The following is a 72,089-nucleotide window of genomic DNA, read 5'->3' on the forward strand; positions in this document are numbered from 1 at the left end:
AGAAGGAATGGTACCAGTTCCTCCTTGTACCTCTGGTAGAATTCGGCTGTGAATCCATCTGGTCCTGGACTATTTTTAGTTGGTAAGCTATTGATTATTGCCACAATTTCAGAACCTCTTATTGGTCTATTCAGAGATTCAACTTCTTCCTGGTTTAGTCTTGGGAGGGTGTATTTGTCGAGGAATTTATCCATTTCTTCTAGATTTTCTAGTTTATTTATGTAGAGGTGTTTGTAGTATTCTCTGATGGTAGATTGTATTTCTGTGGGATCGGTGGTGATATCCCCTTTTTCATTTTTTATTGCATCTATTTGATTCTTCTCTCTTTTCTTCTTTATTAGTCTTGCTAGCGGTCTATCAATTTTGTTGATCTTTTCAAAAAACCAGCTCCTGGATTCATTAATTTTTAGAAGGGTTTTTTGTGTCTCTATTTCCTTCAGTTCTACTCTGATTTTAGTTATTTCTAGCCTTCTGCTAGCTTTGAATGTGTTTGCTCTTGCTTTTCTAGTTCTTTTAATTGTGATGTTAGGGTGTCAATTTTGGATCTTTCCTGCTTTCTCTTGTGGGCATTTAGTGCTATAAATTTCCCTCTACACACTGCTTTGAATGTGTCCCAGAGATTCTGGTATGTTGTGTCTTTGGTCTCATTGGTTTCAAAGAACATCTTTATTTATGCCTTCATTTCATTATGTACCCAGTAGTCATTCAGGAGCAGATTGATCAGTTTCCATATAGCTGACCGGTTTTGAGTGAGTTTCTTAATCCTGAGTTCTAGTTTGCACTGTGGTCTGAGAGACAGTTTGTTACAATTTCTGTTCTTTTACATTTGCTGAGGAGAGTTTTACTTCCAACTATGTGGTCAATTTTGGAATAGGTGTGGTGTGCTGCTGAAAAAAATGTATATTCTGTTGATTTGGGGTGGAGAGTTCTGTAGATGTCTATTAGGTCCACTTTTTGCAGAGCTGAGTTCAATTCCTGGATATCCTTGTTAACTTTCTGTCTCGTTGATCTGTCTAATGCTGACAGTGGGGTGTTAAAATCTCCCATTATTATTGTGTGGGAGTTTAAGTCCCTTTGTAGGTCACTCAGGACTTGCTTTATGAATCTGGGTGCTCCTGTGTTGGGTGCGTATATATTTAGGATAGTTAGCTCTTCTTGTTGAATTGATCCCTTTACCATTATGTAATGGCCTTCTTTGTCTCTTTTGATCTTTGTTGGTTTAAAGTCTATTTTATCAGAGACTAGGATTGCAACCCCTGCCTTTTTTTGTTTTCCATTTGCTTGATAGATCTTCCTCCATCCCTTTATTTTGAGTCTATGTGTGTCTCTGCATGTGAGATGGGTTTCCTGAAAACAGCACACTGATGGGTCTTGACTCCTTATCCAGTTTGCCAGTCTGTGTCTTTTAATTGGAGCTTTTAGCCCATTTACATTGAAAGTTAATATTGTTACGTGTGAATTTGATCCTGTCATTATGATGTTAGTTGGTTATTTTGCTCGTTAGTTGATGCCGTTTCTTCCTAGCCTTGATGGTCTTTACAATTTGGCATGTTTTTGCAATGGCTGGTACTGGTTGTTCCTTTCCATGTTTAGTGCTTCCTTCAGGAGCTCCTTTAGGGCAGGCCTGGTGGTGACAAAATCACTCAGCATTTTCTTGTCTGTAAAGTATTTTATTTCTCCTTCACTTACGAAGCTTAGGTTGGCTGGATTTGAAATTCTGGTTTGAAAATTCTTTTCTCTAAGAATGTTGAATATCAGCCCCCACTATCTTTTGGCTTGTAGAGTTTCTGCCGAGAAATCAGCTGTTAGTCTGATGGGCTTCCCTTTGTGGGTAACCCGACCTTTCTCTCTGGCCGCCCTTAATATTTTTTCCTTCATTTCAACTTTGGTGAATCTGACAATCATGTGTCTTGGAGTTGCTCTTCTCGAGGAGTATCTTTGTGGTGTTCTCTGTATTTCCTGAATCTGAATGTTGGCCTGCCTTGCTAGATTGGGGAAGTTCTCCTGGATAATATCTTGCAGAGTGTTTTCCAACTTGATTCCATTCTCCCCATCATTTTCAGGTACACCAGTCAGATGTAGATTTGGTCTTTTCACATAGTCCCGAATTTCTTGGAGGCTTTGTTTGTTTCTTTTTATTCTTTTTTCTCTAAACTTCCCTTCTCGCTTCATTTCATTCATTTCATCTTCCATCACTGATACCCTTTCTTCCAGTTGATCGCATCGGCTCCCGAGGCTTCTGCAATCTTCGTGTGGTTCTCGAAACTTGGCTTTCAGCTCCATTGGCTCCTTTAAGCCCTTCTCTCCATTGGTTATTCAAGTTATCCATTCGTCTAATTTTTTTTCAAAGTTTTTAACTTCTTTGCTATTGTTTTGAATTTCCTCCCGTAGCTCGGAGTAGTTTGATCATCTGAAGCCTTCTTCTCTCAACTCGTCAAAGTCATTCTCCGTCCAGCTTTGTTCCTTTGCTTGTGAGGAACTGAGTTCCTTTGGAGGAGGAGAGGTGCTCTGCTTTTTAGAGTTTCCAGTTTTTCTGCTCTGTTTTTTCCCCATCTTTGTGGTTTTATCTACTTTTGTTCTTTGATGATGGTGATGTACAGATGGGTTTTTGGTGTGGATGTCCTTTCTGGTTGTTAGTTTTCCTTCTACCAGACAGGACCCTCAGCTGCAGGTCTGTTGGAGTTTGCTAGAGGTCTACTCCAGACCCTGTTTGGCTGAGTGTCAGCAGCGGTGGCTGCAGAACAGTGGATTTTCGTGAGACCACAAATTCAGCTGTCTGATAGTTCCTCTGGAAGTTTTGTCTCAGAGGAGTACCTGGCCGAGTGAGGTGTCAGTTTGTCCGTACTGGGAGGTGCCTCCCAGTTAGGCTGCTTGGGGGTCAGGGACCCAATTTAGTAGGCTGTGTGTCCATTCTCAGATATCCAGCTGCATGCTGGGAGAACCACTACTCTCTTCAAAGCTGTCAGACAGGGACATTTATGTCTGCAGAGGTTCCTGCTGAATTTTTGTTTGTCTGTGCCCTGCCCCCAGAGGTGGAGCCTACAGAGGCAGGCAGGCCTCCTTGAGCTGTGGTGGGCTCCACCCAGTTCAAGCTTCCTGGCTGCTTTGTTTACCTAAGCAAGCCTGGGCAATGGCAGGCGCCCCTCCCCCAGCCTCACTGCTGCCTTGCAGTTTGATCTCAGACTGCTGTGCTAGCAATCAGCGAGACTCCGTGGGCATAGGACACTCCGAGCCAGGTGCGGGACACAATCTCCTGGTGTGCAGTTTTCCAAGCCCATTGGAAAAGCGCAGTATTAGGGTGGGACTGACCCGATTTTCCTGGTGCCGTCTGTTACCCCTTTCTTTGACTAGGAAAGGGAACTCCCTGACCCTTGTGCTTCCTGAGTTAGGCAATGCCTCGCCCTGCTTCGGCTCATGCACAGTGCGCTGCACCAACTGTCCTGCACCCACTGTTTGGCACTCCCTAGTGAGATGGACCCGGTACCTCAAACGGAAATGCAGAAATCACCCATCTTTTGTGCTGCTCACGCTGGGAGCTGTAGACCGGAGCTGTTCCTATTCGACCATCTTGGCTCCACCTGTATGTCTTCTTATTCTAACAGATATAATTTTGCCATATCTTTTGTTATTGACTTGTAGTAGAAGTATCATTTATAACATGCTTCTTTTCTTAAGACTCATATTGCTTATTCTGTTTCTGGGTTTTACTATGGGAGCTGCAAAAGTGTGCTTTAGAAAATGAGATTTTGATATATTTGCAAATTACATTAAATGTGTTCCTGTCAAGGGCAGCTAAGAATTCCTGAAAAGATTATTACTTTGGTCACTTGAGCCTTCTAAACACACAGAAAGCTTTTAATGTGCCCACGGAAGATAGATTATTTCCTCTGAAGAATTGTTTTTACAATTGCAATGACTTTTAGTTCTTAAACCTGAAAATTAAAACTATCTAGCTGAACAAAATTAAGACATTTAAAAAATAAGCATTGTGTCTTACATTATTACAAATAAGCACTAAAATAATATTGAATAAAATAATATTTAAATACACAAATAAGAAATCTCATGGTCTGCTAAATCTATCTGTATATTTATTTATTTATAACAAACTATATAATTCAACTTAAAGTAAAATTCCACTGGATATTTCTTAGAATATAGTAATTACAAAGGAGAACATAGAAACCTTGAGAAAATGATGCAGGTATACCATAGAGATGTATCTATAGAAGCGTGTGAAAACCCACTGTATCTTTTTTCAAAGACTTAAGCTTCTGTTCAAGAGTTATTTTCTATTTAAAGACTATAGTCACCAAGGGAAGCCAAAACCTGGTTTAAAAGAAAGCTGTTCTATGCTGTGTTTACTGCCAGACTGTTGTTCGGAAACATTTTGTCTACCAAAATGAGTAACTTGCTTTCAATAAACCACATCAACTCTAACGCAGCTCTTTCCATAAGCATTATCTATATTGTGTTCAATATTTTAAAGAAGCATACCACTTGGTTCACTGTTTTCTCTTTATTACTTGGGTCCCCTTCTTTCCTTCAGTACTCCACCTGCATCAATCACCCAAGCCCCTATTAACACATAAACTACAAGCCTACCTCAAAAATACTGTGGCTCAGTTTTAAACCATCTCAAAAAGGTGAGTCGCATGCATTTTTTTTTGGTTTTCCAGTACATATAAAAGTTGTTTACACTATACTGTGTCTATTAAGTGTGCCACAATATTATATCTAAAATGAACAAGGTATGTATCTTAATTTTTAAAATACTTTATTACTAAAAGAATGTTCACAATCATCAGAGTCTTTAGCAAGTCAGAATCTTTTTGCTGGTGGAGGGTCTTGCCTTGATGTCGATGACTGCTGACTGATGAGGGTAGTGGTTTCTGAGGGCTGGGCAGTTACTTCCTCCACTGAAGTTCTGAACCATCAAATTCATCCTTAAGGGTTGAAATTAACTTCATTCAAGCTCCTGTTCCTGTTGATATTTTGACCATCTTCTTTGAATAACAACTGTTCTTAATGGCATCTAGAATGGTGAATACTTTCCAGAAAACTTTCAATTTACTTTGGCCAGATCCATCAGTGGAAGAAGTATCTCTGGTAGCTATAGGCTTAAAAATATATTTCTTAAAATATGAGACTTGAAAGTTGAAATTATTTCTCATTTCATGGGCTGTAGAATGGATATTATGGTAGCAGATATGAAAACAAGCTTCTTGTATATCTCTATTAGAGCTCTTGAGTGGTCATGTGCATTGTCAATGATCAGTATATTTTGAGAATACTTCTTTCTGAGCAGTAGGTCTCAATGGCAGGCTTAAAATATTCAGTAAACCATGCTATAAACAGATATGCTGTCACCCAGGCTGTATTGTTCCGTTTGTAGAGCATACGCTGAGTAGATTTAGCATAATTCTTTAGGGCTGTAGAATTTTCAGAATGGTAAATGAGTATTGGCTTTAACTTAAACTCACCAACTGGGTATTTACCCACAGGAAAAAAAAACAATAACACTATATCAAAGGATACCTACACTCACAAGTTTACTTTAGCACTATTCACAACAGCAAAGATATGGAATCAACTTAAGCATTCATCAACAGATTAATGAATAAAGAACATATGGAAGATATAGTCAATGGAATAATATCCAGTCACAAAAAAGAATACAATCATGTCATTTGCAGCAGCGTGGAAGGAATTGGAGGTTATTATCTTAAGGGACCTAAGCCAGGCACAAAAAGGCAACTATCTCATGTTCTCTCTTTTACATGGGAGCTCAAGGATGGAATCACATGAAGGTAGACAGGGGAAACATAGACAACTAAGACCGAGAAGAATGAGTGAGTGGGAGGGGAGAGAATGAAGAGAACTGGGTTAAACGGTACAAACATACAGTAAGATAAAATGAATATATTCAATGTTTGATAGCAGAGTAGGGTAACTATATGTAACAAAAATGCAATGTACTCAAGTGATAGACATCCTAAATACTCTGACTTGATAACTACACCTTGTATACATGTGACAGAATTTTTCAAGTATCCCATACATTTGTACAAAAAAATTAAATACTTAAGTCACCAGGTACATTAGCCCTTAACAAGGGAGTCATCCAGTCATTTAAAGAATAGAAGCCAGACATTGATTTCTCCTCTCTAGCTATGAAAGCCCTAAATGACATCTTCTTCCAATAGAAGGCTGTTTTCTCTACATTGAAATCTATTGTATAGTGTAGCCACCTTCATCAATTATCTCAGCTAGATCATCTGGATAACTTGCTGCAGCTTCCACATCAGCACTTACTGCTTCACTTTTCATGTTTATGTTATGAAGATGGCCTCTTTCCATAAAACTGATGAGCCAAGTCGGCTAGCATTGAACTTTTCTTCTGTAGCTTCCTCACCTCTTTCAAGCTTCCAGAATTAAAGAGACTTAGGACTTTGCTCTCCATTAAGTTTTGTCTTAAAGGAATGTTGCAGCTGTTTTGATCTTCCATCCAGACTACTAAAACTTTCTCTATATCAGCAATAAAGCCATTTTGCTTTCTTACTTTTCTAGAGAAACTTTTCTTATTTTCTAGGAAAACTTTTCTTTCACAATCACAACTTGGCTAACTGGTGCAAGAGACCTAGCTTCCAACTTGTCTTGGCTGTCAGTATGCCTTCACTAGGCTTAATCATTTCTAGCTCTTGATGTGAAGCGAGAGACATACGAATCTTCTTTTCATTTGAACACTTAGATGCCATTGTAGGGTTATTAATTGGCCTAATTTTGATATTCGTGTCTCAGGGAATAGCAAGACCTGAGAAGGAGATCAATGTAGGAATGATTGGTTGGTGTAGCCATCAGAACATGCAATATTTATTTATTAAATTTGCCATCTTGTATGAATGCAGTTTATGCTGACCCAAAACAATTACAATAGGAACATCAAAAACCACTGATCACAGGTCACCATAAAAGTTACAATAATAATGAAAAGCTTTGAAATATTGTGAGCATGACCAAAATGTAACACAGAGAAATAAATTGTGCACACACTGTTAGAAAAAAAGTGCTGATAGATTTGCTGGGTGGAGCGTTTCCTCAAACCTTCAATTTGAAAAAAATACATTATCTGTGAAATGCAATAACATGAAGCAGAATAAAATACGGTATGCCCCCAGGTAGATTTTTGTTTTTTTATTCTTTCACACTTTGGCTTGTGGTCATCTGATTATATATATGGAAATGTGTGTCATTACTCATCTCATCAAAAATGTGACAGTTATTATGCACACCTTTCTGAATGTATCACTCAAAGCTAGGTTTAATTGCTTTAATACATTGGTAATGATCCAATATATGCTTTGAAATTGTTTTATAAAAGGGTTGACCAATTGATATTTTATTATTGTTAGTCCTCTTTTGATGATTGCAAAGTATGTGAAAATAAACCTCTTTGAACTTCTCTTCTCATAAACAAGTGTGTTTTTTACTCTTAGGGATGGGTTCCCAGAAATGGAATTGTTGGAACAAAGTGTAAATGCGGTTTTAATTTTTTTAGATGTTGCCAGATGGCTTTGTAAGGTTTTTTTAAACAATTCACATCTCTTCTAGCATTGTAGGAGAGTACTTTAAGCCTGCATTCCTGTTGACAATAGATGTTATTACTCATTTTAATTTTGTCAGACTGATATGTGTAATGTGATATCTCATTCTTACTTTAACTTGCATTTCCCTGACTAGCAGTAAATTTCAGTATATTTTCATATGTATGCTGGTCATTTGAATTTGCTATTATATGACTTGCATTTTCATATTCCTGCCCTTTTTTCTATTGTTTTGGGGGGTTAGTCCTTTGTATGTAACATAAGTTGTCTTTATATTACAAGTATTTTTAATTTAAATTCAATTGCTTTTCTGTTAATCTTCTCAGTATTACTTTTTCTAAATAAATAAAGTCTGCCTTTTAAATTACAGGGATTTTTTTATTTCAGAATATACTAAACTCCCCTAAGATTGTAAATGCACATTCAGGAATATTTTTGAGGGGCTTTTATTTTTTAAAGCATCCATTTTTCTAGTCTAAGATATATGCCCAGGTTTATACTATCAAACTTTATTTTACAAATTTACTTATCTTGCACCTCTTGCAATCGGCATTACTACCTTTTAAAATATTTGGTCAAATTATCTGTTCCTGGAGATAACATTTTTGGAGAGAATTTTAGTTACAGATTCAATTTTCTTAGTAAGAGTGCTTTACAGTTTTATGTTTCATACTGAATAAGTTAATGTAGTATATACTTCTCTAGGAAATAATGCCTTTTTACTAAGTTGTATTATTTATATGTGTAGAGTTTTTTTGTAGTATTCCTTTTTAAATATTTACAACTCATAATTCTCTATTTTATTCTTAGTATCATAATTTGTGTCTTGTCTCTTTTATCTTTGTTAGTCTTCTTAAAGGCTTGTTAGTTTTACTGAGTTTTTCAAAGAGCTGGCTTTCTGTTTAATTTTTATTTTCTGATTTTTTTCTATTTTCATTTTTATGATTTTCTTCGTTCTACTTGATCTGGGTTTAGTTTGCTCTTTTTTTCTAGTTTCTTAAGTTGGAAACTTAGTTATTTAATATAGATTTTTCTAATATAAACATATAATGAAGTAAATGTTTTTCTCAGCAATACTGTAGTTATAAACCACAAATCTGGCAATTTAAATATTTATTGTCATTCAATGTTCTTTTTAAATTTATTCAAAACTTCCTCTCTGACCAACAGTTTATTAAGAAGTGTGGATTGTTTGGTCTGTCATTAATTTTGACTCGGTAATTATCAATCAAGCATCAATAAACATTTGTGTGGAGCTTTTTGTGTGGCTATAAATTTTCAACTCATTTAGGTAAATATGAGGAGCACAATTCCTTGATCGTATGATATGACTATGTTAAGCTTTGTGAGAAACTTTCAAACTGTCTTCCAAAGTGGTTGTTCCATTTTGCATTCCTACCAGTAATTAAAGAGTTCCTGTTGATCAATGTCTTCATAAGCATTTGAAATTGCTGGTGTTTTGGGGTTTAAGTGTAGATAGAGTAAAATTTGTTTTAATTTTTTTAACTTAATTTCATAGCGATGTGATGTTGAGCATCTTTTCATACACTTATTTCTATTTGTATATCTTTGGTGAAATGGAAATTCAGAATTTTTGTGCCCCTTTTAAAATTAGGTATTTTGTTTTCTCATTGTTATTGAATTTAAAAGCCTCTTTGCTTATTTTCAGCACACTTTCTTTATCAGACATGTGTCTTGCAAATATTTTCTCCAAGTCAGTGGCTTCATGTTTTCTTCTATAACGTTATTTTGCAAAACAGAATTTTAAAATTTTAATGAAATCTAACTTAACAAGTTTTTGTTCTTTCATGAGTTATGCGTTTGGTGTTTTTGTTTTATCTAAAAAGTCATCATCATATCCAAGATAATCTATATTTTTTCTTATGCAATCTTCTAAGTCGTTCTATAGTATTATGATTTACAAACTCTGTGGTAAATTACTTAAACATATAAAATCTTGCCGGGCGTGGTGGCTCATGCCTGTAATCCCAGCACTTTGGGAGACCTAAGTGGGTGGATCACGAGGTCAGAAGTTCGAGACCAGCCTGGCCAATATGGTGAAACCCTGTCTCTACTAAAAATACAAAAAAAAAAAAAAAAAAAAAAAAATTAGCTGGGAGTGGTGGCACGTGCCTGTAGTCCCAGGTACTTGGGAGGCTGAGGCAGGAGAATGGTGTGAACCCAGGAGGTGGAGGTTGCAGTGAGCCAAGATCGCGCCACTGCACTCCAGCCTGGGCGAGAGAGCAAGACTCGCCCCAAATTAAAAAAAAAAAAGGTATAAAATCTGCCTAGATTCTTTTTTAAAAATGTGTCCAATTATTAAAGCAGTTTTTAATGAAAAGATTGTATTTTTCTCCATTGGATTGCTCTTTTTTTTTTTTTTTGTCAAGTATCAGTTTATTCTATTTGTTTAGATCTATTTCTGGGCTCTGTTTTCTGTTTTCATTGTTCTGATTGTTTACTATTTCTGCCCATATCACATTTTATAGATTACTGTAGCTATACAGTAAGTCTGGATATCAGGTACTGTCAGCACTCCAATTAGAATTTCTTAAATAGCGTGTTAGTTATTTTGGGTCATTTGGCTTTTCATACACGTTTTAGAATCTTTTCTGTTTGTCTGTGTTTAATTTTTTATATCCACAATGTAAGTACTTGGGATTTTGATTGGAATTGTTTTGAATCTATTTGTCAATTGAGGAAAACGAACAGCCTAAAGTCTTTCTATGCATGAGTTCGAAAAATCTCTCCAATGATTTAAAACAAATTTGATTTCTTTCCTCAGAGTTTTGTAGTTTTTATCATTTAGATATTGCCCGTATTTTTGTTAGATTTATACCCAAATCACCCTCTTGTTTCTTCTTTTTATTTTTATGGGGAAGGAGTGGGGAAGGTGATGCTAATGTAAATAGTGCTTATTTTTAATTTCAAATTTAAGTTGCTCCTTGCTGGTATAGAAGAAATCACTTGACTTATCTATATTAAACTTGTATCTGCAATCTTGCTACAGTTTCTTACTTTTAATTAATTAATTTAATTGCTAAATAAGGTTGAATATATTTATCATATAAAACATTATGTTTTGAAATATATGTACTCTGTGGAATGGCTACATAGAATTTATTAATGTATGAATTACCTCACATTCTTTCATTTTTTTGTGGTGAGAACACTTAAAATCTACTCTCAGTGATTTTTAAGAATACAATACATTGTTTTTAATTACAGTCATCACATTGCACAATAGACTTCTTGAACTTATTTCTCCAACCCGAATGAAATTTTGTATCCTTTGGCCAACATCTCCTCAACCATACTCCCTCCCACAACCCCAGCCTCTGGTGGCCACCATTCAATTTTGTGGTACTATGAGTTAATATTTTTAGGTTCCACATAAAAGTGAGGTCATGCAGTATTTGTCTTTCTGTGTCTGGCTTATTTCACTTAACATTATGTCCATAATGTCCTACGGATTCATCTATGTTGTCATAAATGTTTGTGTGTGTTGTGTGTGTGTGTGTGTTGTCATTGTGTGTGTGTGTGTGTATGTGTGTGTGTGTGTGTGCGCGAGTGATATATATAAATCCAGTGTGATGTAGGATTTTTCTTCTCAGCCACTTTGCAAGCCGGGACTTCTGGCCAGCAACCCCCTGCCCAGGCCCTGCTCAGCTACAGTGGCATGCCCAAACTCAACTGTGTTATAGCTTGTACTCATGTTCGGCAGTTTCTGAGCTCTTATATCATGCCCAAGAAGAATGAGGATACACTGGACATTAAGTGGTGAGAAGGGTAGAGAATATAAATCCTAAGTTCATTTTCTTTATTCATTTATCCATTGATGAACACAGTTTGATTCTATAGCTTAACTATTGTGAATAATACTTCAGTGAACATTGGTGTGCAGCTCATTCTTTGACATGCTGATTTCGTTTCCTTTGGATATATATCCAGGGGTGAGATTACTGGATCATAGGGTGACACTATTTTTATTTTTTGGAGAAACATTTTTGCTGTTTTCCATAATGGCAGTATTAATTCATATTCCCGCCAACAATGTATACAAGGCTTCCCTTTTCTTTACGTGCTCACCAACACTTATCTTTTATCATTTTGATAATAACCCTTTCTAACAGGTTTGAGGTGATATCTCATTCTGGTTTTATATTTCCCTGAGGATTAGTGATGTTGAGTATTTTTCTTATATACCTGTTGGCTGTTTGTGATTCTTATTTTTAGAAATGTTTAATTAGGTACTTTGCTCACTTTTAAATTAGATTGTTTTCTTACTACTGAGTTGTTTAATTTTTTATATGGTTTAGTTATTAGCCACTTATATGCATGGTTTGCAAATATATTATACCATTTCATAGTTGTCTCTTCACTCTGTTGATTTTTTTTTTTTTTTTTTTTTTTTTTTTTTGGCTGTGATATAGGATTTTTCTTCTCAGTCACTTTGCAAGCTGCAGACTTCTGGCCAGCAACCCCTTGCTCAGACCCTGCTCAGCCACATTGGTGTGCCCAGGCTCACCTGTGTTATAGCTTGTACCCATGTTTGGTGGTTTCTGAGCTCTTATACCATGCCCAAGAAGAATGAGGATATGCTGGACATTGAGTGGTGAGGAGTGCAGAGAAGAATTATATTGAGTAATGAACAAGCTTTCAATGAAGAGAAAACACGGGGGTGGTCCCTGTACTCAAAGGTGGGAAATTCCCCACATATGGCTGGGTTTGAGGCCTTTTATGGACTCCGAATAGGGAGTGTGTGCTGATTGGTTTGTGAGTATGCAAAAAAGGTTTAAGGGAAGACACCACTCAAAGGTGGCCACAACAGTGTAGAAAACCAATTAGGAAAGGGTAGGTATATTTAAACTAGGTGAAGTGTGGGGATCAATCAACAGAAGGCATGCCAAACAGGAAGACAAGTTCTCCCTCTGGTCTGAGGATTTAACTTTTAGCTTGGCTTTAAGGTTTTAAGCTGTCTTTGGCTCAGAGGTGAGGTTTCATCAGGGATCCGTCCCTATCTGCCCAGGCATTTGGCTACCTCCTGTAACTATCAGCTGTACAAAAGCTTTTTCACTTGATGTATTCCTATTTGTCTGCTTTTTGCCTTTGTTGCCTAGACTTTTAGGGTCATATCCAAAAAATTATTGCCCAGAACAACGACATAGGGCCCTTCTCCTAATTTTACTTTTAGTAGTTTTAAAGTTTTGGAACTTACATGTAAGTCTTTAATTCATTTGGAGTTGATTTTTATATGTGGTGTGAGTCGAAGGTCTAATTTTATTCTTCTGTATGTCAATATTGAGTTTCCCATTACCATTTATTAAAGAGACTGTAATTTCTTCCTTGTGTGTTCTTGATTTATGTCAAAAATTAATTGACCACAAATGCACAGATTTTCTTGTGGGCTGTCTATTTTGCTCCATTGGTCTATGTCTCTGTATGCCAGTACTATACTTTTTTAATTACTAAAACTTTGTGTTGTTTCAAAATCAGGTAGTCTGATGTCTCCATCCTTTTTCTTTTTGCTGAAGAATGCTTTGGGGGTCTTTTATGGATCCATACAAATTTTAGGATTGTTCTTATTTCTGTGAAAAATGTCATTGGAATTTTAGTAAGGATTACGTTGAATATCTGAATCATTTTGGATAGTATGGACATTATAACAATAATGTAGGTAATTCCTCCAATCCATGAACATGTGATAACTTTCACATTGTTTGTGTCTTCTTCAATTTTTTTCACCAATCTTTTAAAGTTTTCAGGGTACAGAACTTTTGCCTCATTGGTTAAATATTTTCCTATGTATTTTTTGTAGTTATTGTAAATACAATTTTTTATTTCTTTTTGACATAGTTCAGTGTTAGCATGTGGAAACACTAATAATTTTTAATTGTTTATTTTGTATCCTGATACTTTACTGAATTAGTTTATTAGTTATAGTAGATTTGCAGGAATCTTTAGGGCCTTCTGTACATAAGATCATATTGTCCCCAAACAAGGACACTTTAACTTTCTCCTTTTAAATTTGGATATCTTTTCTTTTTCTTTCTCTTGCTAAATTATTCTGGCAAAAACTTCTAGTAGAATGTTAAACAGAAGTGGTAAGAGTCAGCACTTTGTCTTGTTCCTAAACATACAGAAAAAGGTTTTGACTTTTCACTATTTACTATAATGTTAGCTGTGATTTTTGTCACATATGGCCTTTATTGTGTTGATACACCTTCCTTTATACATAAACTATTGAAAGTTTTTATTATAAAAGAATGTTGAATTTTGTCAAATGTCTTTTCTGCAAATATTGACATGCTTATATAGTTTTTGTTCTTAATGCTGTTAATGTTGTCTGTCACATTTATATATTTGAGTGTGTTGAAACATTTTTGTATCCCTGGAACAAATCTCACTTTATCACGGTGAATGTTCCTTCTGATTGATTTTAATTAGCTAGTGTTGTTTTGAAGATTTCTGCATGGGTGTTCATCAGGAAAATTGGTCTATAATTTTCTGTTCTGGTAGTGCCCTTGTCTATATTTAGTATCTGGGTAAAACTGGCCTGGTAAAACGAGATGGAAGCATCCCTACTTCTTTATATATTTGAATGCTGTGATAAGGATTGGTATTAATTCATTAAATGTTTGGTAGAAATCAGCAGTGAAGCCGTTAGGTCCTGGGCATTTTTTTGATAGCAGACTTTTTATTACTGATTCAATTTCCTTGGTTGTTAATGGTCTGTTCAGGTTTCCTATTTCTTCATAATTCAGTCTTAGAAGGTTGTGTATATTTAGAAATTTATCCATTTCTTCAAGGTGATGCATTTCGTTGGGGTTTAATTATTCATCCTGGTCTCATGACCCTTTGTATTTCTGTACTATCGATTGTAATGCACCTTCTTTTTTTCTGATTTTAATTACCTGAATTTTCTCTTTTTTTCTCAGTCTACCTACAATTTGTGTATTTTATCTTTTCAGAAAACCAACTCCCTTTTTAAAACTGTTTTCTAATCTCTGTTTTATTTCTGATCTGATATTTATTGTTTTATTCTTTTTATTTTCTTCGGTCTTAGTTTGTTCTTTTTCTAATTCCTTGAGGTATAACAGTTTGTTTATTTGAAATTTTTCTTCCTTATTCATATAGGCATATATTGTTATAAATTTCTCTTCTGGATCTGCTTTTGTTGTGTTTTTAAAATTTTGGTGTATTATATGTTCATGTTTATTATATTATAATATTTTAAATTTTTATTTTAAAATTTCCTCTTTGCCCCATTGGTTGTTTAGAAGCATGGTGTTTAATTTACATGTATTTTTAGATTTTCCAAAATTCTTGCTGATGCTGATTTCTAGATTCATACCATTATGGTCCAAAAAGATACTTGATTTGATTTCTATATTCTTAAATATGTTAAGACCTGTTTTGTGGACTAATGTATGATCTATTGTGGAGAATGCTCTCTCTGTGCTTGAGAAGAATGTATATTCTGCTGCTGTTGGATGGAATGTCCTGTATGTCTGTTAGGTCTATTTTGTATCAAGTGTGGTTTATATCCAATGTTTTTCTATTGATTTTCTGTCTCAATACTCTGTTCATTGCTAAAAGTGGGTTATTGAAGTCCCTTAATATTGTTGTATTATAGTCTATCTCTCCCTTCCAATCTACTAGTATTTTACATATTTCAGTGTTTCTATACTGGATGCACGTATATTTACCATTTCTTCCTGGTTAATTGATTTATCATCATATAATGACCTTCTTTGTCCTATTTTATAGTTTTTGAATTAAAGTCTTTTTTTTCTGATGAAAGTACTGCTCATTTTTTGTTTCCCTTGGTACCTGGGATATCTTTTTCTATTCTTTCACTTTCACTCTATATGTATCCATAGAAGTGAAGTGAGTCTCTTGCAAGATGTATGTAGTTGGGCCTGGTTTCTTTATCCATTCAACCACTCTATGTCTTTTGATTAAAGGATATAAGTCATTTAGATTTAAAGTTATTGTTTACTTACTTCTGCTATTTTTAAATTGTTTTCTGTTGTTTTATAAGTCCTTTGTTCTTTTCTTCCTTTTGCTGTTTGCCTTAGTGATTAGATTACTTTCTTTAGTAATATACTTTTATCCTTCACTTTTTCTCTATTGTGTATCTTACTGAGGCTTACAAAATATCTCATAATTATGACATACATTTTTAAGCTCATTAATTCATGTCTTTTGGATAAAATACACTACATTTTTACTCCAACCCCTGCCCACATTTTAAATTATTGATGTCACAGTTGTATCTTTTTATACTGTGTGTCCCTTGTAAAATTATTGTAGGTATTATTATTGTAATGGTGTTGTCTTTTAAGCTTTATTCTAAATTTACAAGTGATTTACACATTATCATTACAATGTTAGAGTTTTCAAATTTGACTGTATACTCATTTTTACCATCTAACTCTTTCTTTTTAAAATGTAGGTCGATGTTTCTGACTCATTTCATTCTCCATGTTTCTGAAGAAGTTATTTAAACTTTTCTTTCAAGGCAGGTGTCCTGGTGACAAATTCATTCAATTTTTGTCAAGAAAGTCTTTAATTTTTTTTTCAATTTTGAAGAATAATTTTACCAAATAAAGAAATATAAGCTGGTGTTTCATTTTGTTTTTCTTTCAACACTTTAAAATGTCACTCTACACTTTTGCTAAAAATGTTTCTGGAGAAGCACAGTGTAATTCTTATCATTGTTCCTCTGGAGGTAAAGTGTTCTTCATTTCAGGCTTTTTTAAAGATTGTATGTTTGTCTCTGGTTTCATATACTTTAAATATAATATATCCAGGTGTAGATGTTTTAGTATTTATCTCAGTTGCTATTCTCTGAGCTTCCATAATCTGTAATTTAGTGTCTGTCCTTAATATTTTTAAAAATCTCGGCCATTGTTACTTCAAATTATTCTTCTGTTCCTTTTGATCTTTTTTCTCTTTCTTTTATTACAATTATGCATATGTTACATATTTTATAATTATCTTATGGTTTTTGAAAATCCTGTTTTATAGTTTTGAGAGTTTTCTCCTAGTATCTTAGTTACAAATCTATGGTTTATCTTCACGCTTATTGATTTTTTCACTGGCTGTGTGCACTCTCTGATAAGCCCATATAGGAGATCCTTCATTTTTGTTACTATGTTTTTTTTTATTTTTAGCATTTCCTTTTGATTTTTCTTTGTTTCCACACCTCTGCTTATACTATGCATATGTTTGTACATGCTGTCTACCTTTTTCATTATAGCACTTAAAATATTAATCACAGTTATTTTAAACTTCCTTTGTGATAACTTCAAAATCTTTGTCTTACCCTGTTTCTGATGCTTGCTTCCTCTCTTCAGACAGGGTTGTTGTGTTACCTTTAGCACATTTTTTGGTAGAAAGCCAGACAAAATTATTACATAACAGGAACTAAGGTAGATAGGTTCTTAGTGTGACGTTTTATGTTGTTTTGGCAAGGAATTAGGCTGTGTTTACTGCTTTTTGTAGCTATGATGTCAGTGGCTAACATTTTTTCCAGTGATCTTGTTTTGTCTCCCTGCTTATGTTTGGATTTTTCAAGAGATACCTTACATGGATTGAGGCTTGCAGTTCTTTTAGCTGTAACTTCCTGTTACTATACAGGAACCCTATCGATGTGGTTGTAAGCTGAGTGACAAGGGGAGTTGTACTGTAGACCTAGGTATTAGGTCTTTTGGTAATTAGGTATTAGTCTTTTAGTAATCTTTGATTGGCTATTCCTCTTCCCCAACATCAGTGGTTAAAGGGGGCTACAGCTGGGAATATCTCTTCCCTCAGATAGGTTAGTATTTGGTAATCCCCCAATCCGCTTTGATATGCAGTTTTACCTAAAAATGAGCCTTGTTAAGGACAACAGGGAACTCTGAGAATACTTCCAAGTGGTTACTTTTCCCTCCCCCAGCCAGAAACAGGAAAATATTTTCTTCAACAGTTACCCTGAGAACTGGGTAGGTTTCTGGAAGTAAAATTCACAACGGTGTGTCTTCTTGCCCCTTCAGAGCTTTTAACTGTCAAAGTAGTTTACACTGAGCCTTTTGCAATTAATACATTACGGTTTCAAGTGCTCTTACCAATACTGGTTCCAGCTGTTGGCTTCTGCTCCTGGGCTGCTGCTGTGAATAACCTATTAATTTCTTTATCTGTCTGTCTGACTCAACAGGTTTTAGGACAGCAGTTTGCCCTGCAACTTTGTCTGATGGATCTAAAGACAATCGATTTTTATTTTGCTTTGCTTTTATTTTCCTTGTTGTGAAAGTGGGAATAATGGTTTCCAATGCTCTTACGTGTTGGACTAGAAACTGAAAGGCCCTGGCTGTGTTTGTTTGTTAAAAAAGAAGGTTTTCTTTCTGTTTCAATGTTCTCTGCAATTATCATTTGTGAATTAATCAAGTTTATGGCAGAAAAAATACTTTCTTTTTAAATTAATAACTTCTCTGTTTATTATTTTTCTCAAGTTATTTTTAGTATAGTTTTATTCCCTTAGAAAAAATGTCCAGCTACACAAATCAATACATTTATTTAACCATTTGTAGTGCATTCCTGAATTATTTTTGTAGAAATGTTAAATGCAAACATCCTTAGTATGGAATGTTTCTAAAAGAAGGATCATAAATCATTTCTGAAACTTACCTACTGGTTCTATAACAATAAAATATATGACATGATCTAAATCAGGGGTTTGCAAACTATGACCCATAAACCAAATCTTGCACATCAGTTGTTTTTATAAAGAAAATGTTCTCGTAATACAGCCAACTTATTTGTTTACATATTGCCTATTGCTGCTTCCGCATTATGGTTTTAGAATTGAATATTTGTGACAGAGATTGAATGTTCCCAAAAGCCTAAATTATTTACTGTTTCCATGTTTAAAGACAGAATCTGTTTGTCCCTTAAATAAATGATAATCATCACTAAGCACATAAAGGTTTCTAAAAGAATTAAACTGAAATTAAAAGTATGTTGCCTTAAGCTTGAGTTGTCACTTCAAACTTTGTTATATCAGTATTTTTAACATTCCTTAGAATATATATTGTGTACATTTAAAAAGCTATAGTAGAGCAAACTAGTTATAAAAAAACTTAAAAATATTACCCATTCAAAATAAAATAAACGTTATATAACATGAAGAATTTTATAAATGTTGACATTCTCAAAGTGTAAATATTTTGTGTGTAATTGTCAGAAATTTAGCTACAGTTTCTTCTCTCATTTACATCTGCCAAATTTGCTAAAAATGACTAATCTATTGGTTTATAGTTTATATCACAGCTGCTGAAATTTATTTTTTATAGAATGGCTATTTTTCTAGCTTTTGGCACCATTAGTTTTGTAAAACTAACCGAGTTTTAGTGTGACAGCACTTGAAACTTGTCATAGGAAGGTTAAAATCTCAGTTACCATGGCATACAGCATTTCTCATATTCCTATTTTTAATGTTAGATACAAGAAAAACAAGGAAACCAACCAAAACTAGAGCGCCCAAAAAGAAATTGAAAATTACATATTGACTCCACATTTTGAAAATATTCCAAATAGACATTTATTTAAACTCTTGCACCCAAATTTTTAACAATACACCAATATTTACTTTAAAATGACATGAAAAGATAATTCTTTAAGACAGTTCATTCATTCAGTATTTGCCAAACATTTTCTAAAGGCTGAGAGTATCTAAGATGACAGTAGGTCACAAATTGTTAAAAAATGTATACTTGGTATAGAAATACTTACGAAGTCAGTATAACTAAAAGTAAAATAAATCATTGTAGATTTCAAAATATAACAATTCAAAAAATAAATATATTGCTTGGGATAATTTTTAAAAAGTATTGGAAAGAACCCATTTGATTTATCATTGAAGAAAAATTCTGGGGTAATACGACCAAGATTAGAAAGGTATTGCCTTTTATTCTCCATTATATTTTAGTTGTTAATTTTAGTAATGCATGGGATATTGGGGGAGTATACCATAAACATGTACAATACTTAAAATGAAAACTCTTTAAAATTAAATATCTTTGATTCTTAAAGTTAAGATAAATTAGAAATAAATTCATTAAAAAATTAGTCTGAAATAATATGATGAAAATAATATAAAATCTATCTTCTGTGTGCTTTGTAATAAAATTCAAATATATTATTATCCACAGATAACTTTAAATATAGTATTTAATCTAGAATTTTTGAGATTATTGGAGCATCTAAATTACTAACTTTTAGTGTTGAAATAACTGTTTTTTAAAGGTATTGTTTCCTCAAAACAAATTTAAATTTATTGAATATTTATTTGCACACTTAGCAAAACAAAAATATTGAATGCACTAATACATTTTAAATATAATTGTCCCTTTTCTCTTTTAGCGTATTATTTTACCTATTGGCTATTTGGAAGTGTATTAAAATGTTTTCTAGTGAGCTATTTTTAATTGACTTCTAGGTAAATTCTATTGTAAAATACCCAAAACACAGCTACAAAAATGTTTATAGTTGCATTATTTAGAATAGTCCCAAAGTATAATCAATCCAAATACTTAACAATAAAATGGATCAATCAACAGTGATATAATCATGAATGTATTTCTGTAAAGAAGCATTTCTCAACAGTTGATATTTTTAGCTGAATAATTTTTGTTGCAGGAGGCTATCCAGTGTATTGTAGGAATTTTCTACCTACTGGATGACAGTAGCATTACCTTCCCAGTTGTTACAACCTGAAATATGTCCAAAAATTGTCAAATATTTTACAGGAATCAAAATCCCCTTCAGTTAAGAACCACTGCTATATGACAACCAAGTAAAGTAATTAAATATATGAAAAACAATGGAGATAATTTTTGTAAGTAAGTAAAATACTGAGCAAAAGAAACTGGGCACAGTCGATAACATAGTACGTAATTCCACTTATGGCCTAAAAGCAGTGACATCAATCTATCAACTACAGTCAAGGTCTTGTGTATTACCCTTGTGTTGAGGGCATGCTGCAACCTGAAGGGACATGAGTGGACTCTTATGGAGTAGGTAATACTGTGCCTGTTTTCCCCCCCAGTTCCTGAATTCATGAGTGTGTTCAATTCCAGAAAATTTAGGTATAATCTGTACTTGTTATTTGTGTGTTTTTTCTTTATATATTTTCTTTAAAAATATTTCCTTCAAAAATATAAAAATTAAATTTAAATTAAATTAAAATGTCTCTGAACTAATTATGGAAAACAGTTTAAGCTGCCTTCTAACCAGCCTTCATCATTTTTCTTAAGAGCATATTTGAGAAACTTTGCTTCATGATCAAACATTGCGAAGAATGCTACTCACTGGATTTGGAAAAGTAGTTTTTGGATCTACTTGTTGTACTCTTCGTAGGTTTGAGAACTGAAATCTCAGGTGTTTTCCATTGCTTATCTTAAACACAAATGTGTGTGTATATATATATACACATATATACATATTATATATACACATATATACATATATGTATACAAATATACAAATATATACATATATTATATACATATACAAATGTATACATATATTATATACATATTATATATGTATATAATACAGTGTATATATATATACTGTAAATTGAATAGTATCTGGGATATTCAATTAAAATCACATAAAATCACAAATGGATAGGATGTGAATGGTTACTATTTACAGACAAATCAAGGTACTTGGCTATTTTGTAAAGGCAGAAAAAATAATTGATATGAGAAGCATGTTTTAATAAGCAGAGCCTCATCAGCTAACCATGACAATGTATGACAGATCACCAAATTTACCAGTGATTCCATGTGTAAGAATTTGCATGTTGGAAAACATCAATAATATATACAGAACTTGCTCCATGCTTATTTTAGAGCACAGTTCTATTAAATCTTTCCACACAATTTTATTAAAAATGTTTTGCAAATGTCATAGTAAATTGGTCAATAAAGAAAACCATTTTTATCATGCAGATATATATATTTTGACTTTTAAAATTAATTTTATAACATTCAGTTTGATTTCAATTACATTTAATTATTACAGCTTTTTAGTTTCATCATAGGAGAGGAGTACTTGGATCTTTATGCAGATTTCCTTGAAGTTAAAGGTTTTATTTATTTTCATTTTTTAAAAATCTCACGAGTTAAGTGTGTTTGGTGGTTGGTTTTAGTTTTAAAGAGTAGGATAAATTATTTTCAGTGACTTTTTTCAAACCAAGTCAAATAATAGGTTTATTTATGTTTCCATATTTTTCTGCTTTCAAAATCTGTTTCATTTCTATTATGTTCGTAAATGTTAACACTCAATTAGAATAAGATAAATTTCAATGTTTGTTTTTACTTTCTGTCTTTTGTTTCTACTAACAAGAACTGCTAGCTAGCTTTCTGAAATTTAAATATCATTTGTGGCTATTACCTGTAAGGTCTTTGGCTATTTGCTGTTAGCATTATGAACAGTTTGAGTTCATCTGTGCGTTTTTGACAAATTATTTTTCTTTTTAAATCTTCTATTAAAATCTAAGCTTAAAACAAACTACTGAATTTAAAGTATCATATGTGTATGTATAATTATGTATATTATGTATGTATATATTAGTTTCCGATTGCTGTTGAAACACATTACTACAAACTTACTCTGCTTAAACCAACATAAATGTATTATTTTACAGAGCTGCAGGTCCAAACTTTCATTGAGCTTAAAGTAAGGTGTCAGCAGAGTTGCTTTCCTTCTGGAGACTCTAGAAAAGAATCTCTTTCCTTGCATTTTTAAGCCTCTACAGGCTACTTGGCATTGAATGGCTAGTGGCACCTTTCTTTATCTTCAGCAGCAGCATAGCATATTCAAATCTTTCTCTTTGATGTATTCTGACTTATAAGGCCTTTCTTTATTATATTGGGCTCACCCAGATAATATAATATGCCAATTTAAAAATTCTTAGGTTAGTCACATCTGAGAAGTATATTTTGCCATGTAAACGAATATGTTCACAAGTTTCAGGGATTAAAGCTTGGTCATTATGAGGTTAATTTTATGTGTCAGCTTAACTGAGCCATGGGATGCCTGGACAGCTGGTTAAACATTATTTCTGAGCGTGTCTGTGATGGTGTTTTCAGAAGAGATTAGTGTTCAAATTGGTGGACCAAATAAAGCAGATTGCCCTCCCTAGTGTGGGTGGAGACCATCCAATACATTGAAAGCCTAAATAAAACAAAAAGGTAGAAAAGGGCTGGATTAATTCTGCCTGACTGATTGGGCAGGGTTATCAATCTTCTCCTGCCACTCCTATTTCTCAGGCCTTCGACACAGACTGGAATCTCTACTATTGACTTTCCAAGTCTCAGGCTTTGAACTATATGTCACCAGCTTTTCTGACTTTCCAACTTGCAAAGAGCAAACATGGAACTTTTCAGTCTCCATAATCACAAGAGACAATCTCTTACAATATGTCTCTCTTTTACTGGAGAGTTCTAAAAAAATATAGATATCTTTTGGGGACAACTATTTTGTCTATCACAATAAATATATAATTTAAACATCTCAACCCTGAGAAAAGTATAGATAAAATGCTTTTATACTCTATAAATATCATCATGTAGGAGATATCAAATCTTTGAGGTAAACCTTGTTTGAAATAATATTAAAAATATTAAAACTGTCAGCTTCTTTCCATTCTCTACAATTTTGAAAATACCTACTCTAGGTATAATCCTTTTTCTGAAGCTGATGTGCATATCTCCCATCCAGGCTGCATGCATTTACTATATATGCACGTAACAATATGAATATTTCTTGGTGTGTTCCAATCCCTGTCCTTTTGCAATTTGTTGAACATTATCTATATAATGGTTCTAAAACTTACCAGTGCCATCATTCATAGGTCTTGTTCCTCTAGTATTTAAAAATGTATTATTTTCTGGTTCGACAATATTTCACAGGTTAGTCTATTTCAATTTTGAGGAAGTTTTTTTTTCTGAAATTCTTGTCTTTATTAATAACCTTCCACAGAATATCCCTATATAGGCCCTACTTTCCTGAGGGCAAAAGTTTTATCTAGGAATTGTAGGTATAAATAAAGTTTCTGCATCATATGTCTATATGATCAAACACAATGCACTTCATCAACGTTGCAAAATATTGCAACATATGTATTTATTGTAGAAATTTCATTTTGATTTAAGTAGTTACTATTATCATTTAAAGGGGAGAAGGAAACCTTGGCCTGACTAAAGGGAATGATTGCGTGATAGAATCTCACTTATTACTTGAGTGTGTTCTTTCGAAAACACCTCCCAGGTAGTTGTGTGCCAAAAAAAATGTTTACTAACTTGTCTTTAATCTCATTTTTGGTATGCTCAATAAGGCACAATTTTTAAAAGGTGAAGGAGAATTAATCAAATCAACATCAACTTCACATTAAGATGAAATGTTAAATAATTTATGTGCACGGTAATCTTTGAAATGTTGGAACTTTATGAAAATATTTTTTCTTCTTATCTGATATATTATATATTATATATATTATATATTATTATATATATTATATATATTATATATATATATATATATTTTTTTGAGATGGAGTCTCGCTCTTTCGCCAAGGCTGGAGTGCAGTGGCACGATCTCGGCTCACTGCAAGCTCCACCTCCCAGGTTCACACCATTCTCCTGCCTCAGCCTCCCCGTGTTAACTACTAAAAATACAAAAAATTAGCCGGGCGCAGTGGCAGGCGCCTGTAGTCCCAGCTATCTGATATATTTTTAAACATGTACAATAAGAGTCAATGCCTAAAATAATTACTAATTACCACACACAGATTAACTTAATTTGGGGGCACAATATTAAGAAATAATATGTTAAATATAAATATGTGTTCTGCAGTTTCTAAAATGCTCCACAAAATAGATCCCTGGCTAGGAGCTTCCTGTATTTATGTAATAACTTATTCATGAAAGTATTTGAGTGTGTGATTGTTGATAATGAAAGTGGGTTCAGAAGTCCCTATTGATTATAACATTTAGTCTCTCAGTATGCCACAGAAACTGACTTCCATTCAAAGAATGGATTTCCAGAAAAATAAGGGCAGTGAACTGATATTCATAGGAATCATAAACTAAACTTATATCCTTCCTCACTGAGATGCAACTGGTCTTTGAGTTTGGAGTGATGTTTTCTTTGTAACTCACTTGTATACCGGTTGGGGACGAACAATATGTGAAATTGGGATCCTGTCCTAAACAATATGTAATATACTCTGTATTACTAATCAATACATAATATTCTTGGAATAGACAATAATCTTGTCTGTTGAAGCAAGATGTGGAAAGGCTAGTAAAACCTCTTACTGTGACACCTAATGACACATCTGTAAAAATCTGCTTTTATGATTTGTCTCTGTTTAGAGTTCTTAGTATTTATAAGTAGAAGGCTTTCTCATAGACAGCATAATACTTTTCCATCATTTTTTTTTCTGCTACCTGGGTGTTTCAGGCTTCTCATGAAACTAAGGAAATGGGTAGTTAAGTTGTTTTTTTTTTTGATTATCTACATAAAAAATAGTACTTCTGTAGCTGGAGAGCTGGAAGCCTATTATGTAGCACCTCTTAGTAAAATGTTAATAGAAGACCACAACAGCTTCTTCAAACAGAAAAATACATTTATACCAATTTGTGATGTATGTTAAAATAATCCTGTATTTCCTTGATGATGTCCTTTTCAGAAATACTTAAAGTATGCATTTGAAATATATGTTGCATATGTACGCAAATAAAATATGAAATTTTTATTTAATAATATATTCTAGGCCAGGCACGGTGGCTCACGCCTGTAATCTCAGCACTCTGGGAGGCTGAGGCGGGCAGATCACGAGGTCAGGAAATCGAGACCATCCTGGTTAACACGGCGAAACCCCGTCTCTACTAAAAAAATACAAAAAAATTAGCGGGGTGTTGGCGGGCACTTGTAGTCCCAGCTACTCGGGAGGCTGAGGCAGGAGAATGGTGTGAGCCCAGGAGGTGGAGTTGGCAGAGCGAGCCGAGATCATGCCACTGCACTCCAGCCTGGGCGACAGAGCGAGACCCCGTTTCAAAAAAAAAAAAAAAAAATTCTAAATGGAAACACTATGTATCAGTAAGTTCAGTTAATTGAGAGGAACAAAACTGCCACATAAACTGTCAAATCTTTACAAACCATAATGATTCATTTATAATTACATACAAGATCAATATCTGTGAATAAATCATTAGGCGTTTCATGGAGATGCTGCAGTTCTGACTTAATATTGCCCCTCTCCACATTATTTATTCTCCATGGCGTCTTGAGGATTTTGGTAGTAAAAGAACTCTATAGTTTTCTGTTTCACTTTAATCATCAACTCCAAGCAAGCCACTAACGATAGTCATCTCAAATATTCAAAGTTAATGAAAAGTTGTACTTTGCATCATTTAATAAACTCTCATTATTAAATCAAAGATTAGGCACAGACTAAAGTACTAAAAGATGGATGAAATTAAAAATAAGAAAAAAGTAAATGACACAAATCTAATTGAATTGCCACTTTGGCAATGAGATGTGACCAGCAATACATAGAGAAAGTGGCACGTTTTCGATTTCAGTATAGTTATAATGAAACAATAGCATGGAAATGAAGAGCTAAAAATATTAGACAAATAGGCTTCCTGGGAATAAACATCTAAAAGAGATGACATTGTGTTTACTCATTCTGGAATATCACTGATAAGCAACCTTTGAGTTTCCTGATTATGTTGTTTCTTTAAACACCTTTAGAACTTAGGAGTAAACTGAAAGATTGCATATAGGCTAATAAAATATTAACTAAATGTTATGTGACTAAATTGAGAATAAATACAATTCCAAATAAATTGGTTATACTGACAAAAGACAAACAGGATATTACTAATGCAGAGGCATGCATACTTTATGGAAGTTTGTCTTAGAATTTAAGTTTCTTGAAAAAGAAAAATTTAAATAATATTTTGAAAATATGCGGTTGAGAGTCAAACACTACAAGTATATGATAGGAAAGATAAAATGTGCTTAAGTAATGACATATTACTTGAGATAGAATTAGCGATATGGCCTTTGACAAATAGGAATGTGAATACTTTAAAGAACTGGACAAAACCATTTTTATCTTTGATTAGAAGTTGTAATCTTATGAAAGAGGCAATTAAGGACCATAGGAGAGTTGAGAGAAGGAGATGTCTTGACAGAATCAAACTACAACTTCAGGAAAATTATTCTTGATATTTATAGTACATTTGAGAGGGAGAAACTGGTAAAGATATGACAATTATGCTTCAGGTAACTAAAACATCAGGATAAAAATTTAAATACTGTTAGGATACCCACTATAATATAATATAATGTAATTTAATATAGCACAATATAACCATGATTATTAATTTAAATAAATGAGGTTAATAAATAAGATACATAGATGTTTTGTGGGAAACATAAATAGGGTAAAAGGTAGCAGAATGCAGAGATGCAAATACTTATCCAGAGTACTATGTCTCATATTCATTAAAGAAATAGGTATACTTCTCTTGTATTCAGAGACATCACCATGATGGATTAGAAACCTTGTGCCAATTTCAAAAGCTGAAATTTCAATTGTATTTAAATGGTTATATTTGTTAATATATGGCAGCTATATTAAGAGAAAAGAAGAAATTATATTATTCCAAAATGAAGTTAATTAAAAGATGAGATAAATGAATAGTTGCATTCTCCTAGTCCTTTATGAATCATGGAAATGTCCAGTTTCTGTGGAAAAGCCTAGTCTTGTCTTCTCTTCCAGTCACTCAGCATTCATAGGAACGCTATTGAGATGACACATGCCCATTTACAGTTGCCTCAGAAGCTGGTAGGGAATCTGTGCTTCTGTGATCTCCCTTGTAGCACCGTGCAGATGATCATAAACATTTTCTTTCAGAAAAAGATGCAGTAACTAAGGGAGAAATATTTTCTGTGAAGCATTTCATATGATCTTCTCTTCTTGAAAATGACTGTGTCCTCTTGTACATTGCAAAGCCTTGTAAATAACAATTCACCTACAAATTAGTAGAGCTTTAGAGCTTCTCCACTGTGCTCAAGGAGAAGAAACACTCTTAGTATATTCTGTATAATATAAATGATAGACAAATCCCCCATCAAGTTCCTACTTCAGTAAAATAAATAGAGTAAATGTAATTCTGTAAAGGCCTAACCCACGTCACCCCCAAAGGCTGTTTACGTAGACGTTTAAACCAAATATTGGAATGAAAAAGTAATTTTTACATACTTTCTTCATATGGACGTTGGAAAATGTAGCATTAGTAAGTAGTGAGTTGACAAATTTTGAGGCTTACTATTCTCTTCATCTATTTCTATCAACACAACAAATAAAAATTTGACTTGGGGGTGAATAATTATATAAAATGATAATATATAGATCAAATTATAAAATAAAATTAAACTGAATTGGAAAAAAGGCAAAATTTTTTTTTAATTAAAATATATATTTTAAATTATATAAGGGTTACTGAAAGTAGCTTTATTTTTAAACCCGATAAGCATGTAAAATGAATGCATCTTTTGCGTTTTTTAGAATGAAAATGTAATACATTTATCAGAAATAGTGCATAGACATATCTGAAATAAAATATAAAGAGGAAATATGGTTTTGTTGCAATAGCCTCTTCTACTTGGTTTAGCTGTTTTAAAATACATTGGATTTTAGAACTTGTTTATTATTTAGGCTGAGTAAAGTTTAATTTACATTAGCTTTATGTTCTTGTAGAAGAGTGGGTTATTTGTGACCAAGCAATCCATTTATTACTGATTCTACCATTGACTTACCGAGTGTCCCTGAGCAAGGCAATTAACTTCTTTCTGATTCTGTTTCTTAATTTATATGCTACAGGTGATACTATTGTGCAGAAATGGTGAAATAAATTTTAAATTTCCAATGAAGAAGAAACTAAGGGGGACAGAGGGTACAATGTGATAAAAATCTGGTCATCTGTTTTAAATGCTAACTTTTAAAGTCTGTGGTGGTAGCTGCATAACCTAGCCATATGCTTCAGTCTATACAATGGTTAATAGCAAGCACTAGAGAATTTAAACTGATTAATATATCTAATTCTTCTTTTCTAACAAGGAAGAAATTCCATTTACTTGTGATGACAGTCATGTCTCATGAACATTAGCTGGCTTCCACAGGGTAGTAAGGATACAATATAATGCCAGTCAGAGCAGAAAATAGGTTAGAAATAATTTGTTCTCTTTTTACCATAGAAAGCTATGAAAAAAGCAATGCTACTGGTCTTCAGCTTTATAGGGTTCACATTAGATGTGATTCGATGTATATTTTGAATAAATGTATCTTCCTCAAAACCGTTCAGATGCCTGAAATTATAATGTTAGAAAATTAATTTTGGCATACATTTTATCCAATTTAGCTTAATTTGTGGAACATATTCACAGACTATTTAAATAAAACACCTATTTATGATTAGATGGAATTAAATCCTAATTAATTTGAAACTGATGTACTTATTTAAAATATATATTTAAAATCATATTATTTGATACCCAATCATAAAAGGTGTCTATTCTTAATCTAACCCATTTATCTATTCAAAAATACAATGTGCTAGGAACTATTCTACATAGGTAAAAAAAAAAAAACCACAAGGTCCTAGATTAAATGAATGTATTTTCCAGTAGATTATACACATCATAATAAGTTAAATATTAATATGCATATTTATAAAACAAATGTATGTAATCATTAAAATGTGTTGAGTATATAAAGAAAAAGAGCAGGATACAAGGGCAAAGAATGTCTGCCCAAGTGGAGAGAGAATCTCAAATAGAAGACATATTTGTCTTGATGAATGAAGGATCAGGGGTCAGTAAGGGGAACATGGACAAGAGAGTTGTGTTAAAAAGAAGACAATGTGCAGAGGCCTGAGATGAACAAAAGTTGAGTGAGTATGATGAACTTAAAGGAGATCACATGTTAAAAAGAAAAATGCTTAAATAAATGTAGAGAGGTAGAAAGAATTGAGAGGTAGATGGGATGATACCCTAGAAGACTCTGTAGGTTTGAAATAGGGATAACAAAAGGTAGTTGCAGGAGGATAAACAATTCCAGGCAGTCGTTTCACATGACTAGCAAAAAGAAAACTGTTGAGATAGCTGCATAAGCTAGGGGCCAATAAGACCCTGTCAAACACTGTGTGAGCCACGCTGGCTAATACCAATGGACCCAACATGGCACCGCATTTGACCTAGGTTCACCTAGTACCTCATTATAAACTCAGTAAAATATTAAGCCACATGTCTAACAATGCCATGACAGTTCCAGGAACACCCATATTTAGTATAAAAATGGGTAGTACCTGCTGGGCGCAGTGGCTCACGCCTGTAATCCTAGCACTTTGGGAGGCCAAGAAGGGCAGATTGCCAGAGCTCAGGAGTTTGCAACCAGCCTAGGCAACATGGTGAAACCTTGTCTCTACCAAAAAAAAATAAAAACCAAAAAAACAAAAGTAGCCAGCAAAATGATATGTGCCTGTGGTGCCAGCTATTTGGGATGCTGAAGTGGGAGGATCATTGGAGCCTAGGAAGTGGAGGCTGTAGTGAGCCATGATTGCACCGTTGCACTCCAGCAGTCTGGTTGACAGAGTTAGATTCTGTCTGGGAAAAAAAAAAAAAAGAAGGAGAGGTGAAGACAGGTGACTCATCATTCCCTCATTCATCTAATTTCCTTGTCAACATAGTTACTGAAATTCTGTGTAGACTAAATATATTTTTGATCAGAAAAATTTATATTTATAAAATATTCTTAACAGGATGTTTCTGCTTAGGGATACTTAAGATTACTTTAATGAATTCAGAATCTGTAGGTATATGGTGAGGTTTCCTGGAAAGTGTCATATAAACTATGGTTAATAACAACAAATAGGCCAGGCATGGTGGCTCACATCTATAAACCCAGCACTTTGGGAGGCCGAGGTGAGTGGATCACCTGAGGACAGGAGTTTGAGATCAGCCTGGCCAACATGGCGAAACCCTGGCTCAACTTAAAAAATACAAAAATAAGTTGGGCATGGTGGTGCACACCTGTAATCGCAGCTAATTGGGAGGTTGAGGCAGGAAAATCTCTTGAACCTGGGAGATGGAGGTTGCAGTGAGCCGAGATTGCACCATAGCACTCCAGCCTGGGCAACAAGAGTGAAACTCCATCTCAAAAAATGAAATAAAATAAAATAACCACAAATAAAATGTTTTATAGATGAAATATTTCTATACCACATGGGGCAGCAAATGCCTGAATAAATGTCTGAGAAGAAAAGATGTAGGAAGCTGTCCTTGAGGTTCCAACCAGCCTTTTTTTTTGGGGGGGGGTATCTCCATTGCCTATATCCTTGAAATTATTAGTGAAGGAAGATCTCTATTTTGTAAAAGTCTTATGAGATAATTCAGTCCTGTGTGTTGATCTTACTAGTTTTTTTTTTGTTTTCAGAATTGATTATAACAAGCACTTTTTCACACAAACTGGGGAAAATATACTTAAGAGTGTTTTGTAATTAATTTTTGTTAATCTTCTTATAAAAATATGGGTATATTTGAAATAAAAAGGTGGATGTATAATTCTAAGACATTTAAATATGATTGTTATCAGCTGGCATCCTGGAGTACAAATTTGTGGGGTCTACATTCAAGGAACCTTAGCATTTTCTGTACAAAATTGATTTGATCAGTTAAATAGGTCATTTTTGATGTGTGAGATTAGCATATTAATCTTCCATTTGGCCATTATTCCCTCAACTTAAAGGATCAAGAGAGCAAACTAAAAAGCAACTAAAAGGTTCTTAAAAGAACAAGTACAGATTCTATTGTTCTTTGGGCACACACTCACTGAAGTCAAATCCACTTTAATTGTGATTTCCTTTGACATAATTCTATTATTTCTTTTGATTATTTAGGTAATCTAAACTGATTTTTAAAGACATATTCCAATATTCAGTCAAATTAGTAGCACTTAAAGTACTAGTAACATTAATAATTCCTCAATACATTGTAAATAGTTATGTTAAATCCAGAAGATGTTAGATTTTTTTTTTGAAACTGATTTGTATTGCAACTAATTATAAATAAGACCAGTTATGCAATACATTCATAGAATGAGTTTGGACCTCCATTTCCTGACGTTTAGGAAGTGCATCTCTGTCAAATAGTCAGAATTACTTTTGACTCATATCTGAAAAGAGTTGCACAAATAATTGAGCCACATACACACAAAAATAAGGTGTAGATCTAAATTCTTGTGACATGTTCTATAGCTTGTTTAATTATGAAACCATAGCTCAGTGACAGCTGTTTGGAATCCTATTAGCCAGTGGTGTAATTCTCCAACCATGTTAAAAGAAAATAATATAAATTCATCCACAAATCAGCGTGCATTGTCTTTACTACTATATCTGCTCCGATGTGACCATGACATCTAATGAATGTCTTTCATCTCTGCCTTTGAGGGAAAGAACTTCCACATACTCCTGCCACAGTCTCAAAAAGATGCATTCTAACTATTTCTATTTATTGTGAGACACAGTTATTTGTCCAGAGTGTCATTTTGGAATGTGAGATAATCTTTGTTTGTTCTATAAAAGTGTTTGGAATTGATGGTAATTTCTGAGTTTCTTGATATGCATAATTAACTCATTTGAAACCTGGACGAGGGTTTGCTCAGGTTTAATTAGGCAGACTGACTCATTATGAGATCTAGTTTTAGGATTTCAGTGACAAAATCATTTGAGACAGGTTTGAGACTTTCTGTAGCTCATGTTGGCTCATGTTGATTTCTTCAGGGCAGATACTCAGGCAGGTAACACTGCAGCAGAGCAGAGGTTGCAATCCCAACCTCAAGACAGAAAGGGAATTGTGTTCTATGTTGTGGCATACGCCTATAAACCTTTCAGGAATACCCTGTACAATCATGTATAAAATTCTTGCCAGAGCTAAATTTAGATTTAAAAAAATAAGACAAGAAGAGAGAAAAAAATAAACCCAAAAGTGTGAATTGGAGTTTTAAGGATGAGATAATAGAACAATCATACTTGAAATTACTTGATAATTGACTTTTTCTTACGTGGGACTTTTCTAGTTACAATTACTATTAAGCTGATAATATGACCTAGATAAAAGTTTATCTCTGTGGCATACTAGAAGTACAATCTTCATTTCTTCTTATGTCTATTCATATTCCTTAAAAAAGAACAAAAATAATAGTACGGCTCATTTCAGCTTCAAAACAGAAATAATAATAAAATAATAATAATACTAAAAAAATACTTCTTATCCGATGATAGGAATTATAAGAATGCAGAATGTAAATATCATTGTTTTATTATGTTTTCTTTAATCGACTTAACACCTACAAGGAGATTTGGACTATCTGTATATGCCTGAGATTACTCCCTTACAATTTACCTTGTCCAAAATCTAAAATGGTGGCAATGTAGTATTTTATGTGAGACAATTTTAAAGTGACTACTGGCCCCAGCTCTGGATTTGGGGTTTACATTTTACTCCCACACAGAGACAAGTCTGTTCCAGAGTCTGGGTGATGCCTGTGGTTCCATTAGGAAAATTAAATGTCAGTTTTTCACAGTACTTTATTGATGTGTTACACAAAACCATTTTCCGCTGCCCCATGAAGATGAAAAATTATTTTTACAATATGTAAGTCATTCTTCAAATGCGAAGTCCAAAACCAGATTTTAAAATGTACAAAATATCTGTTTTAAAAACTAAAATTGAATATGCATGTGTGTGTTTGTAAGTAACTGTGGGGAGTCTTAATGAACTTATGATATTAAGCCTGGGAAACAGACCGACACTCCTTGTCAAAAAATATATATGTATATTTGAAGGAATATGAAAATATACAGCATCCAACATAGCAAAATTTGCAATATCTGGCATCTGAGAAATAATAACCAGATATGCAAATAAGAAGGAAAACATGACTTATAAGAAGAAGAAAAAATAATAAACTCAACTATCCCAAATATAGCCTAGATAATATAAGTAGAAAATACATAAAAATGGTTTTATAACTACGTTCCATATGCTGTAGAAGCTAGAGAAAAGATTGGGCATGTTAAATATAGATAAAAAATTTTTAGAAGATTCAGATTCAACTTCTAATGTGAAAACTACAATTTCTGTTATGAGAAAATACAGTGGCTGGGATTAATAACGGATGAGACATTGCAGAAATGATTAGTTTGTTTGAAGATATAGCAACAGAAAGCAGTAGCAATGGAAAGATGGAGGTTGATTTGGTGCAGAAAACAACTTGAAGGTGTGAGCCCCCGAAATCTGAGACAGGCCTTAGTTAATTTAGACAGGCCTTAGTTAATATAGAAAGTTTATGTTGCCAAGATTGAAGATGAATGCCCGTGACACAGACTCAGGAGGTCCTGACAACATGTGCCCAAGGTAGTAGGGGCACGGCTTGGTTTTATATATTTTAGGGAGACATGAGACATCAATCAATATGTGTAAGATGTACATTGGTTCAGTCTGGAAACGTGGGTCAACTCGAGGCAAAAGCGGGGCAACTCGAAGCAGGGAGGGGGCTTCCAGGTCATAGGTAGATAGGAGACAAATAGTTGCATTCTTCTGAGCTCCTGCTTATCCTATCCAAAGGAAGCAATCAGATACGCATTTTTTTCAGTGAGCAGAGGGGTGACTAAATAGAATGGCAGGCAGGTTTGCCGTAACCAGTTCTCAACTTGAGTGATTTTTGGGGCCCCAAGATTTATTTTCCTTTCACAAAGGAATAATGGTAAAACTATTTCAAATTTGATAAAATTCATAAAAACAAAGAGACAGTAAGAAGTTCTATGATGCACACAAAATATGAAGGTGAAGAATCATTGCACTGTTTAAAATGAAAGGTAAATAGAAAATCTAAAATGTAGGCAGAGAAAAAAAGACACATTAAGTGTACAGTAATAAAGATAAAATATCAGCCAAGATTCTCCCCGGGAACAATGCAAGCAACAAGACAGTGGACCAGGATCACTGAGTAACTGACACACATGCACACAAAAATCATCTCAATATAGAATTTTATAAGCAGCAAAAATAGGTTTCAAAACCAAAGGCCAAATGAATACCTAGCTACAAAAATTGAAATATTTTCCACTGGTAACTATGCAAGCATAATTCCTTAGGAGAAAAATGATGTTAATTGGAAATGTGGAGCTTCACAAGTGAATGAAGAGCTCTGGAAGTAGTAACTACATAGATAAATATAATTTTATTGTGTAAATATCTTCAGAAGATGATTAATTTTTAAAAGCAAAAGTAATAATGTCTTATGCGGTTATAAAGACTTAGTTGTAAAATACATGACAAAACTTAAATAAACCCTTATCTGGAATAAAGGATTATACTGCCGTATGCACAGTATAATGAGAACTTTGTACTGTGTTAACGTTTTTATGCTATATGTGAAGTTGTATAAAACCACTTGAAGGTAGACTGTGATGAGATTAAGGATGTATATTATAAAAGCCAAAGTGGGTTTCTCAACCTTGACACTATTGGCATTTTGGGATGGAAATTTCTATGTTGTGGAGGATCGTCCTCGGCATGGTAGGATCTTTAGCAGGATTCCTTGAGTTCACCCACAGTCACATGCCTCAGTGCATCTCAGGCATTGCCAAAAGACCCCTGGGGTCTGGGGAGAAGTTGAACAACTGAGAGAATTACAGGCCTAAATCAATTAATGCTATATCACAATAAAAAGTCATAATACCTAATGTCAACAAAGGAGATAAAATAGAATTATAAAAATACAAAATTAATCCACAACTAGACAGAAAAATAGGGGAAAGGGAGAACATATAGAGTCAGCATGAATAAGAAACAAATAGCTTGATGGTGGATTTAAAGACAACCATATCCATAGTCACAAAATATAATTAAACAAAACTAAAATATAATTAAATAACCGAATTTAAAGGCAGGGATTTTCAGATCTGGATAAAGAAAGGAATACCAATTATATGCTTCTTGCAAGTGATGTCCTTTAAATAAAAGATGCAAATACTTAAAATTTTAAATGATGGAAATATTTTATTATGTTAATAGTAATAGAAACATTGAATAGTCCATATTTATATCAAAGGAGATTTTTGAGCACAGATTATTACAAAGTATAAAAATGATCATTTTCTAATAGTGAAGGAATTAATTAATGAGAAGGACACACAATTCTAAATATGTAACCAATAACACTTCTTCAAAGCACATGAAGCAAAAACAGAACTTACGTGACAAAAAGACAAATCAACAATTATTGATGGAGACATCAACACCTTTTTCAATAATCATTAGTAAAAGAGAAAACCAGTAAGAATGCAGAAGACTTGAACTACACTTTCAAAAATTTGACCTAATTGTTATTTATAGAATGCATCATTGAACTAGAACAAAACACATATTCTTTCCAACGGAAAAGGAAGAAAGCATGATTGATCATACAGGCAGATTTATGTCCACGTAGAGAAGTAGTAAAATTTGCCACTATCCAAATTCTATTTATTAGAACCTCAGACTCACGAGGTTATCTGCAACTTTTCCAATTATTTGCAGGGAAGATGATTGAAAATGATAAAATAGGTGTAAAAACTTATGAAACTATTGAATAAATTTCACAGTAAAATGAGTTATTTGCACATAAGGGCCACATGCTAACCAAGTATGCCACTGAAGCTCCAAAATAAGTTCTTCTATCACAGGATAGATAACTTGGAATACCTTAAGTATCATAAGTTTTATCTCTATATCTCTTGGTCACTGTATGTGCTGTCACTTTTCTTTACTTTTCTTTTTTTTTTTTTTTTGAGACGAAGTCTCGCTCTGCCCCCCAGGCTGGAGTGCAGTGGTGCAATCTGGGCTCACTGCAAGCTCCGCCTCCCGGGTTCACGCCATTTTCCTGCCTCAGCCTCCGGAGTAGCTGGGACTACAGGTGCCCGCCACCACGACCGGCTAATTTTTTTGTATTTTTTAGTAGAGACGGGGTTTCACCGTGTTAGCCAGGATGGTCTCTATCTCTTGACCTCGTGATCCACCCGCCTTGGCCTCCCAAAGTGCTGGGATTACAGGTGTGAGCCACCGCGCCCAGCTGAGCTGTCACTTTTAAACAAAGGAATGACTGGACGGGTTTTCCAATATATCTGTGCAGTGATAGGGGAACTCATTTCACTGGACAATTATTCATGAATTCTATAATGTTTTGATTTTAAATTTGAAAGATTAATGCAGCGATAATGAGTTTCTAGTGCATAACTCTTCATTTGAAAGTAAATAATTTTGACTATGTTTATCAACCGGGACACCAAAGAAAGCTCTACAAAGCTATCACTAAAAATGTGTGTTCGGGTTGGACCAAACCAGTTTTGTTCTTAGGCACTACTGCGAAACAGTTGCTAAATACTTACAGAATTTAGGCAAATCTATGACCTTGATTCTTATTTTTAGAGAAAGTAAAAAAATGTATTACAGGGTCTGGCACAAAGAACAATCTTTTTTTTTTTTTTTCCTATTGAGTTGGCCTTAGAATCAGCATTAAGAAGATATTGAGGAAACTTGATAAATAGGTGCCACAATCTGGACTTTACTTTTTAAACTATATCTAAGGAATCTTTTGCCCATAGGCAATATTATAGGACCACAGCTAATTTTTATATTTTATTGCATTTTTTTCATGTAGGTATATTAATGTATAAGTACTCTGTAATTTGATCTCATATATATGGAAAAATGTTCTGGAATATGTTAGAGTATTTTTAATGTGGCATTTCCACATTGGAAGATGATTTCTACATATTTGATTTTTAGAAAACGTACTTTAAGTGTAGATGAGTAGTCTAATGATAATGGTTCTATTGCAACAGTTAGACTTTGAGAGATGGGAATGTATTTAAGAATTGCTAGAAATTTCTACTACTAGGTCCTTCATTATTTCAAGGAATTAGCTGTTTAATGCTAAAAAGTTTGATACAGATATAGGAAGATATTTTATTGTTTACCTAAACCTATACACTACAACTTTTGTGGGTTTAGGGTGAGACAAGAAATCTTTGTGTATTAGTTATTCCTATAGCAGCATGGATTTGATGTATTTTTAATAGTGATCCTCTTGTTTCTTACTAAATATAGGCTAGTAAGTCTAGTGGCTCTTCTGCTTGCATATTATAAGGAATGTGTTCATAAGTTCACAATCCAGAGATTATAGAGGACCTCTTTTTAAAATTTGGAAGCCGGTTATTTTATTTGATGAGTCATACTTTCATTATGACTCCCAGGTTGTTTAATTTCTCATGCTCTTTTGAAAATATTCAGCCGTATGTTTAAAATGTCAATTCCCCATTGTACATGTTTTTCTTACCAAGGGCCTATTTCAGGTCAGAGCTCCCTTTCCAAAATGAGGAGAAGCTTTATTTTCTTTCAAGTGCTGAGTTTCACTCAGAATTGTTTTTTTAAATTTTTCTAAAATCTATTTTTAAAGTCATTTATTAATTCTTCTTTATTACATGTACAAGTTGGAATCTTTCCTCCGTTTATTCTTAATGGAAAGAATTCTGAAATAGTTTTATACAGCACAAACCATACTGTTCAATATATTTATTTGAATTATGAATAACTATGCATAATTAAAATTTTCTGTTTTTTTATTTTTTATTTTTGCGCTCTACTGCTTTTAAACACATTCCTCTCTAAGGTGCTAACAATTAAGTGAAGTATTTGATTAAATAAGCATTTAACGAAATCCTTAATTTGTAAACAAATTTCTGTCTGTCTTCCTGGAGCTTAAAATAATCTTTAATTATTGACCGTGACTTGGCTGTATAGACCCGGGTTTAAATTCAACATGTATAGATCTAACATTTGGTTCAGCAATCTTAGTGGAATATGTGCATTAAGACTGTTCTTTGGGGGCTAGGGGAAGGACTAATGGAAGGATAGCTCATTTACAGAGATCAGAAGAAGGGGTAGAAAAAAAACCAGGAGAGATTAAAGTGAGAGGTAGAAATGAAATGACAGAGGGAGAAAGGCACAGTTTAAGAAATATGGTTTTCATATGGTTTATGTGTGATTTTTTTTTTTTACTTTTGTTAGAAAGTCTTTAAAATAACCTAACACTAGAATATATTGAACAGAGGAAATCTTCACTTTTTATACTAAGGATTAAATCAAAGAAAGCTGACCATAGCTCATTTGTATTTATTTCCCTTCTTTTTTAGAGGTTTTAAGAAATATATTTATGACATGCAAATCTGTCAAACTTGTTATTCTATGTATTTTTATAGGAATAAAATTTTTACATTTATATCAAGGTAAGTGAAGAATTTCGACTTTTTAAAAGAGCTTTTATAAAGGATAGGATTTTTTTTTTCACCTGGGAGACGATGATAACATCCTTGTAGATGAAGCTGTAACACACAGGGAGAAAGCCACTAATGTCCAAACTTGTATACTTGTAAAAGGAGTTTCCATTTTCTAACTCAGCAGAGGCAAATTGTGATATTAGAGTTAAAACCTCAACTAACATTAATCTAACAATACAAACTAACAAAAATGACTTTTTTGTGGTTAGAGAGTGTTCTAAAGGTTTGGTGGGGGACCCAAGGCCACGTTCCACCAATTCCCTTTGTATTAATTAGTCATCAGATTAATAGATTTAAAATACTAGTCTTTTGGGCCAACATAAATTAGAGACTCATCAGATCTATGTCTTTACACACTCTTCATGTAATACACCCTCACAAATTCAACAGGAAAAATTAAATGCTGATCCAAACATTTAAGATTTTTATACAACCAGACAAACAATAAATAAGCATTGGTTGTCCCAGCCACAAATAACCTAGGAATATGTGAGCGACTAAATTGATTCCTTAGATGAGATTCTGTAACAGAAAATGAAGATTATGTAAAAGCTAAGAAAATTTGAGTAAAGTATAAATTAATAATATATCATTATAGGTTATCTCATTATAACAAATTTACCATATTAGAGTTGCTAATATGTTAATAATAGGGAAAATTGAGTAGGGTGTATATGAAAAGCCTTTGTGCTATGTTTTTTGGTGCATTTTCTCTATGAATCAAAAACTATTCTAAAGTAAAAAGTTTATGTTACAAAAAGGAAGAATAAAAGTATTCATAAAAATATAAGCAGACAAGTAAAAATATTTACAAATAGTGCTCTTCTGAGCCTAAGATCTAAATAATTTATACAAAAGATTTGCTTATGAATTCTAAGATAACAAAATAAGAAAGATAATATTAATGAAAGAAGTCAGTGCTGAAATTGTGTTAGAGAAATTCATCTGAAAGCAGATCTGAAGGATGACTGGGAAACTAAGGAGTTCATGGACACTTTTTCTCCCTGAGACTCCCATGGATAAAATGAAAGTGATGGCCATTAGAAAATAGTGAAATCCTCTATTTTTAATGCTCTACTATCTAAAGCAAAAAGCAAAATTTGTTGCTTCTTGTGAAAGGAGACCTGGGCTTGTAAGACAGTCTCTATGAGCAACGCAGAAAGTGCTGATTTTATTTAGGATTTGAAGAAACATGAAGTTCAGGGATTGGCAGACTTTCAAAAATGAAAGCGTTTAGGAATGGTTGACCTTTAACTGTGGAAGTATGTTTAATGGAATGTTGCTGTTGCTTATTGGCTGACTTCCAGAAGCCTGGTTACTGAAGTGAATTGTCATTGATTTATGAAATAAGTATAAAATCAGTTCCAGTGGTTATGGTTTACCTTGGCAATGAAAAAAATCATTCTTTCCTAGAAGACTGGAATCTTGTATTATCACACCAAATAGGATACAGATATTTTATTATTTTACATTTTTATTTGAAAACAAATCTGCTGGCTTGTATAATGCTGTCTGAGGCATGTTACATCCTGCAAATTTTCTGTTTGTGCCAAAGCTCTTTCAGAGTTATTCAATCACGGGATGTAAAAAGAAATATATAATAGTTAATAGTGTTTCCTGCTAATGTTTATTGCATTTTCTCCTATTTTAATGAAAGGTAGCAATCTTCCAAGAGTGTCTCAGATAATTATGATCCAAAACTGCAATCATGTTGCATTTACTTCCATTCTGTTATAACTATGGATTCCAACAAAGCAATCAATGGAGACTGCAAACAAATTCTATCCTTGGTAAATGATTCTCATTATATTTAAAGACACTGTGAAGTGATAACAATACTGTAAAATTTTATGTGTTATTGCCATTTCTTGAGTTTATACTGTGTTTTAAATTTTATGGGAACTATATATCACAATTAATCATGAAAATAATCCTATGAGATAAATAGGAAATGGAATACTGTAACTAGAGGTCTAAAAAGTAAAACTACCAAATTAGAAATATGAGGCTAGGCTCGGTGACTCATGCTTATAATCCCAACACTTTGGGAGGCAGAGATGGAAGGATTGCTTGAGGCCAGGAGTTCGAGAACAGCCTGAGCCACACAGTGTTATATAGCCACACTATATAACAAATTCTTAAAAAATTACAAGGTGCATGCCCATAGTACCTACTACTTGAGAGGGTGAGGTGGAAGGATCGCTTGAGCTCAGAAGTTCAAGGTTACAGTGACCCGATTGTGCCACTGCACTCTAACCTGGGTGGCAGAGGGAGACTCTGTCTCTAAAAAGAAATATATATATATGTGTGTGTACATACACATATATATGTATATATGTATGTGTATATATACATATATGTGTATATGTGTATATGTACATATATGTGTATATGTGTGTGTATGTGTATATATGTGTGTGTATATACATATATGTGTATATATGTGTGTATATATACATATATGTGTATATATGTGTGTATATACATATATGTATATATATGTGTATATATGTGTGTATATATACATATATGTGTATATATGTGTGTATATATACATATATGTGTATATATGTGTGTATATATACATATGTGTATATATGTGTGTATATATACATATATGTGTATATATGTGTGTATATATACATATATGTGTATATATGTGTGTATATATGTGTGTATACATATACGTGTGTATGCGTGTATACATATATGTGTATATATGTGTATATATGTATATATGTATACGTGTATACGTATATGTATATATGTGTATATATGTATATGTTTTCTTTTAAGAGTTTTAACTAATGTGAAATTGTGAAACAAATCACTCTATACTTAAATGTGCTTTAATTAATATTGTATTATAAATAACTTCCTCATAGTTTAGAATAAGATGAAAAATAAAGATCATTTAAAATTCAAGTCATTAAGCTGATAGTCAATAGTTGCTAAACTGGATGACGATAGGTTACAGACAATATTAAATCCAAAGAAGTTTTGCATTTGGTGATGAATGGGTAATATTTTTCAGGCCAAGATTTTCACAGAGAACAATTAGGAAAGCTGGACAAAATACAAACATATTATTTGTTTTAAGCTTTCAGAGGTATGAAAGGCAGTGAGAAATTGTGGAGCCAGTATCTGGAAGAAGAAAGTCAAAGAGCTTAATTTGGTCTGTAAGGCTATTTTTCCCCTAAGGCTAAAAAGCCAAAAAGAAAAAGTAACCACTGAGGATGAGAAGGTGATTAGAATTTTCATGTCTCTCACTTATTTGGAGTAAAACAACAGATTTATTCAAAAAAATCAAACGGTATAGAAACAATAACAAATAACATTTAGAAATTATAAATTGAAACAAATCAACAAAGTCCAGCTCTAGGCTTTTGGACTTGATCTTTTTTTTTTTCTTTTTTTTTTTTTTTATTATACTTTAGGTTTTAGGGTACATGTGCACAATGTGCAGGTTTGTTGCATATGTATCCATGTGCCATGTTGGTGTGCTGCACCCATTAACTGGTCATTTAGCATTAGGTATATCTCCTAATGCTTTCCCTCCCCACTCCCCCCACCCCACAACAGTCCCCGGAGTGTGATGTTCCCCTTCCTGTGTCCAGGAGTTCTCATTATTCAATTCCCACCTACCAGTGAGAATATGTGGTGTTTGGTTTTTTGTCCTTGCGATAGTTTACTGAGAATGATGGTTTCCAGTTTCATCCATGTCCCTACAAAGGACATGAACTCATCATTTTTTATGGCTGCATAGTATTCCATGGTGTATATGTGCCACATTTTCTTAATCCAGTCTATCGTTGGACATTTGGGTTGGTTCCAAGTCTTTGCTATTGTGAATAGTGCCGCAATAAACATACGTGTGCATGTGTCTTTATAGCAGCATGATTTATAGTCCTTTGGGTATATACCCAGTAATGGGATGGCTGGGTCAAATGGTATTTCTAGTTCTAGATCCCTGAGGAATCGCCACACTGACTTCCACAATGGTTGAACTAGTTTACAGTCCCACCAACAGTGTAAAAGTGTTCCTATTTCTCCACATCCTCTCCAGCACCTGTTGTTTCCTGATTTTTTAATGATGGCCATTCTAACTGGTGTGAGATGGTATCTCACTGTGGTTTTGATTTGCATTTCTCTGATGGCCAGTGATGATGAGCATTTCTTCATGTGTTTTTTGGCTGCATAAATGTCTTCTTCTGAGAAGTGTCTGTTCATGTCCTTCGCCCACTTTTTGATGGGGTCGTTTTTTTCTTGTAAATTTGTTTGAGTTCATTGTAGATTCTGGATATTAGCCCTTTGTCAGATGAGTAGGTTGCAAAAATTTTCTCCCATTCTGTAGGTTGCCTGTTCATTCTGATGGTAGTTTCTTTTGCTGTGCAGAAGCTCTTTAGTTTAATTAGATCTCATTTGTCAATTTTGGCTTTTGTTGCCATTGCTTTTGGTGTTTTAGACATGAAGTCCTTGCCCACGCCTATGTCCTGAATGATATTGCCTAGGTTTTCTTGTAGGATTTTAATGGTTTTAGGTCTAACATTTAAGTCTTTAATCCATCTTGAATTAATTTTTGTATAAGGTGTAAGGAAGGGATCCAGTTTCAGCTTTCTACATATGGCTAGCCAGTTTTCCCAGCACCATTTATTAAATAGGGAATCCTTTCCCCATTTCTTGTTTTTGTCAGGTTTGTCAAAGATCAGATAGTTGTACATATGCGGCATCATTTCTGAGGGCTCTGTTCTGTTCCATTGATCTATGTCTCTGTTGTGGTACCAGTACCATGCTGTTTTGGTTACTGTAGCCTTATAGTATAGTTTGAAGTCAGGTAGTGTGATGCCTCCAGCTTTGTTCTTTTGGCTTAGGATTGACTTGGTGATGCGGGCTCTTTTTTGGTTCCATATGAACTTTAGTTTTTTCCAATTCTGTGAAGAAAGTCATTGGTAGCTTGATGGGGATGGCATTGAATCTATAAATTAGCACAAGACAGGGATGCTGTCTCTCACCACTCCTATTCAACATAGTGCTGGAAGTTCTGGCCAGAGCAATCAGGCAGGAGAAGGAAATAAACGGTATTCAGTTAGGAAAAGAGGAAGTCAAATTGTCCCTGTTTGCAGATGACATGATTATATATCTAGAAAACCCCATTATCTCGGCCCAAAATCTCCTTAAGCTGATTAGCAACTTCAGCAAAGTCTCAGGATACAAAATCAATGTACAAAAATCACAAGCATTCTTGTACACCAATCACAGACAAACAGAGAGCCAAATCATGAGTGAACTCCCATTCACAATTGCTTCAAAGAGAATAAAATACCTAGGAATCCAACTTACAAGGGATGTGAAGGACCTCTTCAAGGAGAACTGCAAACCACTGCTCAATGAAATAGAAGAGGATACAAACAAATGGAAGAACATTCCATGCTCATGGGTTGGAAGAATCAATATCATGAAAATGGCCATACTGCCCAAGGTAATTTATGGAGTTGATCTTAATAGCCATTCTCTGTGAGTAATAGAGACATGGAAATATACACTCCTACAAAAATCAAAACCCAGTATCAAATTATCTTAGTACTTAGGAGTTCATTATAAAAATCTGTCTTTACTTCATCTGCCTTTGAGCAGTGAAAGTAAATCAACTCAGGAAAATTAACATAATCTAGAGCTACATGTTTCTTTGAATTTTTCATTCTCATTATCTGGAATGCTGTATTTTATAAGATAACACAAGGCAGTAAGAATTAATTTCCGTTCAAATATGACCAATAATATAATTGTCATATATGACCAATATTATTTCAAAATGAGACACCACAATAAATTACAGTTTCAACAACTATTACAAAGCTCAAGAGAGATTTTTTTTCAGAGTGAAGAAAAGTGTGACTAAGTGCAATGTAGAAAATCTGCTAAAAAGTAAAAACAAAAATAAACTCTAATTGTTATCCAAAATGTAAAAAATGATAGAGAAGGATATCGCTTCCAATTACTTTCCCTATTTAGACCGGCAGCTCACTTTACAATAGAATAAAATGAAATCTGGATGATAATGAAGACATATCTTTAAAGTTTATTTTGAAACCAACCAACCTAGATTTTTTTAAATCTGGGTTTTTGACATCTGCATATACCAATGGAAAAATAAATAAATAAAATAAAACTCTTCAACCAAGGTGCAGTGTTTTCATCAGCCACAAAATATTCCTATGGCTCTTTGTGGTCTATCCCTCTGTTCATGACTAACCCCAAGTGACTACTAATCTGCTTCTTTGAAGCTCTATATTAGTTTGCTCTTTATGTAAATGGATTCACACATCATATAGTTGTGTCTGACTTATTTTATTCAGCACAAAAATGCTGTATGTCCTTCATTTTGTTGAATGTATCAAGACATCTTTTTTTTTCTTATTACTGAACATTATTCTAGTGTATGGCTAGACTCCATTTTGTTTGTCCATTCACTTCTTAATGGACATTTGACTTGTTTCCAATTTTGGAATTTTGAGACTAAAACTACTAAGTGCCTTAATATAAAAGTGTTTGTGTGAACATAGTATTTTGTTTGTTCAGGTAAATATCTAGAAGTGAATCGATGTATCTTGATAACTTAGCAGTGTCAAATCTAATTAATGATCACATTATATTTCTTTGTTTATTTAGGGCATTTTAATTTATTTAAACATATTTGTAGTTTTCAGTGTAGAGGTCTTGAGTGTCTTGTGCTAAATTTATTTGTTTTTTTCGTATTTTTTAAAAAAGGCTGCTTTCCAAATATGATGTTTTCCTAGATAGCTTTATGTTATTGATTTTTTCAATTAATTATTTCATGGGTATAGGGCATATTTTATATAATACTCATAAAATTTACTGAGTCATACATACTGAGCTTACCAAATCCAAAAATGTGAAATCTGAAATGTGCCAAAATTCCAAAATTTAAGCCCCTTCCATTCTGTGACAAAAACTGAAAACTTTTTGAACACCAACATAACACTCAAAGGAAGTGCTCACTGGAGCATTTTGGATAATCAGATTAGGGACATTCGACTAGTTAGTATAAATGCAAATATGCCCCAATTTGAAAAATATTCAAAACCTGAAACACTTCTGATTCTAAGCATTTTAGATAAGTGATATTAAATCTGTATTTTATTGTTTGCATATGGTATATCTTGGTTAGCATTAAGAAGTGATTTGAAACTATGGGAATTTTGTAGTTATGTGTAATGCTCCATAATTTTTTTAAAAATATGCCACATATTTAGAAAATAACCAGGACAGCTGCAAATGATTTGAGTCAAGATTACTAGTGATAATGAAATGTTGAAATATTTTAAGTGAATATGAATAAACATACTACATATCAAATCTTATGCAAAGCGATTAAATCAGTAATTAGTAAAAGTTTATAGCCATAAATTCCCTTAGAAGATAAGAAATACTAAAAATAGTATATCTAATATCCCCCTCAAAAAATTAGAAAAACAATGCATTTTATTTTAAAAAGTACAAGAAAGTAAATTGATAACAAATACATATTTTAAAATTATAAATTAGAACAAATCAACAAAGTCCAATATTGATTGATTGTTTTTCCAAAACTTAATAAAATTGGTAAGTTCTAAAAGTTTCATCATAACTAAAAGGAAGAGGACAAAAGTCATCACTATCAAGAATAAAAACGTTTATCTATATATAGAGAGAGCCACAGAGAAAGATACAGGCATATCTTGGTGATACTGCAGGTACAGTTCCAAAACACTGCAATAAAGCAAACAAAGCAATAAAGCATGTCACAAAAAGTTTGGATTTCCCAGTGCATATAAAATAATTTTCTTTTTTTTTTTGCATTTTTTTTTAAAGATTATACTTTAAGTTTTAGGGTACATGTGCACAACGTGCAGGTTAGTTACATATGTATACATGTGCCATGTTGGTGTGCTGCACCCAGTGACTCGTCATTTAACATTAGGTATATCTCCTAATGCTATCCCTCCCCCCTCCCCCCACCCCACAACAGGCCCTAGTGTGTGATGTTCCCCTTCCTGTGTCCATGTGTTCTCATTGTTCAATTCCCACCTATGAGTGGTGTTTGGTTTTTTGTCCTTGTGATAGTTTGCGGAGAATGCTGGTTTCCAGCTTCATCCATGTTCCTACAAAGGACATGAACTCATCATTTTTTATGGCTGCATAGTATTCCATGGTGTATATGTGCCACATTGTCTTAATCCAGTCTATCATTGTTGGACATTTGACCCAGCAATCCCATTACTGGGTATATACCCAAAGGATTATAAATCATGCTGCTATAAAGACACATGCACACGTATGTTTATTGTGGCACTATTCACAATAGCATATAAAATAATTTTCAGACGATATTGTAGTCTGCCAAATGTGCAACAGCATTATGTCTAAAAGAATATACATAATTAAAAATGCTTATTGCTGCAAAATGCTAACAATCATCTGAGCCTTTATGAGTCAATGATTTCGCTGGTGGAGGGTCCTGCCTAGATTTGATGGCTGCTGACTGACCAGGGTGGGGTGGCTGTGGCAATTTCTTAAAACAACAGCGACATTTACCACATCAACTGAGTCTTCCTTTCATGGAAGCTCTCTATGTAGCATGTAATGCTTTTTGATAAGATTTTGCACACTGTAAAACTTATTTTAAAATGAATAATGTAGTTGATTCATTCATTTTAACCAAAACACCTTGTTTAATAGAGACATCATTCCCACTTCCAGGGTTACTTATTTCAGAAAATTCTTGAAACTTTTTTGAAATTTTGATTTTAAAACATCTTAGATTTTGGCCATCCTCAGAACCAATTAGGATTCAAGATTTTCAAGTTTGTTCAATTATAGGTTAGCCTTTTTTTCCCACATAGAAAGTATAGGTTTTATTAAAATATATATGCTAAAAATCGAGCTGGTAATATTATTTTTTCCATGGTAGATAGATTGAATTTATTTATACACATACTCAAACTCATATTCATGCACACATCTACAATATCAATGCAACAGAGCATATTATTCAGATCAATTATAGTCTTATTTTCTTTGGTCTGTTTTATCCATGAAAATTTAAGAGAAGTGGATGAGCCGTATAAATACATCTGGTTTTCTGCTTTAATGTTCAACATAAATGCTGCTCAGATATAAATATTCACAAACATTCATTTTTTGCTATTAATTTTATGGTTATTTTCAATTTTTTACATCTATTAAGGAAATAGACATCAATCTTAAAAATGTACATAATTTTTACATAATTTTATATAAAATAATTTTAAAATATTTAAGTTATTTGGTTTTATTGGTAATTAGCTCATAGTTAAAATTTTTTTTTTTTAATTCCATAGGTTTTTGGAGAATAGGTGGTATTTGCTCACATGAATAAGTTTTTTAGTGGTGACGTGTTAGATTTTGGTGCACCCAACACCCGAGCAGTATACACTGAAACCAATTTGTAGTCTTTTATCCCTCACGCCGCTCTTACCCTTTCCACCAAATCCCCGAAGTCCATTTTATCATTTTCATGCCTTTTCATCCTCATAGCTTAGCTCCCACTTATGAGGGAGAACATATGATGTTTGGTTGTTTTCCATTCCTGCACTACTTCACTTAGAATAATAGTCTCCAGTTCCATCCAGGTTGCTGTGAATGCCATAGTTCATTCCTTTTTAATGGCTGACTAGTATTCTATCATATATATATATATGATGTTTTAAAAGTCAACATTTCAAAAAAGTTTCAAGAATTTTCTGAAATAAGTAACTCCGGAAGTGGGAATGATATCTCTATTAAACAAGGTGTTTTGGTTAAAATGAATGAATCAACTACTTTATTCATTTTAAAATAAGTTTTACAGTGTGCAAAATGCTGTCAAACAGCATTACATGCTGCATAGAAAGCTTCCATGAAAGGAAGACTCAGTTGATGTGGTAAATGTCACTGTTGTTTTAAGAAATTGCCACAGCCACCCCAGTCTTCAACAACCACCACCCTGGTCAGACAGCAGCCATCAAATCTAGGCAGGACCCTCCACCACCAAAGGGTGTGTGTGTGTATATATATATATATATATATATATATATACACACACACACACACACACACACATATACACACACACACACACACATATATATATATATATATACACACCACAATGTATTTATCCACATGTTGACTGATGGGCATTTGGGCTGATTCCATATATTTGCAATTGTGAATTGTGCTGCTGCTTTTCCTCTGAGTAGATACCCAGTAGTGGGATTGCTGGATCAAATGGTAGTTCTACTTTTAGTTCCTTAAGGAATCTTCATACTGTTTTCCATAATGGCTGTGCTAGTTTAAATTTCCACCAGCGGTATAGAAGTGTTCCCTTTTTACTGCATCCATGCCAATTATCTACTTTTTTTTAATGTTTTGATTATGGTCATTCTTGCAGGAGTAAGTTGGTATTGCATTGTGGTTTTGATTTGCATTTCCCTGATCATTAGTGATGTTGAGCATTTTTTTTATATGTTTGTTGGCCATTTATATACCTTTTTGGAGAGTTTTCTATTCATGTAATTAGCGTACTTTTTGAGGGAATTTGTTTTCTTGCTAATTTGTTTGAGTTTCTTGTAGATTCTGGATATTAGTCCTATGTCTGGTGAATTGGAAAGATTTTCTTCCACTCTGTGGGTTGTCTGTTTACTCTGCTGACGGTTCCTTTTGCTGTGCAGAAGTTCTTTAGTTCTGCTGTGCAGAACCTCTTTAGTTTAACTAAGTCCCACCTATTTATCTTTGTTTTTGTTGCATTTGCTTTTGGGTTCTAGGTCATTAAGTCTTTGCCTAAGTCAATGTCTAGAAGGGTTTTTCCGATGTTAACTTCTTTAATTTTCATAGTTTCAAGTCTTAGATTTAAGTCCTTGATCCATCTTGAGTTGAGTTTTGAATAAGGTGAGCTATGAGGATCTAGTGCCTTTTAACTTCTACAATTTTATTACTGTGTTCCCTCTCTCGATATTCTAATATTAATGATTTGTGCCCATAAAGCTCATTCTGCATAAGTGGGAATTTAGTAAGGGACAAAATAAGTCTATATTTTTTGTGATTTTTCTTACTGAAATATAGAACCCACAGTCTAGGTATTTATGTGGTGTTTTTTATTGAAATTGCATTAATTTTATAATTATATAACAGAAAATAGCAAATTCATTAAAATGTTAAAACTTATGTTCTAGAAATTTTCCTCACTCAGCATTTACTCTAGATCTTTACCTCTGTATTATAAAATAGATAGTAGCAAACATTCACAAACAACCAAAATATATAAAAATAATTTAATTTAAAATTAAGTACTGGAACATCTGTAACTTCAGTAGCCTTTAATATTACGTTAATAGATTTGTGTGATGTAGTTTTTAATTATAAAAAAGTACAGAAGTAACAACGCTAGTAGAATCTGTAAAATAAGTCAAACTTACATTCATCTGCTATAAATTATTTTTGTTACAACCATAGTAAAGCTAACAAATAATTAAAAACATAAAATAAATTGATAATATTGCTTTTATTGACTTAACGTGGGTATAATAAACTTTGAAATCCATGTACAATACTCAAACCCAAATTTATATCATTATATAACAGAATACCTACGAAGATTGAGAATATTTCAAGTAATACTTGTTTTGGTAATGTATTTTTTTTTATATTTTGAAAAACTTGAGAACAATAATAAAGAAAAAAGTCAGAAAATCCAATTTTTTTGAATAATGATACCTGGAGTATCAACCACAATAAAATTATAAACAAAACCTCTTAACACATATACATATATAACATTAATAATAAATATGTGGCTATAACTTATGCATTTTTAGAGATTTATGGATAATGAGTGTATAATGAATTAACAATTAATAATAGTAATGTGTAATAAAATATAATACTAATTTATTTGTATGATGTTGATTTTGACAATTATTAATCTAACAGATTAAATATAATATTTAATAAATCCCTACATAGTGACTTCAAATTAATTTATAAAATTGTTGCAATAATTATAGTATCATATATTAACTAAAATTGATTTTCAAAACTTACATAAAGTGGAAGTAGCCAATTGATTTTTTAAATTCGAATTAAAAGATAAAATTCTAGTGATATATATATTTATTTATACAATTGAAAATATTTCTTCTCATTTTTCCTATGCTGTTCCTTTCTTTTCTTAGTTTCTTATGATAGACTGGTGCAGGGTTCAGTTCTTGGTTTCCTTCTAGACCTTCACTCTTTTCCTTCATAGATCATGTGGGTTTTATGGAATTAAATATCACTTATAGGCACAAAAATGTCATATTTAAATGTCTAGTCCAATTATCTTGTATTTACTCCATTTTTAAAATTTAGCTTCATATTCCACATCTCTGTTTTGATATAAACTAGACATTTCAAACCTAAAATGTCAAATAAAGCAAATAAAGTTTCTGAACTTTTGACCATTTTCTATTTACAATCTCAGTTGAAAAAAGTCATATTCCTGTAATCTTTACTCTTCCTCTCAAAGCCCATGTGTTAGCTTCCTTTTTCTACCATACCAACTTACAGCTTAAAACAGCACAAGTCTATGACTTAACACTTCTGGAGGTCAAAAGTTCAAAAGTGAGCCTTATTGGGCAAAATTAACGTATCAGCCGACTGCATTCCATCTGGAGGCAGTTGGGAAAGGCTGTTTTCTTTGCCTTTCCCAGCTTCTAGAGGCTGCCCACATTCCTTAGCTTGTGGCCCCTTCCACCATCACCATCTTTCAACCCATCATTGTAATATCTTCAAATCTCTTTCTTGTTCTTTTCCTTCATCATATCTCCCTCTCTCACGTTGACCTTTCTACCTCCTTATTATAAGACTTGCTGTGATACATTGTTTTTACCTAAATCATCCAGAATTAAGTCCCCATCTCAAAATAATTTGGTCACATCTACCAGTCTCTTTTATCTTGTAAGGTAACAGTCACAGGTTCTGAGGATTAGGAAGTGGACAACTTTAGATGGAGGGACATGATTTCACCTACCACAGCCTGTACTCAATATCTCAGTAAATTCTGTTGGTTCTACCTTCAAAATATGTCCAGATTCCAGAATCAATTTCTCACTGTTTTTTTTTACTGCCATTTTTCTAGTGTGAACCACCATGATTTCTCACCTGGATTATTGCAATAGCTTCATAATTAATCTCCTTTGCTCAATGCCACTGCAGTCTATTCTGAACACAACAGCAAAATCAATTATTTTACAATATATATCAGATTACATTGTTTCTGTGCCCAACAGTTGAAATGACTTTTAGCAAAAGCTGTATCCTTAAAAAGGCTTGCAGACCTGACACAATCTAGCTCCCATCTGATGCTACCCCACTGTATACTTCACTGTTCTTGCTTCACATTAGCATTAACTTTCTTACCATGCTCAGTGAGGTTAGGTATGCTCACATTTTAATGCCCTTGCTTGGTTACACACTCTGCCTGGCATTCTTCTCCCCAGATATTCCAATGCTAACTCTTGTCATGTTATTCCATGTTTTTGCTCCTAAATTCCCTACTGATTGATGCTGACCTGATTATCCTTTTAAAATTGCAATTTACCACTCCTATTCTTGCTCTTCCTTTCTATCTTGTTCAATATTTAACTTTTTTATAGCTCTTTTTATGATCGAATATGTCACATATTTTATCAATTTATTTATTTGCTATCAATTAATTTTTTGTCTTCCCTAAAGAATATATGATCTATAAATCTAGAGATGTCTGTGTAATGTAATTAAAATAGTGTGACATTTGGTTAATAGTAAATTGTTCAATAAGCAATTAAAAGATGATTAACAGTAGATTAACATACAAAATATCAAACATATTCTTATATATAGTATAACATATAATATTAAATGTGTATGAATATATACTTAACAAATAATTATAAATGATAAATTATACAAAATGCCAAAAGTAATTGTAACAGATCTTTGTTTGGAGTGTAAGTAACTCAAAGCTTGTCTTCTCTAATTGCATTAATTGGCTCATCCTATGCTCCCTAAAGAAAGGAGAAACACAAAATGTTTTTTTCTGAATTGAGAGTTCATCGCTCTCAAAAATGTTTCTTTTCAATCAACTATTTTACGTCTTACATCTCCCACACTCCAACAATAATAATAAACAAAATGAGTAAGATTAAAACTTGCTCATTTTTACCAGTCTGTCAAAACCAACAAAGAAAAAATGGAATCTGGATTTCATTTGGATAAATCTATTGCATGGATTGCACCCATACTAAAAATGTATATGCCCAACCTTTTGATGTAATTTACACCCATCCAGCCTACTACAGTGAAAAAGCACTGTATCTTTGCTTTTGAGGAGTACTATATATTTTGTAGGTTTCAGATTTTGTTACAAAGTCTATACTTATGCTTTCCAAGTTGTATTATGCTTCTGAATCACTAGGGGACCTTGTTAAAATGCATATTTGGCTGTAGTAGGTCTGATATGGGGCTTAAATTCTGAATTTCTAAATGCTCCCAAAGTATGCTCATACTGGTGGTCCATGGGCCACAGTTTGAGTATGAGGGTTATATAGTTAATGTCAATTAAGCAAAAAAAGGAGATATCAAATTGATTTCTAGTTTAGTGTTTTTATTTACACATGCTAATACTGGATTATATATATTACATGTTTACTTATGTCAGCTCTGGAATTTTGAGGGTTCACTGTAACCTACATGAGATAAAAAGGCATTTAAATATTTTAGTAAAATACATAGAATTGTATTAATACAAAAATATGTTTCTTATCCTAATGTGACTGTGAATTTATTCAGGAACATTCCAGAATTTATAACAGAATGATGATAACCCGTGTCATATTTTATTCTAAAAGTTTTTAAAGATTAATTCACATTATTGGTTATTCAATTTTTAATCATATACTCACAGCAGGAGGCCATTTTTTGCTTTTCTATTTTCAGAAAGAAATGCATCAGGTTTTTTATGGGAATTTTTTTGTAGTATGCTCAGAATTTTAAAGCAGATTCAACTGATAGACTGATATATAAAGTATATTTCAAAGTTACAGGCTGGATATTAGGATAATCAAACTATAGAAGGAAGGTTTTTCTAATGTAAAATTTGATGAAAGATTGTTTTGCCTATATTGATTTTCTGACATGCAATTTTTTTGTTAGTGTTTACATTATATTTCTTCTAGTCTATTCTATTTAGAGGAAAGACATGAACTTACTGTGTGTAGATTAAGTGTTGCCAACTCTATTAAAATCAGTAATATTTTCTACCTTATGACAAATGAACTCAAGGTATCATTTTAGTGATATTCTTTCATTATCTGAAAATTTGTAACATAATCAGAATTTAATAAAAGTAATTTTTCATTTGTGTTTTGAAACTTACAAAGTTCCTTTTTCTACGCTAAAATAACTGTTTTCCAAACTCAAGAAATGGCTTATTGAATATAATGTATGTGCAGGTGTTGAAGGACTTTGCCTCAAGCCATGTTAATATTTCTATTAAACAGTCAATTTATAATTTATATTGATTTTTCCAGTTTCCAATTTATAATTAAAAATTGTAAGTGTATAAAAATACAGTGATCTGGATATGATTGAAAGATAAAAATTATTCTTAATATGTATTTTTGAAAGCTTTCATTTATGTTCATATTTCTTAAATGTTTTCGAAGTTATCAACCTGACTATGTTCTTATATTTGATTATTTGCAGCTTTATTACTAGTATTTAGCTAAAAATCTATAGTTCATATCTTGATAAAAATATAATCGATATTATATTTTTTAAATCCCATTTTTCTTCAATTACTTATACAGCAGTTTGGAAATGCTGTTGCTTACCCCTAGAGTTTCTGCTTAAAAGTGTTTTACTTCCCAAATTCAGTTAACTGCAGGTGTTTCTCATGCAGGTGTTTGCCTATGGAAAATTACTGCCAATCAATGTAAGGCACAGCAGTTCTAGCAACAAAAACTAACCCAAGGGGTTTTTTTTTCAGGAAAATGAAACTATAGGATATCCACACTAAAAATGCAAATTAAATACCAAGCTTTCAAATTGGAAACAAGGGATGCCAGGAGATTCTCTTGTGTGTACAAATCAAATATACTGGTTTGGGAAAAGTTGAGCAAAAAGTAATAACTGCTCAAGTAATAGCATGGGGATCTATGAGAAGAATGCTTTTCGATAAAGATGAAGAGAAAATAAAATACCGTGGGACTATTTTAAACAATCCACCATTTGGTCACATGTGCCTACTTACTGTGATAAAGCTGAAATGCTGGCCTACATTTCTTTCTATATTTTTAAATAAAAAATGGTAGCATTCCTTTTAATTTTTTTAAATACAAAAGCTCACGTCAGGGTAATGTATGCACTTTAGTCATGGCACTACCTCAGTATTCACTGAAACTTTGTTTAATGGGGTAGAAATTGTGTTACTACGATTGGGGAAGGGGAAGAAAAGATAGACTGCATAGAGACATGAAATATTTGGGAAAATGCCTATACATTATGGTGAGCATTTGGAATTAGTAGGTTAATTCTCTAACTAACTAATATTTAGGTGATCTGTATGAATAATTTTCCAGGAAGTAACTTCAAGACGATGCCCTCTACTACATCACATTTCCAGATTATAGTGATCATCTACATGTTGCAGAGACACGAAATTGTATCTGGTAGAACACAAACGGAAAAGCCTTTGCAAGACATGTAAGTTAAATTCTCATTTGAAGAAAAAACCTTATATTTCTCGGCATACATACTACTGAGCTGGTGTTAAGTGAACGAAACTGAGATCTCATGTCCTGGCAATAAACCAACTTCTGTTAGCTAAGGATGTGCTGCTTAGTCTTTGCATTACAATGTCTGTTAAAAAGTGACCATGTGTGCCGGGTGCGGTGCTCACGCCTGTAATCCCAGCACTTTGGGAGGCTGAGGCGGGCAGATCATGAGGTCAGGAGATCAAAACCATCCTGGCTCACACGGTGAAACCCCGTCTCTACTAAAAATACAAAAAAGCCAGGGGTGGTGGTGGGGGCCTGTAGTCCCAGCTACTCGGGAGGCTGAGGCAGTAGAATGGCATGAACCCGAGAGGCGGAGCTTGCAGTGAGCCAAGACTGGGCCACTGCATTCCAGCCTGGGCAACAAAGCAAGACTCCATCTCAGATATAAAAATAAAAAAGTGACCATGTGGCCAGTCATGGTGGCTCGTGCTTGTAATCCAAGCACCACTAGACAGGTTGCTTTAGCTCAGGACTTAGAAACCAGCCTGGGCAACATAGTGAAACCCTGTCTCTACAAAAATTATACAGAACCAAGAATGAGAGAAAACACTTAATATTTAATAGTGATTATTAAATGTAAAATTATTTTACCTCATTTAATATATATCAAATCACTTGCAAATATAGTAAACATATATTTAAATCATTTATTTAATGTTCGACTTCATCAAACCTAAATATTTTTATTATTTTTGAGTTTAGACGTAAATAAGTATTTTGGCAATAATTGAGACCATGAAGTGCAATGCAGCAGGCAATGGGTAAATTAGTTCAAATCTACTTATGGATTTATTTCTAAACCTTTGATCTGCTCTCCTGTGGAAATTTTTTTCTATTCAAAAGACTCTAGATTGAATCCATGAATAAGAATTCTTATCTTTTAAAACTTCACATAATTTTATTTAGAAAAGTTATATATGTATATATGTGTGTACATATGTGTATATATATGTGTGCATATATATGTATGTATGTATGTAAATGCTGAATATTTACAGATCGTTTGGTCCAATTTGTTAGCAGTCCATCTAAAACTATCATTCTATTCTTTGGGATTAGAATTTGAAGATCATTTCTTCAGCAGTGATTTACACTTGTTATTTACTTCCCTTCGGATGCCAGAGTGAAAAATAAAACACACAGACAAAAATACAAGCACACCTATTTTGGGCACCAAGCTATGTCAGAGTAGATTAATGGTTAGAAATTTACAAGAAAAAAGGAAAACCCAAAAACCAAAAGACAACAACAAATAAAACTCCTGTTCAGTGCAAAGGCCAAAACAGGCATTTGTCCACATTTTGTAATTGAAAATAGCATTCTATTGTCCAGTGTTGCCAGTGATCCATATTTATAGTTACTTTTTTTAGGCGTCTAGTCTAATTTGAATGTTGAAAATATATATTCTTTTAATTTCAATATAATTTAAATTTACAGAAAAGTTGCAAAAGTAGCACAGAGTTTCTATATACCCTTCTTCAGTTTTACTTATTGTTCATTGTTAAAAACTTACATTATCATATGCCTTTGATAAAATAATTAAACTGATATCCTACATTACTGTTAAATAAAATTCAGACATTATGTGGATTTCATTAGTTTTTCCATCAAGGTTTTCTTTCTATTCCAGCATTCTATCCAGGCAACCATACTATATTTTGTTACCATATTTTTTTTTCTAGTCCTAACTGGTCTGTAATAGTTTCTCATTCTTTTTTTTTTTTAATCATAACTTTGGTAGGCTGGTAGTCTTGGAAAGTACTCGTCAGGTATTCTGTGGAATGACTGCTCATCTCGTGACTAGATTGTACTTATACAAAATAAGTGAAGTGCTCTTCTTGTCACATCATATCAGGAGACACATGATGTTATTGGTGATATTAACTGTTATCATTCAGTGACGGTAGTGTTTTCCACTTTTGTCTTCTGTAAATTTACTTTGTTTTCTTTCCCTGTTCTATTTTTGGAAAGAAAATCACTAAAACTAACTCATTGTCAAGGGCATGGGGGACGAGATTTAAGCTCCATCTTCCTATGTCATTTGGAATTCTTCTGGAAAAAAGGTTTGTTTCATGTTCTTTACTTAATTGACTTATTCAATTATTTATTTATAGTGTTGACTCATATGTATGTATTTTATACCTTTCATTACAATTCAATACTATTTTGTTGATCAAACTGTTCTAGTTTTGGCTTGGTTTCTATGTCCTTTTGGTATGCCTGTCTGCCTGCTTGCCTGCCTGCCTTCCTTCTTTCTTTTCTTCTTTCCTTCCTTCCTTCCCTTCTTCCTCTGTGTATTACTTCCTGGTGCTTCAAGATATTCCAGGCCCACTCGTATGTTTCCTTAACCTAGTCATTGAATCGGACATTGAGCCAAAAAACTCTTATTAAAGGATAGTCTTTTATTAAACAATAGTGTTTAGAAACCAAGATCTGCATGATAGGTATGTTTATTGCTCCTAGGGTTTTATTATTTGGGGCACTCTCAGTGGAGAAAACTAGGAAATGTATGTGCATACTAACCCGCATGTACCCACATTTATAGTAGTTTCTGTTTTTATATTGTCATGTTTATATATTGTAATGGTTAATTTTATGTGTCAACTTGAGTGGGCCACAGAGTGCAAGATTAAACACTTTTTTTGTCAGGGTATTTCCAGATGAAATTAGCATTTAAATCAGTGGACTCAGTAAAGTAGATTGCCCTCTCCAGTGGTTGAGCATCATCCAATCCATTGAGGGCCTGACCAGAACAAATGGCAAAGCAAGGTGAAAGTTGTACATTTTTTTCTTTTTCTTGCCTTCCTGCAGGGATACCTCATCTCATTTTCTTGTGCATTCAGACTGTGATTGATTTACATCATTGATTTTCTTGGTTGAGGTCTTTGGACTAGGACTGAATTACACCAGTGGCTCTTCTGAATCTCCAGCTTGCAGATTGCAGATCATGAGAATTCTCAGCCTCCATAATTGTGTGAGCCAATTCTCATGATCAGTCTCTTCTTATGTGGATATCCTATTGGTTTTGTTCCTCACGAGAAACCTGACTAATACATATATATTATGTTAGACATGATATTTTATTGTCTCTAACTCTAATTCAGTACTAGGTGATTCATTCTAGCATTCCTTTATTATAACAGCTTTCTCTGACAATAAGAAACCTGAATCGTATCATCTTTTACGTTGTTTATTTACTTTTACACACACATATATGTAAAGCAGGTTCAGAATAGTTAACCTGAACTACTGTGAGGAAAAAATATTACCAACTGGAGTACAGTGTCAACGTACAATTTTTTTGGTCTGTAAATATTGGACAAAATATAAGTGAAAATTATGTTTTGTTTATTCTGCTCTACACTTGAAAAAAAGTGTGTTTACTTTTAAGGTGAGGCTTTAGTTTATTCTTTGGTGCTGCAAATTTTTTATTGCTAATTCATCTAATATTTCTTCCCTAGTATGCTCATGTTTTCCTTTCACTCGAACTCTCATTAGATGTATGCAATAAACTCACAGTATATGCTCCATTAGTCTTTGATTTCATTTTTAATACTATTTATCTGTGTAGGAGGTTCTTGGATAATTATTCAACATATGTTTAATCTCATTGTTTTTCCTGAAGGTTTATCCAATATTCAAAAATTTTCATATTCAAAACTTATGATGGATATTTGATGGATATTTTTCATAGATATTTTATTTAATTAGAGTGAAATTGTTCAATGCCACTACTCTTTATATTTGTTTCATTCCTCTTATAATTTCTATAACTTTGCTTTTCTTTACATTTTACAACCGATTTATAGTAATATTGTTTTGCCTTGTTTTTCATCTTACCATACTCTGGCTTTCGGTAAATTTTCAGCTGCTAGCAACTTTTTACCAGAACTCTTACAATATTATGGTTTTAATTTTGTTTTCATTTTAGATCATCTATTAAAAAAGAGACAGAGATATCAATAAACTATATCTATCTAATACATTTAACATTTTATGCTTCTGAACATATGTATTCATAACATATCACAGACATAGATATCTACAAAATCAGCCAACTTAACAAAATCAGTGAAAGATGCTTATTGTGGACTGTGGCATCTAAAAACAGGTCTTTCCATATCATTTCCAGGGTCTAGGTCAAGATTACAAGTTGAATTCCACAAAACATATGTTTGATTATTTTACAATTGTAAAATAAATAGAAATGAAAATAATTTAAGGCTTCAAAATTTAAGAAATACATTGTATTTTTTTCTACTTTGCAAATAAACCTTTATAAAAACTCAGAAAGTCTTAGATGTATTAAGCTTTTGGGGTTTCAAATTTTACCTGATTGTGTAATCAATGAGGCTAAGTATTGGAAACTAGCATTCAACCTGCTGCTTAAACTCTTTTCTCTTTCAACAATGATTATTTTTTACCTACACATTTATGAACCTTCTGGGTCTACTTACATTACACACTAGTCCATGTACACACTAGCTGACTCTATTCTTGGGTCAAGGGATGCTCACATTGGTGGTATAGTGCATTCTCAGGAACATGAACAACAGGCTTGGGATAATTTGTGCACGGAAATATGAGGTTCTGACTTTTCTGTGAGGTCTACAAGAAAGAAGTGTGGAATCTAGGAGAACACACCCAGATGTCTCCAGAATTTCTCACCTTGCTTGTAGAGATATGACTGGATGAGAGAAAGTCAAATCAGAGGAGAAGAGGTACCTTAAAAATAAGATCCATGAACAACAAACTATTTGAAAAGGAAATTAAGGAAACAATTCATTTAAAAGAGCATTAAAAATAAGAGTAAATTTAACCGTGGAAGTGACAAATGTGTATATTAACAACTATAAAACACTGATGAAAGACATGGTAGAAGATACAAATAAATAAATGGAAAAATATCCCAGGCTCATTGATGAGAAGAATTAATATTGTTAAAATGTCCATAATACCCAAAGTAATCTACAGATTCAATACAGTTCATATGATATAGTTTGGATCTGTGTCCCCACTACATCTCATGTTGAATTATAATCCCTAGTGTTGAAGATGAGGCCTGGTGGGAAGCTATTGTATCATGGGGACAGAGTTCTCATGAATGGCTTAGCACCTCCCCCTTCTTGCTGTTCTTGTGATGTGAGTAAGTGAGTTATTGTGAGATCTGGTTGTTTAAAAGTGTGTGGCACTCCCCACACTCTCCCACCATGTGAGATGCCTCACTCCCGCTTTGACTTCCACCACGATTCTAAGTTTCTTGAGGCCTCCCCGGAAACTGAGCAGACACCAGCATTATGCTTCCTGCACAGCCTGCAGATCCATGAGCCAATTACATGTCTTTTCTTTATAAATTATCCAGTATCAGGTATTTCTTTATAGCAGTGCAAAAATGGACTAATATACCATATTCTAATGTCATTCTTCACAGAAAATAGAAAAAAAATCTAAAATTTGTATGGATCCAAAAAGACCTCAAAAAGCCAAAGCCATCTTGAGCAAAAAGAACAAAATAGAAACATCATGCTACCAGATTTCAAAATACTTTACAAAGCATTAGTATTCAAAACAGCATGGTCCTGGCGTACAGACAGATACATTGACCGATGGAGAATGATAAGAAGCCTAGAAATAAATCCTTCCATTTATGGTCAATTGATTTTTAACAAGGGTGCTAAGAACATCCAATGAGAAAAGGTGAGTCTGTTCAATAAATGGTGTTTTGAAAACTGGATATCCACATGTAGAAGAATGAAAATGTATGGAAGACCCTTATATAAGAAAGAAAATGTAGAGAAGACCCTTATATAAGAGTCAAGGCCAGGCACAGTGGCTCACACCTGTAATACTAGCACTTTGGGAGGCCGAGGGGGGGTGGATCACTTCAGGTCAGGAGTTCAAGATCAGCCTGGCCAACATAGTGAAACTCTGTCTCTACTAAAAATACAAAAATTAGCTGGGCCTGGTGGCATGAACCTGTAATCCCAGCCACTTGGGAGGCTGAGGCAGGAGAATTGCTCGAACACGGGGGGCAGAGGTTGCAGTGAGCCGAGATTGTGCCACTTCACTCCAGCCTGGGCAAAAGAGCAAGACTCCATCTCAAAAATAAATAAATAAATAAATAAATAAATAACCAACCCAAAAGGACTTAAAAACTTAAATTAAGACCTGAAACTGCCAACCTACAAGAAGAAAACATAGGGGGAAAACTCCACAATGTTGATTTGGGCTGCGATTTCTTGGATATGACCTCAAAAACAAAAGCAAAAATGGACAAATGGGATTTCATCAAATAGGTTTTTCAAAGCCAAGGTAACAATCAACAGACGGAAGAGATCACTTAGATATTGGAAGAAAATATTTGCATATTATACATCAGATAAAGGGCTAATATAGAAAATACACAAGAAAACTACTAGAAAACAAAAAAAGAGACTACCTTATTAGAAAAACAGGCAATGTCACATCAGACTTGTTAGACTGGCTACAATCAAACAGATGGAAGGCAACAAGTGTTGGCAAGAATGTGGAAAAAAGGGAACCCTTGTACATTACGGGTGGTGTCCTAAATTAATACATATATTTTGGAAAACATTATGGAGTTTCCTTAGAAAAACAAAATAGAATTACCATATGATCCAGGAATCTCTTTTTTGGATATATATATGACGTAATTGAAATCAATAAGCCAAAGAGATGCCTGCACTCCCACGTTCACTGCAGCATTATTCACAATAGCCAAGATACAGAAACAAGCAAAGTGCCCATCAGTCACTGAATGGATTTTTAAAATGTAGCATATAAACAGAATTCAGCCTTTAAAAAGCAGAACATTCTGTTATTTATCTTGACATGGATGAACCTAAAGGACATTATATTGAGAGAAATAAGCCAAATATAGACAGACAGATACCATATGATCTCATTTATATGGGGAATCTAAAGCCAAACCTATAGAAATAGAGAGTAGAATAGTGATTACCAGACACTGAGGGCAGGAGTAGATGGGGAAAGGGGAGACATTCATTAAATGGCACAAAGTTTCAAGTTGACAGGAGGTATACATTTTGGTGATTTATTGCACAACATGGTAACTATAGAAATGATGTATTGTATTTTTAAAAATAGCTTAGAAAGAGTTTAAAATGTTTTAAACTCAAAGAAACGATAAGTATTTAAGGTGCTAGATATGTTAATTAGCCTGATTTGATTATTCTACAATGTACACATATAATCATATTGTACCACATAAATGTACACAACTATTGTTTTGTCAATTAAAATGAAATAAAATAAGAAAAAATTGATCTAGTGTAAGGACCCTTTCTGCCTGGAAACAAGGACAGTGACCAATAATGATGCAATTCAATCCAGTTTTTGCATTTCATGAATACAGGCTGAATGCTGATGTTTGCACTTAGGTCAGTTTATTTATATATTAATTTTAATTGTATATATTTTAAATCAGTATAATAATATGTTTTACTCTTGAAATTTTTATTATTATACTTTAAGTTCTAGGGTACATGTGCACAACGTGCAGGTTTGTTACATATGTATACATGCGCCATGTTGGTGTGCTGTACCCATTAATGAGAATAATTGGACACAGGAAGGGGAACATCACATACCGGGGCCTGTCATGGGGTAGGGGGAAGGGGGAGGGATAGCATTAGGAGATATACCTAATGTAAATGACAAGTTAATGGGTACTCTTGAACTTTATCATCTTCTTTGATAACCCGAAAAAGAAACAGAAGCAAAGTAAAAATGTGGGCTAGGCGTGATGGCTCATACTTGTAATCCAAGCACTTTGGGAGGCCAAGGCAGGTGGATCACCTGAGGCCAGGAGTTCAAGACAAGCCTGGCCAACATGGTGAAACCCTGTCTCTACTAAAAATAAAAAAATAAGCCAGGTGTGGTGTCGTGCGCTTGTAATCCCAGCTACTCGGGAGGCTGAGGCAGGAGAATCACTTGAACCCGGGAGGAGGAGGCTGCAATGAGCCAAGATCGTCCTACTGCACTACAGCCTGGGTGACAAGAGCGAAACCCTGTCTCAAAAAAAAAAAAAAAAAAAAGTGGATGAGGCAAACCAACTCCTCTCTCTTTGAGCTAATGTTAGACACATTAGTTTGGGTATGAAGATCAAGAAGGCACTAAAGTCAGAGGATCTATGGTAAATGTCATACACTAGACATGTAAATTACTTTGTTGCTATAAATAAATGCTGGATACTGCTAATATTTCTAATAATATATGTTTTAGTGTTATTTAATATTTAGACATGACTAATTATAACAAATAAATCAGAATATGATTTATCATCTATTTTTTCCTGTCTTGCCCTACTCACTGCAAAAATTGCTTTTCCAGTAGAAAAACAATGATTCCAAAAACGTGTTATACCACACATAGAAAACACATTATTTGATAGTCTAAATGATATTCCTTTGATTATTAAAAAAAAATGACCCTAGGAGTTAAATGGTCCTTTAAATGTGTTCCCAAAGCATATTATGCATCCATAACATATTTGTATTACATAATATAACACTTTGTATGTTTTTACATGGAATTTTCATTTTAGGATAATTTAGTCTGTTTAATAGACAACCGTATAAGAGAACAGAAAAGTAAAATGTTTTGTTTTTATAGACTATAAAATATTTAGGATACTTCTTAAATATGATATCAATAAAGGCTGCTAATATAAATTATTGTATATACTTCATTTGAACCTTAAGAATATTACTGATGACACTTTAATTGCCTTTCTAGGGCCATAGAAGTGTTTGGCATAAATGCAGGATAATTATATGGTGAATTTAATATGGTGTTAAAATACAATAAGATATTTAGCATTTTCCAAATGTTCATTAAAAAAACAAGTTTTTATCGTCAAAGTTAGTTTAACTATTATTACTCACTCTGTTGTCTCTAGCAATAGTGTGGAGGTTGACTCAACACTCTAAAGCAATTATCATTTAGCTGAAATGTGATGACTGTGATTAAAAAAATAGTTAACCTACTGTATTTCTTGATTAATGAAAATGTTACTTCCAAATTTTTTTTGCATGTAATTTTACTTCATGTCCTTTAGACCTAAAATATATAAAATCTAAATAAGTACCTTTTTACTTGATTATATTTTATTACTTAATATTGAAATATATGTCAAAAGATATATACAATGTCCAGAATAAAAATTAATACATATAAGGCCAGGTGTGATGGCTCTCACCTGTAATCCCAGCACTTTGGGAGGCCAAGGCGAGTGGATCACTTGAGGCCAGGAGTTTGAGACCAGCCTGGCCAACATGTTGAAACCCCATCTCTACTAAAAGTACAAAAAAATTAGCCAGGCATGGTGGTGAACTCCTGTAGTCCCAGCTACTCAGGAGGCTGAGGCACAAGAATCGCTTCAACCTGGGAGACGGAGATTGTAGTAAGCCAAGATCACACCACTGCACTCCCGCCTGGTCAACAGGGTGAGACTCCGTCTCAAAAAAATAAATAAATAAAAATAAATAAAATAAAAATACATATGACTAACATGTATTACCAGTTCAGTATTCCTCTTCTAAGATACAGTTAATGCCCTGAATTTTATGGTAATGGTTCTCTTTCTTTCTTTTAGAATTTTATGTCATGTAGCTATTTCCCAAAATAATGTTCTTCAGCTTTTCTTGTTTTGATCTTTAAAAAACTGCATTCAGAATTCAGGCATTCTGTTCCATGGGTGTATATATACTAACAGTGGCATTTAGACAGGGTTGAATTTCAAAAGAAGACTCACAGGGCTTAAAATGAAAATGCTTAGAAATGTGTTGTTCTTGTCAGAAAAAGAATTCAAAATAGCAACATCATTAAAGGAAGGATCTCCATTAGAGACTGCCTCACAGAGAATCTAAGGAAACCAGTCACAAGCTTCAATCATTCTTCCCCTGAAAGCATCATACTGCAGATGCTTTTTCTTGCGAATCAGGAACCATGGGTGTCTCAATAGAATACCTGAGAAACAAGGAGAGAAAGTGGAGTCTCTTCCAGTGTTGTTCATATACTGCTTGTCACATAGAGATATTTCTGCTGTGAGTCCTAACAGCAAAGCCCTTCCATTTTTTCATACTACATGCAAATCATCAGTTTTGTTGTTATCAACAAACAATCCTGAAAATGTGGTACAAACTGCCACAACACTCTTTAGACCCATGGTTACAAAGCATCATTATTGATCAGAATGTTTTATGCCTTGACCAGAGGTCAGTTCTTTCCTTATTTCAGTAAAACAGCTTAAACTAATTTCAGGCCTGGTAGAATTAACCATTACAGCACATTGCATTTTTCCTTTCCTGTACAAGTGGCAATCTCTGTTTATCTTTTTTATAATCACAATATTTAAGACAACACCAACATGTTTTTTTTAGCAGTGAGCTGGTTAGTCTTGATATCTTATCCTTCTGTAATCAATTTTAAAATCAGCTTATTAAGTTATATTGCTTCAAAAAGAAAAATAAGCAAAAAGCAAAACAATACTGTTCAGATGTTAAATGAATTGCACTGAAACTACAGGTTAACTTCGGAAAGTTAGCATTTCTACAATCTGGAGTCTTTCTATCAACATTTGTTTAGGTCTTCCTTAATTTTTTCCTTAAAGTCTAAAATTTTTTTCCTACAAGGCAACAGATATTTTATTGGTTTATTTATAGTTAACTTCATATTTCTGTTCCATTAGAATATTTTATATAACACTTAAAATATTGTTATTAAAATATAAAAATTGATTGATTTATATATTTATATTGGAAGTCTATTTCAAAAACTTGCTAAAACTCTCTTACTCATTCTAACATTCTACTCTGGGGTTTCTACATAAACAAATAATAATCAAAGCATAATTTTTTTACCTTTTAAAATAATTATTTTAAATTCTTCTTCCCTTACATAACTATATGACATTAAATACTTGCTACAAGTTTCAGCACAACATTGAAATGAAAATATAAATTAATGATAATGAATATGCTTTTTATGTATTAAAGAAAATACCTTAAGTACTGCATAATGGTTTAAGTTTTCTCTATTTTTCATATTTAGTTTGGTGCAAAGTAATTGAGGTTTCTGAAAAAAACTGTTTAGCCCTGTAAAATTTTAATTATCATGTAATAATCTGCACATATTTGAAGTGCAGAATTTGATTAGCTCTGCCATATATGTGTGTGTGAAAAACAATACCATATCAACATGATAAATATATCCATTACCCAAAAGAGACTTTACCTGGACCCCTTTGAAATTCTTTTTCCTCTTGCCTCTTACCATTCTACTACATGTCCAGGTAATCAATTTTATACTAGCTCTAGAGATCAGTAAATCAGTGTGTGATATTTAACTATTTTTTGAATTAGATAACTTATTCTAACACAACACTCTAAGACTAGAAACATTATATACATTACATACTTAGGATAAGACTGTTGGAATAACAATGAGGCAGCTAGTGGCCTGGGCCCCATTTACAAAATTCCACCTCTGAATAAGGGTCTATAATTATGTTGTGTCTTTGGAGATCAATCTCACTTTAGAGCCAGTATTAGTTTTCTTCTGGAAGATATTCATAGATATTCATATACCAGCTCTCCAGTTTACATTCACCTTTTTTAGAGAATATGGTATATTAGTTAGGGTTCTTTTAGAAGGACAGAACTAATAGGAGATATATATCTATATCTCTATATCTATCATCTATCTATCTATCTATCTATCTATCTATCTATCTATCTATCTATCTGGGGGGAGTTCATTAAGTATTAACTATTAGCTTACATGATCACAGTGTCACACAATAGGCTTTCTGCAAGCTGAGGAGCAAGGAGAGCCAGTCCAAGTCCCAAAACTGAAGAACTTGGAGTCCGATGTTCAAAGGCAGGAAACATCCAGCAGGGGAGAAAGATGTAGACTGGGAGGCTAAGCCCATCTCTCATTTTTCATGTTTTTTTTTCTGCCTGCTTGATATTCACTAGAAGCTAATTAGTTTGTGCCCACCAGATTAATGGTGGATCTGCCTTCCCCAGCCCACTGACTCAAATGGTAATCTCTTTTGGCAACACCCACACAGACACACCCAGGATTAATACTTTATATCCCTCATTCCAATTAAGTTGACACTCAGTATTAACCATCACATATGGCAACATATCTTTCTGGATAGGACCTAGAGAAACTTTCAAATAATGACTTGTAACTTCTATACACTGAAGATCCCTTACACAATTTGTAATTTAATTTTGAATGCATATTTGACAAAACTACATGTACTACAAATTACCCTTTAATTCAAATTGCCAAACCTCCCTCCAAAAAAAAAAAAAAAGGTAACATAATCAAACTTGACCATTGCATGTGTTTAATAAATAAGTTATTTTCTCAAAGATATAAACAAGGCCAGGACACCAATATGGAATAGTAAATCATTTTAGGAGTAATGAAAGCAAGAAGCCATTACTACTCTCTTTAAGGAATAAAGAGTTATTGCAGCTGAATAGCTACTGGAATTCAGTAAGAGCTGGAGCTAAAGGGAAGAGTGTCTGGCAGCAGCTGTGGCCTCCTATAGTAAGAGCCAATGCCTCATCATGGATCCATACGGAAGAGCCCCTAGGATAAGTTGCCTTTTCTTCTACTGGCAACTCTTTTGGAAATAATACAACTTTAAACTAATGTATAGAGGAACCTAAAGTTCCTAAAGTTCAAGCAGTCATTCAAGGTTTTCCTTCAGAAACACAGAGTATAATGGGAAGAATGGATATTAGGGCTTAAGGTGCACCAAGTATATTCATCCTAGGAGCATACAAACAAAAATAATTCAGGTGCATAAATTCAAATTTTTCTTTTATGATAGAAAATAAGATGTTTTGCTAAGTTGTATAATAGCATTAATTATTTAGAAAAAGCTACAAGAGGCTGGGCGCAGTGGCTCACGCCTGTAATCCCAGCACTTTGGGAGACCGAGACGGGCAGATCACAAGGTCAGGAGATTGAGACCATCCTGGCTAACATGGAGAAACCCCGTCTCTACTAAAAATATAAAAAAGTAGCCGGGCATGGCAGTGGGCGCCTGTAGTCCCAGCTATTCAGGAGGCTGAGGCAGGAGAATGGCGTGAACCCAGGAGGCAGAGCTTGCAGTTAGCTGAGATTGTGCCACTGAACCTGGGCGACAGAGAGAGACTCTGCCTCAAAAAAAAAAAAGAAAAAGCTACACGAACATTAATGGTATCTATTGTTCATCTTCTATGTACATATTTCTCTTATTACTTAAAATGATATTTTGAAACTGTTTTATTTCCTCGACTGTCCCACTAAATGACCTCAAGAGAAAAGAAAATCTTTATGAGTTTTGTTATTTGATACCCCAGGGGATAATTGGATGCATATTTGAAAAAATGAATATTTTTAAAGTAAACTATAACAATTGTTTTCTAAATTTTTTTCATTAATAAGATTATATTTTATTAATCTAAAAATAATAAATTTGCAAATATATTCATAGGAAAGAGCATTAATAAGTATTAAGGATTGCAAAACATGCTACTTATAAATTACTCTTAACTATTTTTATTTATTGAGTATAATTTTCCACATTTAATTTACATATGAAATATACAAATTACTAGTTTTCATTAATGTATGCTTCACAATTCACTAATTTGTCACTTCATTTACTTTACTTTGTATCAATATATTTAAATTTAGAGGGAAAAAATGGCAAATAAGAAGCAAGACTAACTTGCAGCTCCCACTCAGACAGAACAGTTGTGAAGGCTCATCTCGTGAACTTTTGCTCCAAGAACTACCACAGGAACGTTTGAGAAAAACTGAAAGAATTCACAGACCCTTTGAAAAAAGCAGCTTACTGCTGCAAACTCTGATAGACAACCAAAAAACACACAAAGTGTGAGAGGTGGAAAGTCTGCCTCTGAACACACATCCTCACCAGGGAGCCTGAAAAGTCCAGATCACATGAGAGGGATTTAACCTTACCTAGAGCTGAAATGAATTTAGGGAGTTGAGCAAAATATAAAAGTAGAAAAAGCAGTAGAAAGAGCCCTGTAGGCACTCTCGATCCCCAGGGAAGCCATTTCTGACTTTATCTTACAGGGGTTTTTGGGGAGAACTGCCAGTAGAATTGGAGAAAGACCACAGGGAAAAGGGAACTTCCAAATGAACTTTGTAATAATTTTGACCAAGTGTGAATTTTCCGGGGCAGAATCTGGGAGTGGGAGGGCAAACAATAAGTATAGATAAAAGCAAAGAAATCACAGCAGAAAGCGGGCGAAGCCTTGAAAGTCCTCCTTCCTTTCTCAGCGGGCAGGCTTCTAGCCTGGGACAAGTTCCCAGCCCTGCTCACCAGCTGCCTGGATATAAACTCTGCTGTTGGGGGAGCACAGCAGAAGTGAGACTGGCCTTTCCAGCTTTGTGGGAGCTGGGTGAGGACTGTCTCTGCCAGCTTTTCTCCACTTCCTTGGTGACCTGTAGGACATAGAAGAGGCATCCATAATCCCCTGGGAAATAACTAACTCCATTGTCCTGAAAAAGACACCTCCGTCCCCCACAGTGGCTGCAACAAGCCCCGCCCAATGAGAGTCTGAGCCCAGACACACCTAAACCTGCTCCCACCTGATAGTCTTTCTCTACCTGCGCTGGTAGCCAAAGACAAAAGACAGGATCTCTTGGCAGCTCTAGGGCCCTGCCCAACACCTGATTCTCCTTATACTACTGCAGCTGATGCTCTCTTGAAGGTTCCACCTTTTGGCTAATGGCCAGCCAACACAAACGATTACAGTGACTCATAATAGAACAACCTGCCCCAAGAAAGGAGTAAACAACAGCTAACTCCATGGCTTGTAACATTCTGGCTAACAAGAGGTCCTCAGTCTGTCCACATGACAACTTTACTGCCAGCACAACCAGCATTTGAGAAAAACAGCGCACTAAACGAAACTATAACCAAGGTCCCACACAGAGTTCGTCTCACTCCTTTGCTACCTTCACCAGAGCAGGTGTGCTGGTGTCCATGGCTAAGAGACCTGAAGACGGATCACATCACAGGGCTCTTTGTAGACACTCCCCAGTACCAGTCCTAAACCCAATAGTTCCGTGGGGTGGCTGGACCTGGAAGAGAAATAACAATCACTGCAGTCTGGCTCTCAAGAAGCCCCAGTTTGAAGGGAAGGGGGAGAACATCACATCAAGGTAGCACCCTGAGGGACAAAATAATCTGAACAGCAGCCCTTGAGCCCCAAATCTTTCCTCTGACATAGTCTACCCAAATGAAAAGCAACCAGAAAAACAATTATGGTAGTATGACAAAACAAAGTTCTTTAACACCCCCACAATATCACGCTAGATTACCAACAATGAATCCAAACCAAGAAGAAATATTTGAAATGCCAGAAAAAGAATTCAGAAGGTTGATTATTAGGCTACTCAAAGAGGCACCAGAGAAGGGTGAATACCAACTGAAAGATATTTTTAAAAATATTACACGATATGGATGGAAAAATCTTCACCATATATAAAAATAGCATATATGTAAAAAAAAATCACAACTTCTGGAAATGAAGGACACACTTAGAGAAATGCAAAACACACTGAAAAGTCTCGTCAATAAAATCAAACAAGTAGAAGAAAGAATCTCAGAGTTCAAAGACAAGGCTTTTGAATTAACCAAATCCAACAAAGACACACACAAACACACAAAGAATTAAAAAATGAGCAAAACTTCAAAGGAATTAGGGATTATGTTAAACCATGAAACCTAAGAATAATTGGTGTTTCCGAGGAAGAAGAGAAGTCTAAAAGTTTGGAAAATACATTGAGGGAGTAATTGAAGAAATCTTCCCTGGCCTTGCGAGAGATCTAGACATCCACATACAAGAAGGTCAAAAAACACCCAAGAAATTCATGTCAAAATGATCATTGCCAAGGCACATAGTCATCAGGTTATCTGAAGTCAAGAAGAAGGAAAGAATCTTAAGAGCTGTGAGGCAAAAGCAGCACAAAACCTATAAAGGAAAATCCATCAGAGTAACAACAGATTTCTCAGCAGA

At 33.7% G+C, this 72,089-nt stretch overlaps 1 long non-coding RNA gene across 1 annotated transcript; it reads right to left on the bottom strand.

Annotated features, from left to right (window-relative positions):
• Window positions 1-6,270: 6,270 nt before the first annotated feature.
• Window positions 6,271-26,885, bottom strand: LOC115835214. The gene is made up of 3 exons (XR_004030209.1): window positions 26,875-26,885; window positions 14,299-14,307; window positions 6,271-6,350 (listed from the first exon to the last, which is right to left on the bottom strand). It is a non-coding gene; the product is annotated as an uncharacterized LOC115835214 (long non-coding RNA).
• Between the last annotated feature and the right edge of the window lie 45,204 nt (window positions 26,886-72,089).

Source organism: Nomascus leucogenys, chromosome 5 (genome assembly GCF_006542625.1).
Source record: "Nomascus leucogenys isolate Asia chromosome 5, Asia_NLE_v1, whole genome shotgun sequence".
In the NCBI taxonomy this organism is placed as follows: Eukaryota; Metazoa; Chordata; class Mammalia; order Primates; family Hylobatidae; genus Nomascus; species Nomascus leucogenys.